Below are 66,992 nucleotides of genomic sequence, written 5' to 3'. Positions count from 1 at the left end.
AACAACAACAAAAAAAAACGGGATCGGGAGCGCCCGGAATTCCCGGAATTGCCGAAATTCGGGGGGGGGGGGGGGGTTTCCCGGGATGTCGGGGCACGGATCCCACCTGTACTCGCGGAGCTGCCCCTGGATTTCCGGGAGAACGGATTCCTGAGCGGCCTCCAGGGAGTGCTGCAGGTCGCCGCCGTTCCGGAGGCAGTTGTCTGGGAATTTGGGAAAATTCGGGATGTTGGGAATGCTCCCGGCGGCCAGAGCTGATTCCCGGCCCAGGAAAATTCCTTCCCCTTTTCCTTGGGACTCCAGGAAAAGCTTGGGAACCCCTGGGATCATTTCCCGGGTTTGGAATCCCAAGTGGAGCGTGGATTTTCTGGGAATTGGTGGAAAAATTGGGATATTGGGAATGTCCCCGGCGCTCCCTTCATTCCAGAGCTGATTCCCAACCCTGCCCCATTTCTCTTGGAGCACCAGGGAAAGTTTGGGAACCCCGGGATCACTTCCCGGGTTTGGAATCCCAAGGATTCCAAAGGAGAGGAGCCCCAGGAGCCCAAATTTTCTGGGAACTGGGGAGGAAATTTGGGATGCCGGGAATGCTCCCGGTGTTCCCTTCATTCCAGAGCCGATTCCCGACTTTCCCGTGACTCCAGGAGGAGTTTGGGAACGCCAACCCCGGCCCTGGGCTCCTTTTCCCGCGGAGAATTCCCGGAATTCCGCACTCACCGATGTCCGTCAGGAGCTGCTCCGGCACCTTCACCCGGAGGGGCTGGACAAGAGGGAAAATCCCATCAAATCCCGGGATCCCGCTGGAATTTCGGGAGCTGGAGCCCAGAATTCCAACCCCGCCTCCCCATGGAATCAGAGAGGGAGATCCCACAGAATTCCCAGCGGGAATTCCCCCACTCCAAAGGGATTCTGGGCTCCTGGATCCCCATTTTCCCTTCCAGGACCCTTCTCCCCAAAATTCCAAGGAATTCCCCCTTTTCCAACACCAAATCCAGCCTGAAATCCTGGAAAATCCTCCCGAAATTCCGGGAATCCCGCAGGGATCGAGGATCCCGGCCCTCACCGCGTTCCTGTCCAGGAAAATATTCCAGATGTCCCTTCCAAAGGCTCGGGAATCCTTGGGATTGCTCTGCTGGCGGCAAACATCGCAGCACAGGTAGAAGAGCTGCCGGGAAAATTCGGGAATGAGGAGGGAAAAAGGATCAGACAGAATTCCCAAAGAGAATTCCAGGGAATGGGATCCCCAGGGGAGGAAATCCCGGGATTCCTGCTCCATCCTCATTCCCACGAATATTCCTGGAAGCTCTGGGAGGTGCCAGAGGTTGGGAATGGGATCCCCAGGGGAGGAAATCCCGGGAATTTTGCTCCATGCTGATTCCTGGGAATGCGATCCAAGGGTCAGGGAATCCCGGGAATATCCCCAATTCCTTACCAGAGGAGTGGGATCCGCCTGGGAGAAGAGGAACCTCAGGAAAACTCCCAGATGAGCCGGGCGGGATTTGAGCCTTTTCAGGTCCTGGAACAGGGAATCGCTCTGGGAACAGAGGGAGGGAGGCGGGGCTCAGGAAAAGCGGGAATTCTGCAGGAATCGCAGCCCCTGGGACGGGAAATCCACGGGATAACCTGGGCAGGCTCCGGGATTAATCCCCAAAATCCCAACTAAAGCAGCCCGGGGAATGCTGGAAGGGTTTGGGATGGAAAAGATCCCGAAAAATCCAACCCCAGGGACATTCCCACTGTCCCAGGTGGATCCAGGCTGGAATTCTCTTCCAGGGATGGGGAATCCATGGAATCACCCGGGCCAGGCTCTGGGATTTATCCCGAAAATCCCCTCTGAATCCACGGAATCCTGGAATGTTCTGCCTTGGAAATCACCTTAAATCCAATCCCATCCCACTCACGGAGCAATCCCTGAAATCCCGGAATGCTCCGGCCAGGAAAAGCCTTCGGGAATCCCTGAAATCCCACCAGGAATTCCCAAATTCCCGGATTTTTCCCGGCTTTCTCACCTCGTTATTGGAATACCCGGGCTCGCAATCCTCCTCGGGGCCGATGATCAGCGGCTTTCCCGATGCCAATCCCTAAAAAAAACCGGGATCAGGCGGCGGGAAGGGCTTTGGGATCCCCGTGGGTATTCCCGGGATATTCCCAGGATATTCCCAGGATATTCCAGCCCCACCTGATCCGTCGGGAAGGGAAGGTCGGAGCCCTGGCGCCGGAGCTGGGAGAGGCGGGAGCCGAGCACGGGAGACGTCCGGGGGCTCTCGGGCTCGGAAAGGCCGGAATTCCGGGCCAGGGACACCTGGAATTGCAGGATTTGGGAGGGATTCGGGATCAGGAGCCGTGAAAAAAATGAATTCAGGGCAGCTGGAAAGCCCCAAATTCCTTGGGAAGCACGGGAAGAACTCCCAGCGTGGGAGAACAAACTGGGAATGCCGGAGAATTCCCGCGCCTCGGGGGAACGTCGGAGGAATTTTGGGATCCCTCGTTTTGTGAACTCCCCCCTGGAACTTCTCCCTCTCCTGGAATTTTCCTCCCTCCTGGAATTGTTTCCACCTCTTCCTGCAATTTCCATCCCTCCTGGAATTCTTTCCATCCCCCCTGGAATTTTCACCCCTCTGGATTTGTTTCCACTTCTCCTGAAATTTTCCCCCCCTTTTCCCACATCTTCCCTGGAATTTCCGCCTGCCCTTTCCCCGAATTTTTCCTGGAATTTTCCCTCCCTTTCCCCAAATTTTTCCTGGAATTTCACCCCGTCCTTTTCCCCCTATTTTTCCCAGAAATTTCCCCCCCCCTTCTCCCGAACTTTTCCTGGCATTCTCACTCCCCTCTCCCGAATTTCTCCCGGCATTTCCCCCCATCCTCTCCCCTCTTTTCCCGGATTTCCCGCCGCTCACCTCCCCGAGGGACGGGAGCCGCTCCGGGCCGGACTCCAGGCCGCTGTCGCCATCCTGGGAATCCATGGAAAAGCGTCCCGGGAGCTGCGGGGATCCCGACCCCGACCCTGATCCTGCCCTGCCCGAGCCCGGGAACGCCGGGAGGCTCCGGAAAACTTCCCCTTCCAGAGGCCGGAACCCCGAATCCTGGGAAAAGGGACAGGGAGGCTTGGAAAAACCGGGAATGGGGGAGTTCTGGGAGTTCCCAGGGCAGGAATTCCCAGGAAATGCAGCTTTGGGATCATGGAAAACCTGGGAATGGGGGAATTCCGGGAATTCCCAGCACAGGAAATGTCAGGAATTGGAGCTTTGGGGGCATGGAAAACCTGGGAATGGGGGAATTCCGGGAATTCCCAGCACAGGAAATGTCAGGAATTGGAGCTTTGGGGGCATGGAAAACCTGGGAATGGGGGAATTCCGGGAATTCCCAACACAGGAAATGTCAGGAAATGCAGCTTTGGGGGCATGGAAAACCTGGGAATGGGGGAATTCCGGGAATTCCCAGCACAGGAAATGTCAGGAATTGGAGCTTTGGGGGCATGGAAAACCTGGGAATGGGGGAATTCCGGGAATTCCCAACACAGGAAATGCAGCTCTGGGAAGCTGGGATGGCTCCAGGCAGAAAAAGGGATCAGTGGGATCATGGAAAACCCGGGAATGGGGGAATTCCCAAAATTCCCCCCACACACCCCACCAGCACCCCCCCGATCCCCAGCAACTCCCCCAACTCCCAGGCTTTTTTTTTTGGGAAAACGGGGAATCCCAGAGCTCTGGGAAGGGCTCAGGAAGGGCGGGAAGGATCCCAGAATTCCCAAATACCGCGGATCCCTGGGATTCCTGCAGGATTTTCAGCTGGAGCTGGCTCACTCTGCGCCGGGCCCCTTCCAGCTGCTCCTCCACGGCCGCTCCCGGATTCCGGCTCAGGAGCTCCTGGAAGCGCTGGGAAGGGAAAGTCCCGATGGTCCCGATCCCCCAAAATCCCCCAAATCCCCCAAATCCCGGCCCAGGGATTCAGGGAAGGGTTTCAAAGGGGTTTTCCTGGGATCTGAGGGAGGTGGGAGGAGGGAGTTGGTGCCGGAGGAGGGGGAACCCATCCTGGAGAATTCCAGGGTTTTCTGGGATGGGTCAGGTGGGATTCAGGGATAAATTCAGGATCCTGGCCCAGGTTATCCCAGGGATTCCTCATCCCTGGAGTGTCCAAGGCCAGCCTGGAGCCACCTGGGATGGTGGGAATGTCGCTGCCCTTGGAATTGTGGTGGGACCGGGATAATCCTTGGGGTCACTTCCACCCCAAACCACTCCAGGATTCCCCGGGCTGCTTTATTTGGGATATTTGGGATAAATTTGGGATCCTGGCCTGGGTTATTCCATGGACTCCCCATCCCTGGGAGTGTCCAGGATCACGCTGGGACAGCAGGAATGTCCCTGCCTTTGGGACTGGGACAATCCTTGGGCTCCTTCCCGCCCAAACCATTCCATAAATCCCGGATTTGCTGCCAAGACAACACCGGAGCAGCACCAAAAAGCGGGAAAAGAGGGGGAAAAACGGGGAAAAAACCGGGAATGAGCCATTCCTACCTGGAGCTCGGCCTCCTCCTGGCGCAGCATGTTCCGCAGGATCTGCGCCGCGTGCTTCTGCATCTCGGGATCCTGCAATTCCAGAGGCAGGAATCACCCTGGGAACGGCCTGGGAGGGCTCTGGGATGCCCTGGGGGAATTTCGGGATCACTGGGAGGGGTCTGGGATCAACTGGGAGGGGTTTTGGGGTGACCGGAGGGAATTTTGGGATCTCCTGAGGGAATTTTGGGGTCGCCTGGGGGGGGGGTTTAGGGTGGTCGGGAAGAGTTTTCAGATGCCCTGAAGGAATTTTGGGATTGCCTGGAGGAGTTTAGGGTGACCTGAGGGAATTCCAGCATCTCCTGAGGGAATTCTGGGATCACCTGAAGGAATTTGGGGTCACCTGAGGGAAATTTGGGATCTCTTGGTGGGGGGGGTTAGGGTGACCTGAAAGAATTCTGGGATCTCCTGGGGGAATTTTGGGATCACCTGGGGGAGTTTTGGGGTGCCCCGCTGGAATTCTGGGATTCCCCCTGGAATTCCGGGCTCACCTGGAGCGGCCTGGGCTCGGTGATGCGCTGGGGGGGCGGCGGGGCCGGGGGGGTCCCTTGGGGACATCCCGAGGGCTCCGGGTCCTGCTGGGAGCCAGAAATTCCAGGGGGGGATCCCAGCAGGGTCAGGGCCACGTAGGCACCGGCTGGGGAAAAAAAAAACAGGATATGGGAATGTCAGAAGGGTTTCCAGGAAAAGTTTGGGAAAAGGAGCGAGAAGGATTTGCAGGGAGAAATGTGGGATAAGGGGTGAGACGGATTCCAGGAAAGGACTTGGGATAAGGGGCGAGGGGAGGAAAGATTTCCAGGGAAAAAAAGGATTTCCAGGACAAATCTGGGAAAAGAGGGGATTGGGAGTCGCCGGTAAAGATTTGGAACAAGGGGAATGAGAAGGATTTCCAGGAAAAATTTCCAAGAGAAATGACGGTGAGAAGGATTTCCTGGGAAAAAAATTTGGGAAAAGGGGGTGAAAACACTTCTAGGAGAGCTGGAGACACTTCCAGGCTCCCCCCAAATTCCCAAAGGATGGAAAACGTTCTCCCCTTACCCCAACTCCTCCTTTTCCCACGGGATGGGAAGAGAATTCCCAGGAATTCCGGCCCCATACTCACACTTGATCAACTTCACCACTTCCAGGTGGGAGCTGTTGGTCACCATCGTCCCGTTGACCTGGGAAAGCAGGGAAAGGGTTGGGAAAGGGGCTGGAAAACAGGGATTTTCCTGGGAATGCGGAGAAGGGGCTTGGGAATGTGGGGAGGGGATTTGGGAACGCCGACCTTGACGATCCGGTCGCCCTCCTGCACCCCGGCCTTCATGGCAGCCCCACCTGGGCACGGGCAAGAGACGCCGGAGTCAGGAACGGACCCCGACGGCCCCGGATTGTCCCGGAATGTTCCATAGGGACCTTTCCACCCCATCCCATCCAACGTTTTGGAAGGAAAACCCCGTTTTTCCCGTATTTTCCCCACATTTTCCCTCACATTTTCCCCACAGTTTTTCCACATCTCCCCTCCCGTTCTCCCGCCATTTTCTCCCCCCATTTCCCCACCCTTTCCCCCACATTTTCTGCTTTTCTCCCACATTTTCCCCACATTTCCCATTTCCCCCACAGTTTCCCCACAGTTCCCCCACAGTTTCCCCAGAGTTTCTCCATTTTCCCACATTTCTCCCACATTTCCCCCACATTTTCTCCATTTCTCCCACACTTCCCCCACATTTCCCATTTTCCCCACATTTTCCCCACAGTTTCCCCACAGTTTCCCCACAATTTCTCCATTTTTCCTACATTTCTCCGACACTTTCCCCACATTTTCTCCATTTCTCCCACACTTTCCCACATTTCCCATTTTCCCCACATTTTCCCCACATTTTCCCCACATTTTTCCCACACTTTCCCCAGTTTCCCCACATTTTTCCCACATTTTCCCCACACTTTCCCCAGCTTCCCCACATTTTTCCCACATTTTCCCCACAGTTTTCCCACAGTTTTCCCACAATTTCTCCATTTTTCCCACATTTCTCCCACATCTCCCCCACAGTTTCTCCCCCATCTCCCCCCATTTCCCCACACTTTCCCCCACATTTTCTCCTTTTCTCCCACATTTTCCCCACATTTCTCATTTTCCCCACATTTTCCCCACAGTTTCCCCAGTTTCTCCAGTTTCCCCACACTTTCCCCACAGTTTCCCCACATTTCCCCCACAGTTTCTCCCCCATCTCCCCCCATTTCCCCATTTTCTCTATTTCTCCCACACTTCCCCCACATTTCCCATTTTCCCCACATTTTCCCCACAGTTTCCCCACAGTTTCCCCACAATTTCTCCATTTTTCCTACATTTCTCCGACACTTTCCCCACATTTTCTCCATTTCTCCCACACTTTCCCACATTTCTCATTTTCCCCACATTTTTCCCACACTTTCCCCAGTTTCCCCACATTTTCCCCACATTTTCCCCACAGTTTTCCCACAGTTTTCCCACAATTTCTCCATTTTTCCCACATTTCTCCCACATCTCCCCCACAGTTTCTCCCCCCATTTCCCCGCCATTTCCCCACACTTTTCCCCACATTTTCTCATTTTCTCCCACACTTTCCCCACATTTCCCATTTTCCCCACATTTTCCCCACAGCTTCCCCACACTTTCCCCAGTTTCTCCAGTTTCCCCACAGTTTCCCCAGTTTCCCCACTGTTTCCCCACAGTTTCCCCAGTTTCCCCACTGTTTCCCCACATTTTCCCCATACTTTCCCCACATTTTCCTCACAGTTTCCCCACAGTTTCCCCACAGTTTCTCCATTTTCCCCACATTTCCCCCACAGTTTCTCCCCCATCTCCCCCCATTTTCTCCATTTCTCCCACACTTTCCCCACATTTCCCATTTTCCCCACTTTCCCCACACTTTCCCCCCATTTCCCCACACTTTCCCCACATTTTCTCCATTTCTCCCACACTTTCCCACATTTCCCATTTTCCCCACATTTTCCCCACATTTTTCCCACACTTTCCCCAGCTTCCCCACATTTTTCCCACATTTTCCCCACATTTTTCCCACAGTTTTCCCACAATTTCTCCATTTCTCCCACATTTCTCCCACATCTCTCCCACAGTTTCTCCCCCATCTCCCCCCATTTCCCCGCCATTTTCCCACCCTTTCCCCCACATTTTCTGCTTTTCTCCCACACTTTCCCCACATTTCCCATTTTCCCCACACTTTCCCCACACTTTCCCCACAGTTTCTCCATTTTCCCCACACTTTCCCCACATTTTCCCCACATTTCCCATTTTCCCCACACTTTCCCCACATTTTCCCCACACTTTCCCCACACTTTCCCCACAGTTTCTCCATTTTCCCCACATTTTCCCCACACTTTCCCCACATTTCCCATTTTCCCCACACTTTCCCCACATTTTCCCCACACTTTCCCCACACTTTCCCCACACTTTCCCCATTTTCCCCACATTTTCCCCACATTTTCTCCCCCATTTCCCCCCTCCCATTTTCCCGCCATTTTCCCCCCACATCTTCCCGCCATTTTCTCCCCCCGGGGCTGAGGCTGGGGACGGCTGAGGGGATCCCTGGGGATTGTCCAGCCCCATGTCCGGCCTGTCCAGCCCTGTGTCCGGCCGTGTCCGGCCGCGGTCACTCCCACCTGGCCGCACGGACTGCACGAGGACGACGCGGTCGCCGCTGACGGTGAAGCCGAAGCCATGCTGGTCCCGCTGGATGACCACACAGCGCTGCACCAGCCCTGGGGATGGCGGCGGGGACATGGGGACAGAGGTACGGGGACAGAGGGACAGGGGGACAGAGGGACAGCAGGAAGAGGAGGAAGAAGAGGAGGGAATGAGGCTCTGGAGCCCGGGTTTGGCTCCTGGGACCCTCCCCAGTCTGAGGGGCTGCAAGGCCTTGGGGTCCCTGTCCATCCTTGGCCAGCAGCTCCTGTGGCCACTCATGACCTCACAGTCATCATCCACCCTTTTGGGACATCCCCAACACTGCACGAGCACGGGGAGAGCTGGAACACCACGCCCGGCCCCGAGCCCGGAGCGGACATTCCCGGAATTCCCACCTGTGGACTCGGAGGCGTCCGAGGGCTGCCGGGTGTGGCCGGGGGACCTTCGCTCCGAGGGGGAATCGCCCAGGGACGAGGAGAGGCTGCTCAACCTGGGATGGGGAACGGGAGCTGGGAATGCAGGGCTGGGCAGGGATGGCCGGACACGACCCCTGGGCACTGCCAGGACAGCCGGCCACGGGCTCCGGCCACTCTGGGAAATCCCAATCCATGGAGCGGCGAGGCCGAGCTGGGACCGATCCTCACTTGGGTCATCCAGAGGAATCTCTAGGAATTCCTTTTCCCCTAAATCCTGGGATTTTTGCCCTAAATCCCGGGATTTTTGACCTAAATGCCAATATTTTTCCCTAAATTTCCAACCTGGCACAGCTCGAGGCCGTTGCCTCTTGTCCTGGCCCCATTCCCTGGGATCAGATCCCAAATCCCCCCTGGAAGAGCCCCAAATCCCCCCTGGATCCCCCTTTTCTCTGGGATGAGCCCCCCCAGCTCCCTCGGGACTCTCCATTCCCTTTTCCAGCCCCATTCCCAGTTCCTTTCCCGCTTCCCATCCCCTTTTCCCACCAGCGGCCCCAGACCTGGACACTGCCCTGGACGTTCCCGGCCAATCCCTGCCCCGGGGGAGATCGGGATTAACCCTCGGGATTATCCCACGGACAACCCCAGGTCAGCCTTTGTTACGCACGGAAAAATCCGCTTTTTTTCCCAAAAATCCCCGAATTTTGGGATTTACGGCGCTCCCGGGATGTTTTCCCTTAAAAAACCACAATTCCAGGAATCCCAAAATCCCACCCAGGGGTGACCCAAGGGTATCCAGAGGCTTTTCCGGCCCCTCTGGGAGCAGCCAGGGCTTAATGAGGCTATAAAAAAGTCGTTTAATTGGGATTAATTAAAGCTCCTTAATTGCCTCAGGGGCGGCCAAACCACGGCAATTCCCACAATTCCCATTCCAGCGGCGGCTCCAGAGGGATCCCACCCCATTTCCCCACTTCCCAACTCCCAGGAATGCAAAATTCCCAAAAAAATTTGAGCGGGAAATGGGCAAATTTTACAAAAATTGCCCCAAAATCGCAGCCCTGAGGCCTCATCCCACAGCTCCCAAAATTCCTGGACTTTGGGGATTCCCAGGGAAATGTTGGATCTCTTTCCCTGGTTTCTGCGGGATTTTCCAGCTGGGAATTGCAGACGTGTTTTGGGAAGGAAGGCAGTGGTCGGAAATGGTGGGAAATGGGATTTTTCCCTGTTTTTTCCTGCCTTTAAACCCTGGGTTATCCCAGGTTTCCGTGGGATTTTCCAGCTGGGAATTCCAAACCTGTTGAGGGCAGAGATGGAAGGAACCCAGTGGCCAGAAATGCTGGAAAATGGGGATTTTTCCCCCATTTTTCCTGCTTTAAACCCTGTTTTATCCCAGGTTTCCGTGGGATTTTCCAGCTGGGAATTCCAAACCTATTTTGGGAAGGGATCCCCATGGGCTGACAGCGCCTGGAGCGATCCCAAACCTCGGAAAACGGGGATTTTTCCTGTGTTTTCCTGATTTTCCCATCCCAGGGAGCCGGAGCAGCTCCGAGCTTGTTCCCAAGGGACGGACACCCCGTTCCCACCGGGATGTGGGAGGAAATCCCTGGAATCTGCACATCCTGGGGCTGGAGCTGCTCCAGAGGAACTCCGGGATGGTTTTCCATCCATCCCGAGATGGGGGAAGGGGAGGAATCCGAATCCTCCTGTGCCAGCCCATCCCAGCTCCTTCCCAAAGCGGCTCTGGGATTCCCAGCTGGAAAACCCCATGGGAACCCGGGATAAATGGGTTCAAGGAAGGAGGAAAAGAGGGAAAAATCCCCATTTTCTGACATTTGGGATCGCTCCAGGCGGTGCCACCCCATCCCAGCTCCTTCCCAAAACAGGTGCAGAATTCCCAGCTGGAAAGTCCCATGGAAACCCGGCACAAACCAGGGTTTAAAGCAGGAAAAATGGGGGAAAATCCCATTTTCCAACATTTCGGGCCGCTGGGTTCCTTCCCATCTCTTCCCACAACAGGTTCGGAATTCCCAGCTGGAAAATCCCACCAAAATCTGGGATAACCCAGGGTTTAAAGGCAGGAAAAACGGGAAGAATCCCATTTCCCACCATTTCCAACCACTGCCTTCCTTCCCAAAACACATCTGCAATTCCCAGCTGGAAAATCCCACAGAAACCCAGGACAAACCCGGTTTAGGGCAGGATAAAAAGAGGGAAAAATCCCATTTCTCTCCCCTCTCCCCGCGGTTTTTCCTGGTGTTTTTCCAGGGAAAGGCGCGGAGCCGCAGCCCCCGGCAGGGAGGGAACCTCATGTTGCAAATCCGAGGAGAAATTCCAGCGGGATCCAAACTCCCGGAATTCCTCCCAGAACTCCGCCGGAATGTGGGAAAAAAACTTTCCCTGAGATCCAGAGTTTTAATTCATTCGGGAATCAAAGCTGTTCCCACATTCCCGATTTTCTGAGCCTTGCGGCTTTGGGAGATTCCCATTCCCTGTGGGAAAAGGACTCGGGAATTTTGAGTCGTTTCCAAAAAAAATTGGTGGGATTTTGGGAATCACGGCTCCTCGGAGCCCTCGGATTTCCCGTGGGAGATTCCCAGTGGGATCAGATCCCAGAAAAACCCCCATGGAATCCCAGCAGGGATTGGGAAAAGCTTGGAATGGTTTTGGGATTCAGGGAAAAGCCGGGAATTGCGTCATCATCCCGCAGCATTCCCGACATCCTGCTCCATAAAAACTTGGGAATTTTATGGGAAAACCCTCCAGGCTGCCCCTGGAATTCCACTTTTCCTTGGAAAACCACGGCGCAGAGGGAATTCCCAGTGCCGGGATCGGGAACCCATTGGTCAGGAATGGTGGAAAATGGGATTTTTTCCCGGTTTTCCTGCCTTCAAGCCCTGGTTTATTCCAGGTTTTCCATGAGATTTTCCAGCTGGGAATTCCAAACATATTTTGGGAAGAGATGGGAAGGGATCCCCATGGGATGACACCGCCTGGAGCGACCCCAAACGCTGGAAAACGGGAATTTTTTCCCAGCCTGGAGAACGCCGTTCCCACCCCGGGTTTTTTTTCGGGAATTCTGCACGGGAATTCTCCAGGAAGCTGCTCCGAATCCCAGCTCCAGGACTTCCCAGCGGGGTAATGATTAACGGGAAGCCACTCCTGGAAAAGCGGGAAGTGGCCGAGCTGGTTTGGCCGGGAATGCCGGATCCAGGGAATTCCCTATCCCGGGGGGATCCTTTTTTCCCGCTCCCGACCTTTTCCCCTCCATCAAAGCCACGCCTGGGAAAGGGAATCCTTGGGATTCCTTGGGATTCTTTGGGATTCTTTGGGATTGCTGGGGGGATCCTAAAGCTCCCGGGATGAGGCAGGGACACTTTTCCCTGTCCCAGGTGGATCCCAGCTGGAATTGGGCACTCCCAGGGATGGGCAATCCATGGAATAACCCCGGCCAGGATCCAGGATTTATCCCGAAAATCCCAAATAAACCAGCCCAGGCACTCCTGGAATGCTTTGGGATGGAAGAGAATCCTTAAAGATCCCCAAAAATCCAATCCCAGGGACATTCCCACTATCCCAGGAATTGGGGAATCCACGGAATAACCTGGATCCAGCATTTATCCCTAAAATCCCATCCAACCCAGCCCAAGGAATCCTGGGATAATTTGGGATGGAAATCCCATTCCAGGCACCTTTTCCCCCATCCCAGCCCCATCCAGCATTCCCAGGGATCCACAATTCCCTGGGAATTCTCTCCCCGGCAGCTCCTTTTCCCATAAAAACCTTGGGAACACCAGAGCAGCCCCCAAATCCATGGAAAACACCATTCCCGAGGCGACTCCCAGCTCCTTCCGGACCTCCCAGTCCAGCCGACGATCCGGACTGGTTTGTACTGGTTTCCCTCTCCCTATGGATTCGGAATCCCTGGATTTCCACTCATCCCAGTGCTGAAAAAAGCAGGAGCTGCTGGAGTGGAAAAAACCCCGGAATTCGGTGGGAAAAAGATCCCATTTGTTTTTTTTTCCTGGATTTCAGCACTTTTAACATTTCCCCGTTCCCAAATCATTCCCGAGGCGGATCCAGGTCCCCAGAGGGATTCCAGGCTCGGAATTCCGGGCCTGATCCCGATCCTTTCCTCCCTTTTCCAGCCGGGATTGGGATTGGGAATGAAATCCAACAGCTCCTGAATTCCTGCTCCGGAGAGCTCCTGGTCCGCCTGGGACCACCCCAAATCCCGGTTTTCCCATTAATTTCCATGGAGGAAAAGTGGGATCCAGCCCAGCCCACCCCAAATACGTTTTTAACGCCAAACTGGAGAAAAAAAATCCCTGGAAAAGGACAAGATTCCAAGCAGGAATGTTCCCAGAAAAAGTGATGCCGCAGCCATCCCGAAATTCCCGGGACCGGCTTTTTCCAGGCCCAAAATTCCTCATTTTCCACCCAAATCCATGTGGGAAAGATGCCGTGGCTAGAGCAGGGATCCCAATCCGTGAATCCTCACCCAAATTCCTAAATTTATCCCCAAAAAAACCCCCTCAGGGTTTTCCAAGGGTTTATCCCAGAAAGAATTCCCAAATTCACCCCCAAAATAAACGGGATTTTCCAGGGGTTTATCCCAGACAAAATTCCTGAAACACTCCCCCCCCCCCCCAAAAAAAAATCGGGATTTTCCAGGGGTTGATTCCAGACAGAATTCCCAAATCTGCTTTAAAATGGAGCAAAATAAATCGGGAAAAGGCAATTCCCAGTGAAAGACATTGGAAATACCCCAAAAATCAGAATGATTTGGGATATCCCCCCCCCCCACTCCCAAAATCCTGGAATTTTACCCCGAAACGCTGCTCCCCCGAGGGATTGATGGAAATGTGGGATGGGCTGAGCCCTCCCCATTCCCAAAATCCCAGCATTTTATCCCAAAACGCTGCAGGGATGGGGTGGGAGGGTCCAGGGCGGGCTGAGCCCCCCGGAACTCCCAAAATCCCAGGATTTGATCCCAGAACGCTGCAGAGATGGAGTGGGGGGTCCAGAAGGAGCTGAGCCCCCTCCCTGAGGCTCCAAATCCCCGAAATCCCGGAGTTTTATCCCAAATCATCGTTTTTCCCCCAAGGAATGGGGCGAGAGCTCCGGACCGGGCTGAGCCCCCTCCCAGAGCCCCCAGACCCCCAAAATCCCAGAGTTCCCCCCCAAATCACTGCAGGAACGGGGTGCGGGATCCAGGGCGAGCTGAGCCCGTTCCCCCAAACCCCCAAAATCTCAGCATTTCACCCCAAACCGCCGCTTTCCCCCTGAGGAATGGGATGAGGGCTCCAGGCCGAGCTGAGCCCCCTCTCTGAAACCCCCCCAGACCCCAAAATCCCAGACTTTCCCCCCAAAGCCCCGTCCCCCCTCCCCTCCAGAAACGGGGCGGGGGCTCCGCCCGAGCCAAACCCCCTCCCCTTTCCCCTTCCCCCCTAAATTGCCCCCAAAGGCCCCGTCCCCCTCCCCACTGCGGGGGTCCCCCCTCACGGCCGTACCTGTCCAGGGCCTGCGGAGGCCTCACGCTCATGGTGCTGGCTCTGTCAGGGCGCCCGGAGCCGCCGCCCCGCTCCGGCCGCCCCCGCCACCATCCCCGGCCCCGGCGGCCTCGGGGGGCCCCGACCGACCCCCCCCCGGCCCCCCGACCCCCCAAAGCTCCGGTTCGGTGGCGGCCCGGCTGTGGGGGGAAAGGTTCCCCCGCCCGCGTTGGGGGCCGGGCCGAGGGAGAGGCCTGGAGGCCGCTCCCAATCCCCGGGCTCGCCCGGCCCCCCTGGCCGGGCACGGCGGGGCAGCGCCCGCGGGGGCGGGGGGACGGCGGGGACGCTGAGGGGGAGGACGGGGACGCGGGGACTTGCGGGGGTGCGGGTGCCGGGGACTGTGTGGGTTTGGGGGTGTGAGGGGACACGGGGACCTCGGGGACAGTGTGGGTTTGGGGGTGTGAGGGGACACAGGGGGACATCGGGGACACCGGGGACTTTGTGGGTTTGGGGGTGTGAGGGGACAGGGGGTAACCTCGGGGACTGTGTGGGTTTGGGGGTATGAGGGGACACGGGGTGACCTCGGGGTGTGGGGACAGTGTGGGTTTGGGGGTGTGAGGGGACACGGGGACATCGGGGACAGTGTGAGTTTGGGGGTGTGAGGGGACACAGGGGGACATCGGGGACTGTGTGGGTTTGGGGGTGTGAGGGGACACAGGGGGACATTGGGGACAGTGTGGGTTTGGGGGTGTGAGGGGACACGGGGTGACCTCGGGGACTGTGTGGGTTTGGGGGTGTGAGGGGACACGGGGGGACACCGGGGACAGTGTGGGTTTGGGGGTGTGAGGGGACACGGGGTGACCTCGGGGACTGTGTGGGTTTGGGGGTGTGAGGGGACACGGGGGGACACCGGGGACAGTGTGGATGTGTGGGGGACACGGTGATCTCTTGGTGTGGAGGACAGCGGGGATTTGGGGGGGACATCTGGGTGTGGGGGACGTCGGGGACAGCGAGGGTTTGAGGGGTACACGGTGGTCTCTTGGTGGGAGGACACCGGGGCCAGCGGGGATTTGGGGGGAACATGGGGACAGCGGGGATGTGGGGACACCCATGGGAACAGCAGGACTGGGGGGTGCCAGCCCCGAAATCCCCCCGAGGACCCCTCAAACTTCGCCGCCCTCGGTCCCCGCGTGTGACACGAGGAGAGGCCACAGCGGGTCCCCAAAAGTGCCCCCCCCGGGCCCATCCCGGAGAATTCCCAGCGTGGGAAACAGGGAAAAGCGAAAATGCAAATGAACCGTTTTCCTGGAATCTCCGGGAATGAGGAAGCGAGCGGCGGCTGCTCCGTCCCATCCCCCGACCCCAAAGCCCCAACCCCACCGTGGGATGGACACGGCCACGTCCACCGCCGGAACGGCCGCATCCATGCCGGAATGTCCATCCCAACGCCACATCCACGCCAGAATGTCCATCCCAACGCCACATCCACGCCGGAGTGTCCATCCCAACGCCACATCCACGCCCAGAACGGCCACATCCACGCCAGAGTGTCCATCCCAGCCCCACATCCACGCCGGAGTGTCCATCCCAACCCTGTATCCATGCCCGGAACGGCCGCATCCACGCCAGAGTGTCCATCCCAACGCCACATCCACGCCAGAGTGTCCATCCCAGCCCCACATCCATGCCGGAATGTCCATCCCAACGCCACATCCACGCCGGAATGTCCATCCCAGCCTCACATCCACGCCGGAGTGTCCATCCCAACGCCACATCCACACTGGAATGTCCATCCCAGCCTCACATCCACGCCGGAATGTCCATCCCAGCCTCACATCCACGCCGGAATGTCCATCCCAGCCCCACATCCACGCCGGAATGTCCATCCCAACGCCACATCCACGCTGGAATGTCCATCCCAGCCCCACATCCACGCCGGAATGTCCATCCCAACGCCACATCCACGCCAGAGTGTCCATCCCAGCCTCACATCCACACCGGAATGTCCATCCCAACGCCACATCCACACCGGAATGTCCATCCCAGCCCCACATCCACGCCGGAATGTCCATCCCAGCCCCACATCCACGCCGGAGTGTCCATCCCAACGCCACATCCACGCCCAGAACGGCCACATCCACGCCAGAGTGTCCATCCCAGCCCCACATCCACGCCGGAATGGCTGCATCCACACTGGAGTGTCCATCCCAGCCCCACATCCACGCCGGAGTGTCCATCCCAACCCTGTATCCACGCCCGGAACGGCCGCATCCACGCCAGAGTGTCCATCCCAGCCCCACATCCACGCCGGAGTGTCCATCCCAACCCTGTATCCATGCCCGGAACGGCCGCATCCACGCCAGAGTGTCCATCCCAACGCCACATCCACGCCAGAGTGTCCATCCCAGCCCCACATCCATGCCGGAATGTCCATCCCAACGCCACATCCACGCCGGAATGTCCATCCCAGCCTCACATCCACGCCGGAGTGTCCATCCCAACGCCACATCCACACTGGAATGTCCATCCCAGCCTCACATCCACGCCGGAATGTCCATCCCAGCCTCACATCCACGCCGGAATGTCCATCCCAGCCCCACATCCACGCCGGAATGTCCATCCCAACGCCACATCCACGCTGGAATGTCCATCCCAGCCCCACATCCACGCCGGAATGTCCATCCCAACGCCACATCCACGCCAGAGTGTCCATCCCAGCCTCACATCCACACCGGAATGTCCATCCCAACGCCACATCCACACCGGAATGTCCATCCCAGCCCCACATCCACGCCGGAATGTCCATCCCAGCCCCACATCCACGCCGGAGTGTCCATCCCAACGCCACATCCACACTGGAATGTCCATCCCAGCCTCACATCCACGCCAGAGTGTCCATCCCAACGCCACATCCACGCCGGAATGTCCATCCCAACGCCACATCCACACCGGAATGTCCATCCCAGCCTCACATCCATGCCTGGAATGTCCATCCCAGCCTCACATCCACGCCAGAGTGTCCATCCCAACGCCACATCCATGCCGGAATGTCCATCCCAACGCCACATCCACGCCAGAGTGTCCATCCCAGCCTCACATCCACGCCGGAATGTCCATCCCAACGCCACATCCACGCCAGAGTGTCCATCCCAGCCTCACATCCACACCGGAATGTCCATCCCAGCCCCACATCCACGCCGGAATGTCCATCCCAACGCCACATCCACACTGGAATGTCCATCCCAGCCTCACATCCACACCGGAATGTCCATCCCAGCCCCACATCCACGCCAGAGTGTCCATCCCAGCCCCACATCCACACCGGAATGTCCATCCCAGCCTCACATCCATGCCTGGAATGTCCATCCCAGCCTCACAGCCACGCCAGAGTGTCCATCCCAGCCCCACATCCATGCCTGGAATGTCCATCCCAGCCCCACATCCACGCCGGAATGTCCATCCCAGCCTCACATCCACACCGGAATGTCCATCCCAGCCCCACATCCACGCCGGAATGTCCATCCCAACGCCACATCCACACTGGAATGTCCATCCCAACGCCACATCCACGCCAGAATGTCCATCCCAGCCTCACATCCACGCCGGAATGTCCATCCCAGCCCCACATCCACGCCGGAATGTCCATCCCAACGCCACATCCACGCCAGAGTGTCCATCCCAGCCTCACATCCATGCCGGAATGTCCATCCCAGCCCCACATCCACGCCGGAATGTCCATCCCAGCCTCACATCCACACCGGAATGTCCATCCCAGCCCCACATCCACGCCGGAATGTCCATCCCAACGCCACATCCACGCCGGAATGTCCATCCCAGCCCCACATCCACGCCGGAATGTCCATCCCAACGCCACATCCACACTGGAATGTCCATCCCAGCCTCACATCCACGCCGGAATGTCCATCCCAGCCTCACATCCACGCCGGAATGTCCATCCCAACGCCACATCCACACTGGAATGTCCATCCCAGCCTCACATCCACGCCGGAATGTCCATCCCAGCCCCACATCCACGCCGGAATGTCCATCCCAACGCCACATCCACACTGGAATGTCCATCCCAGCCTCACATCCACGCCGGAATGTCCATCCCAGCCCCACATCCATGCCTGGAATGTCCATCCCAGCCCCACATCCACGCCGGAATGTCCATCCCAACGCCACATCCACACCGGAATGTCCATCCCAGCCTCACATCCACGCCTGGAATGTCCATCCCAGCCCCACGGCCTCCCCGCTGCCCATCCCTCGCTGCCCGCAGGCCGCAGCTCCGGGCCCTGCCCGTTCCTGGGGGGCTCCTGCTGCTGTGCGGGAATTCCGGGGGATTTTCCCATCCCGGCTCCCTCCCCACTGCCGGAGCGGAACCTCTGGAATCTGCCTGGACCCCCCCTTGTCACCCCGCAGCCGGATCCCGGGAGAGGCTCAGCATTCCCGGGAATGTGCCCCCCTACAAAGGGCAGGGACCAGTTGTCCCCCACAACGGACCAGTTTGGGACTGGGATCCCGCCGTTCCCAAATCTGGTGACCCCACAAACCCCCGGGATCGTGGGGGGGACGCCACATCCCTGTCCCTGAGGCTGGGATGTGCAAAGGGGATTTTGGAATATCGGGATGGGGACAGGGGGGCACCCCAGAAACTGCTGGGGCCCTGGGAGCAGCGAGATTTGGGATTTGGGATTTGGGATGGAGCCGCCTTCATCCCTTGAGCCCCATCCTAATCCTGAAAGCTCCTCAGGATTTTCCCAAATCCTCTTTGGAGCCAGGAGCGGGAGGGGCCGGAGGGAACAGAGGGAAATTGGGGAAGATTTGGGAAAATGGAGCCCAGGCAGATGCCAGGTGGAACCCATCCCGGATCCCAAGCCTTGGGAAAACGTTGGAAAAACCCCAAACAAACAAAACCCCAGAGACAGAAGCACCGGGGCTTTGGGAACACCGGGAATTTTCGGATCCAGAGCCTTGGGAACACCAGAATCTTTGGGATCCAGAGAATTACTGGCTGCTCCTTCCCAGAACTTGGGATCCTCCCACCTCCCAAACTCCATAAAAACCTTGGAAAAACCCCAAACAAACAAAAACCCTCAAGGTGGGACTGCCCCGGTTTTGGGAACACCGGAATTTTTGGGATCTGGGACATTTCAGTTTCTCCTCCCCAAAATTTTGGAGCCTCCCGGATCCCAAACTTGGGGAAAACCTTGGAAAACCCCAAACAAACAAAAGCCCCCAGAGCCACCAGAACTTTGGGAACTTTTGGGATCCAGGGCAAGACCAGGGAATTCCTGGATGTTCCTCTCCAAAATTTCAGCTCCTCCCGCCTCCCAAACTCCACAAAAAACCTTGGAAAAGCACCCCGAGCTCCATAAAAACCAGCGGCACCTGTCTGTTAAAAGGTTTTTATTTAACGTTTTCAACTTGAGGTAAAATACTTTTTATTTTTCATCCTTTTTTTTCCTTTTTTTTTTTTTTTTCCGTGTTTTTTTTTTTTTTCTCAACTTCCATAACAAAATACGGAGCTATGGGATACCTCTGGAAAAAATATGTATATTATACATATATTTCTCTAACATTCCATCATATATATATATAATATATATATGCAACCCTTTTTCCTTGGAATTTATAGAAATCGGAATTTTCTAAAGGCACAAAATTTGGATTTTTTTTTTGTTTGTTTGTTGTTATTTTTTTTTTCTCCTCTACTTTACACCGTATGTACAAAGACACACTCCCAATCCCAAATTCCATAGGCTTTTCCCGATGGATTCCTGCAAGATTCGCACCAGGAAAATCAAAATCCCTCAAAAAGGATTTTTCTTTCCCTCCCCCCCAAAAAACACCAACCCTGCTAGCGGTAAATATTTCGTGAAAAAGCGCTAAAAAATCAAAAGTTTTTCCGTGAATTTGATGATTCCAACCGAGAGAAAATTCCTGGGTTTTTTTTTTTCCAATCCCACCAGGATGCAAAAAAAAAAAAAAACAAAAAAGAGAGAGAGAAACCAACGGAAAAACAGCTTAAAATAAAAAAACCCCAACATAATTACAGAATAAATAAAAAACTCTGGGACAACCCCGTTAATGCTGTTGGATTTCTCCTCCTTTTCCTCCTCCCAACGGGAAATTCCCGAAAAAATTCCCCCTGGGGTCATCCCATCAAAAAGTTTTGTTTTTTGTTTTGTTTTTTTTTTGTGTTTTTTTTGGTTTTTTTTTTACATTTTTCCTACGGATTCGCTACGAAAAAAGAAACGAAACGGAAAAAAAAAAAAAACAAAAAAAACAAAACCCAAAAATCTGCTGGAAAAAAAACGGGATCATGCTCCGGGTTCAATTTATCCAGGAGAGAATTCCAACCATTCCCAACTTCCCGAGGGTTTTCTTGGTTTTTTTTTATTAAATAGTTTGGCACATTGGAATTTTAGGAATTTTATCCTTAAAATTTTATCTTTTTTAAAACATTTTTTCCTTAAATTTTGATTTTTTTTTTTCAATTTTTTTTTCCTTTAAATCCGATTTTTTTTCTTTCTAAACGTTTTTTTATCCTCTTCCTGGTTTTTTTTTTTTTTCCTTCCTCTTCCTGCTTCTTTTTTTTCCTTCCTCTTCCTCCCGGGCTCCGTTGGGAAATCTGGGATTCCCGAGGCGCCGGATCCGTCGTCCTGAGTCCGGAATTCCCTGAACTCTCCCAGTTTTTAATTCTTTTTTTTTTTTTTTTTGTCTTTTTTTTTTTTTGCAGTGCAATGGCTGTGGAAAAACCAACATTCCCACCCTTCCCAAAAACCCCCCATCCCAAAAATCCTTTTTTAAAGCCACAACGATTCCAACTTTTTTCTGTGGGATTTCGAATCCAACGCTTGGGGGGGGGGGAGGGAAGGAAAAATCCAGGATTTCCCCCCCCCCCCGCCCTTTTCCCGACGGCTCCGGCACTTGGATTTGGGATCGGCGGCGGGAATTTCGGGAAAGGCCTCCTCGTGTAATTCCTGAGTTCATCCTTGCGCCCTCTCCGGGGTTTGTTTTTTATTTTTGGGATGATCCAGGGGTTTCTCACCCCGGTTTTTAACTCCACATTCCAAGAATCCCGAGCCCGGCCGGGCTGGGAATCCGGGGAATCGCTCCTGGTAGGGAATTTCTTCCCCTCCCCCCTTCCTGCTCCCAGAATTCCCAAAATCTGTGCTCCGAGAGCGAATCCTTGGGAATCTTCGGCCCCGTCGCTGCGTTTCCTGCGGATTTATCCCGCTGGGAGCACGATCCAGAGCCTGAGGAATTCTGCTGCGTGGGGAAAGAGCGGATTTACAGCACGACAACAGCGGGAGATTTGGGACTTCCTCCCCCCCCAAAAAAAACCGAGAAGCATCCGGAAGGATCCGCGAAATCCGAGTGCTCCCGGGAAAAATTCCCAGCAAAAGTCCACGTGGTTTAAGGCATGAGTCAAAGGGGAGGGGGGGGGGGGATCCAAACATTGGGAATCTCAGCGGGAATTCCGGCATTCCCGCTCCCGGGACTCACCACAATCATTCCAGCGTCCAATCTTCCTTCCAAGCATTCCCAACTCCACCCACACGGATTCCGGAGCGGGGAAAATTCCCGCTCCGGGCAAAAAACCAAAAAAATAACATTTTAATGCGTTAGGATTAAAGGCATCCGGTTAATTTTGTGTTATCCCGTTCCCATTCCCGTTCCCTGAAAAGTTTGGAGAGTTTTGCTCATGGCTTCTGCGAGAGAGAAGAAAAAAAAAAAAAAAGGCGGGAAAAGGGAAATTTTTCCAGGGTTTTCCTTCCCGGAAATCCACCGGGAACGCGGCCTCCATCCCGATTTTCCGAGTCTTCCTGAATCCTTTCCCCTGCTCCATGGACAGTGCAAAATTCCCGAGCTCCCTTTTCCCAAAAAAAAAAAAACCAAACCAGCTCCTGGATGGCCGGGAAAGCCTCGCATCCGTGAAGAAAAAAAAAACCCCGAAAAACCCCCGGATCTGGAGATTCCCGTCCCTCTAAAAACAGCGGGAATAACCCCGAGGCTGCGCCTGGAATTCCTCCATCCCGGCCCCGCTGGAGTCCTGAAGCTGAGCCGGCTTTTCCCGGGAAAACCCAGCGGGAATTCCGGCGTCTCACCTGCAAGTCAACAACGAAAACAAAGAACACAAATCCCAATCCCCCCCCTCCCCTCCCTTCTCCCACCCCTAAAATTCCCTAAAAATTCCCAGATCTACCCCACCCCCCCCCTCCCCGCCCTTTTCCCAAACTGCTCTGCAACCTTGCTACATAAATACACGGATTTTTATGGATGTTTTCCAAGGTTTTTCCAGCCGGGATTAGGTGTCGGAGGCGGTGGCCACGGCCTTGGGCAGGTGCCAGATCCCGTTGGGAATTCCCTCGGGAATCTCCTGCCGGGAATCCCCGTTCCAGCGGCGCTTCAGCCGCAGCTTGGGGGGCATCAGGGCGTCCTCCCTCTTCTCCTGATTGCCCGGATCTCCGCAGGAATCCCGGGATGGCTTTTCCACGCTGGCTTCCGCCGCCTCTTCGCCGGACGATCCGGGATGGGCGGGAATCGGGATCCAGGCCGGAGCCGCCGGGCGGGCGAACACCGGGAGCTTTTCCTCCTCTTCTCCAACCTCATCCCGCTTTTCCAGAGCTTCCTCCTCCTCCTTCTCCACAGCCGGCTCCACTTTCACCCTGGCCGGAGGGTTGGGCAGCTGCGGGGTTGCCGCTCCGGCCGCCGCTTCCTCGGGGCTTTCCATCCTCTCCCGGTTTTTCCGGCCGGCCGGAGGAGGCTGGAGCTTGATCGGGAACTGCGGCTGCTCTTCCAGAGGCACCTGGCATTGGAGAGGGGGAACCACGAGGGGATAACGTGGGAAAGTCCGGGGGCTCAGGTGGTAATTGAAGACGGAGCAGGCTTGGGAATGCAGGTAGTGCTTCATTTCCTCGGGATTGAAGGAAAAGCAGCTGCTCCCGGCGAACGGGCTGAGCCCCGGGGAGGGGCTGTAGGAAAACAGCGTGGGAGTCAGGGACAAAGCGGGAGAAATGGGAACGTTGAGCATTCCGGGACGCCCCGGAAGCGGCGACACGGCGAAGGGGCTGTGCGGGTGATCCGGGAAAATGCCCGGCCTGGGAAACAGCGGCAGCACCACGTCGGGCTTGCGCTTCTGCGCCGCGGCGCTGCCGGAAGGGTGCGACGGAGCCAGCAGATCCCGGCGCCAATCCGAGGCGTTCTCCTCCAGCTCGGGGCCTTCCGCTTTCCTCTCGGCGTCTCCCAGAGCTTCGGGGTGGGACGGGAGCAGCGATCCCGGCGGGAAGCGGGCGGCGGGCTGGGAATCGTCGGTAGGAGAGTGCGGATCCAGCGGCGGGAAGTGGAAGCGGGAGGAGGCGGTGGGGACGGGGGGAGCGCTCTGGGGGACCACGCCTGGGAATGGGGGAGAACGGGGGGGAAAAGTTAGGGAATGGTGCTGGTGGGATGGGGGAATTCGGGGATTGGGCGTTGGGAGATGGATCTGAGGGATCTGTGGGGATAGCTCGTCACAATCCACGGAAATACCGGGAATAGCCATGGAAATATCGCCAATATCCACACAGATCTCTGATCTGAGGGGGGATCCCATCAGTCCATGGAAATCTCTCCAATATCCATGGAAATCTCCTCAATATCCACACAGATCTCTGATCTGAGGGGGGATCCCATCAGTCCATGGAAATCTCTCCAATATCCATGGAAATCTCCTCAATATCCACACAGATCTCTGATCTGAGGGGGGATCCCATCAATCCATGGAAATCTCTCCAATATCCATGGAAATCTCCTCAATATCCACACAGATCTCTGATCTGAGGGGGGATCCCATCCATCCATGGAAATCTCTCCAATATCCATGGAAATCTCCTCAATATCCACACAGATCTCTGATCTGAGGGGGGATCCCATCAGTCCACGGAAATCTCTCCAATATTCATGGAAATCTCCTCAAGATCCATGGAAATCTCCTCAATATCCATGGAAATCTCTCCAATATCCATGGAAATCTCCTCAATATCCACACAGATCTCTGATCTGAGGGGGGATCTCATCAGTCCATGGAAATCTCTCCAATATCCGTGGAAATCTCTTAAATATCCATGGAAATCTCCTCAATATCCATGGAAATCTCTCCAATATCCATGGAAATATCCTCAATATCCACACAGATCTCTGTTCTGAGGGGGAATCTCATCAGTCCATGGAAATCTCTCCAATATCCATGGAAATCTCTCCAATATCCATGGAAATTTCTTAAATATCCATGGAAATCTCCTCTACATCCACACAGATCTCTGATCTGAGGGGGGATCTCATCAGTCCATGGAAATCTCTCCAATATCCATGGAAATCTCTTAAATATCCATGGAAATATCCTCAATATCCATGGAAATCTCTCCAACATCTATGGAAATCTCTCCAATATCCACACAAATCTCTGATCTGAGGGGGGATCCCATCAATCCATGGAAATCTCTCCCATATCCATGGAAATCTCCTCAATATTCACATAAATCTCTGATTTGAGGGGGGATCCCATCAGTCCATGGAAATCTCTCCAATATCCATGGAAATCTCTCCAATATCCATGGAAATCTCTCCAATATCCATGGAAATCGCCTCAATATCCATGGAAATCTCCTCAATATCCACACAGATCTCTGATCTGAGGGGGGATCCCATCAGTCCATGGAAATCTCTCCCATATCCATGGAAATCTCTTAAATATCCATGGAAATATCCTCAATATCCATGGAAATCTCTCCAACATCTATGGAAATCTCCTCAATATCCACACAGACCTCTGATCTGAGGGGGGATCCCATCAGTCCATGGAAATCTCTCCAATATCCATGGAAATCTCTCCAATATCCACACAAATCTCTGATCTGAGGGGGGATCCCATCCATCCATGGAAATCTCTCCAATATCCACAGAAATCTCTCCAATATCCACAGAAACATTCCAACTCCAGGCCCTGCACAGGTCATCCCCAAACCCCACCCTGTCCCTTGGGCAATCCTGGCAATCCTCAAGCTCTCCCAGCTGGCTGAAAATCCCGGATTCGAGCTTTTTTTTTGGGAAAAACTTTCCTGCGTTGCTTCTGGCTCCTACCGGCTCCTTTCCCAGAGCCTACGGAGCCATTTTGAGGAAAATTCTCCCATTTCCACCTCCTGGATCCCCTTTTCCCACCAAAACCCCTCCATTTTGGATGGGGGGGGGGGGAAACCTGGCAAAAAACCCCCCTAATTCCAGGTTTGATATCCCAACCCCCACCCCAGCGGGAAAGAAAAGGGTTGGGATTAACCAAGAGCATTCCAAGTTCTCCCAGATTTGTTGGTTTTTGTTTTGTTTTGTTTTGTTGAAGCGCCCCAGGGACAGGAGGGAGCGGCCGGAGCAGGGAAAGGGAGCCGGGAACTGCCCGGACTCGTTTGCCCCGAGTTAATTACGGATTTACACCGAGCAGCTCCAGACACATCTTCCTACCCCCGTTCCTTGGCTTGGAAATGACATTCCCTTCTCCCAAAAAAAAAAAAAAAACAAACCCAAACCAGCCCCAAACCCCAGCAGGGCCCACAGGGGTGAAGCACCAACACCTCGAGGAGTTTCTTTTCCCCTCCTTTCTGGCCTTCCGGGAGCCTCGGGAAAACAAAACCTCGGCAGCAGCTCCGGGATTCCCTCAGGGAGGGGAGGCGGCTCCAGAGCCGGCGCCGGACGGAGGCTCCAGCCTGGAAAAATCCCTTTTTCCCCACACACAACCTGCTTTTTCTGCTCCCATCCCTATTTTCCCTGCTTTTTTCCCTGCTGGATTGCCCTTCCAGGCTTTCCCCTGGAAGCTGGATCAGGAACCTCCAAATCAGGATTTTTTTGAGGAGGAAAGTTTGGAATTTTTCTGAATAACGACTTCCAGAGGGGATTTTTATTTTATGGATTCAGTAATCACCTATTTCCCTACTTTTCCTGCTTTTTTTCCTGCTTTTTCCCAGCTGGATTGCCCTTCCAGGCTTTCCCCTGGAAGCTGGATCGGGATCCTCCAAACCGGCATTTTTTTGTGGAGAAAAGTTTGGAATTTTTGGGAGGAACAACTTCCAGAGGCTTTGGGTTTTGTTTATGGATTCAATAATCACCAATTTCCCTCCTTTTCCTGCTTTTTCCCTGCTGGATTGGTGTTCCAGGCTTTCCCCTGGGACCTGGATCGGGAACCTCCAAATCGGGATTTTTTTGTGGAGAAAAGTTTGGAATTTTTGGGAATAATGACTTCCAGAGGGGTTTTCTATTTTTATGGATTCAGTAATCACCAATTTCCCTCCTTTTCCTGCTTTTTTCCTGCTTTTTCCCTGCTGGATTGCCCTTCCAGGCTTTCCCCTGGAAGCTGGATCGGGAACCTCCAAATCAGGATTTTTTTGAGGAGGAAAGTTTGGAATTTTTCTGAATAACGACTTCCAGAGGGGATTTTTATTTTATGGATTCAGTAATCACCTATTTCCCTCCTTTTCCTGCTTTTTTCCTGCTTTTTCCCGGCTGGATTGCCCTTCCAGGCTTTCCCCTGGAAGCTGGATCGGGATCCTCCAAACCGGCATTTTTTTGTGGAGAAAAGTTTGGAATTTTTGGGAGGAACAACTTCCAGAGGCTTTGGGTTTTGTTTATGGATTCAATAATCACCAATTTCCCTCCTTTTCCTGCTTCTTCCCTGCTGGATTGGTGTTCCAGGCTTTCCCCTGGGACCTGGATCGGGAACCTCCAAATCGGGATTTTTTTGTGGAGAAAAGTTTGGAATTTTTGGGAATAATGACTTCCAGAGGGGTTTTCTATTTTTATGGATTCAGTAATCACCAATTTCCCTCCTTTTCCTGCTTTTTTCCTGCTTTTTCCCTGCTGGATTGCCCTTCCAGGCTTTCCCCTGGAAGCTGGATCGGGAACCTCCAAATCGGGATTTTTTGTGGAGAAAAGTTTGGAATTTTTCTGAATAACGACTTCCAGAGGGGATTTTTATCTTTATGGATTCAGTAATCACCAATTTCCCTACTTTTCCTGCTTTTTCCCGGCTGGATTGGCATTCCGGGTTTCTCCCGGGAAGCTGGATCGGGAACCTCCAAATCGGGATTTTTTTGAAGAGGAAAGTTTGGAATTTTTGGGAATAATGACTTCCAGAGGGGTTTTCTATTTTTATGGATTCAGTAACCACCAATTTCCCTCCTTTTCCTGCTTTTTTCCTGCTTTTTCCCTGCTGGATTGCCCTTCCAGGCTTTCCCCTGGATTGGGAACCTCCAAATTGGGATTTTTTTGAAGAGGAAAGTTTGGAATTTTTGGGAATAATGACTTCCAGAGGGGTTTTTTATTTTTATGGATTCAGTAACCACCAATTTCCCTCCTTTTCCTGCTTTTTTCCTGCTGGATTCATTTTCCAGGCTTTCCCCTGTGGCAGCTCATGCCTGGTCTGAATCCCCCAAGTTTTGGGGTTTTTTTGTGGAGAAAAGTTTAGAATTTTTGGGAATAACGACTTCCAGAGGGGTTTCCTATTTTTATGGATTCAGTAATCACCAATTTCCCTCCTTTTCCTGCTTTTTTCCTGCTGGATTGCCCTTCCAGGCTTTCCCCTGGAGCAGCTCGTGCCAGGCCAGGCTCCTCCAAGTCAGGATTTTTTGTGGAGAAAAGTTTGGAATTTTTGGGAATTGCGACTTCCAGAGGGGTTTTCTATTTCTATGGATTCAATAACAACCAATTTCCCTCCTTTTCCTGCTTTTTTCCCTGCTGGATTGGCCTTCTAAGCTTTCCCCCTTGGAGCAGCTCGTGCCAGGCCAGGCTCCTCCAAATGGAGATTTTTTTGTGGAGAAAAGTTTGGAATTTTTGGGAATTGCAACTTCCAGAGGGGTTTTCTACTTTTATGGATCAGGACAATCCCCCAGCTGTAGGAATTTGGCTCTTAGGGGACTTAATTCCCCCCAAAAATCACCTTGGAAAGGCCCTTTCCCCACGAAACCACTGCTGACCCCGGGATAAACCTGGCAAAAGCCTTTTAGGGCAAAAAAGGGACATTTCTGCTCCATTCCCAAACTTTTCCTCATTATCCTGAGGGATATTATATTTCCTCCAGGGAAAACCCTGTGATTTCAGCCAAAATCCAAGGAATTCCTGTTTTCCTCTGGGAACGCTGCGACCTCCAGGGAATCCCTCACAGCACCGGGCAGCAACGGGTTAAAAAAGCCCCTTTTTGGTTTAAAATGAGCAGGAAAAGGAGGAGGCAAAGGAGAAAAATCCACGGATTTTCTATCCCTGCAGCTCCTCTGCAAGGCCCCATACACTCACCTGGAAGCCGGGATTGCATCCCAAGGCCGCGGATCCTCTCATCCCCCGATCCCAAGGATCCCGAGGGAGACGAGCCTGGATCCCTCTGCCCGCAGCCCCCGGGATTCGCTCCCAGCCTTCTCCAGACCCACGGGGGTCACTCCCGGGTTCCTTTCCCCGCATTCCCACCCGGAATTCCCGAATTCCCGGCGTTCCCGGGCTCACCGTTGGGCCGGATGTTGATGAAGGGATAATTGGGCATCACCAGCTTGTTGAAGTTGAACTTGTAGGTGAATCGTTTGCCCTTGGTCTTGTGCAGGATCCTCTTGTTGTAGTAATATCTGGGAATTGGAAATAGAAACGGGGAAGAGCCGGATCAGAGCCCTCCAAAGGCCGCAAGTCCCTCCCAATTCCTGAGGGATTCCATCCCAACGTCCTGACTGAACCAGAAGGTGGAATTCTGGAACGGTTCTGGGGACGGAAGGAGCTCAAACAACGGATCAGAGCAACTCTCTCCGAATTCCTGAAGGATTCCATCCCAAAGTCCTGCTGAATATGGAATTCTGGAGCAGTTTTGGGATGAAAGGAGCTCAAATAGCCTTAAAAATCCATGGGCAGGGACATTCCCACTATCCCAGGCTGCTCTAAGCTGGCCTTGGACACTTCCAGGGATGGGGAATCCAGGATTTTTTGGTGTTCTGACAGCCCAGAGACTTTGGAAAAGGCTCCCAGGGACCCGCTGGGATTTTTGGGATGCCCCGTGCAAGGCCTGGACTGGGATTTCCCCCTTCCCAGCTCAGGATATTCCATGACTTCCTTCCTAAACACAAGGAAACCTCCATGGATCGGGAAGTGGGAATTTGGGTGGGAATCTGAGGGATTTTGGGTGGGAATCTGAGGGATTTGGGGTGGGAATCTGAGGGATTTGGGGCGGGAATCTGAGGGACTTTGGGCGGGAATCTGAGGGACTTCCATGGATTTATGGGATCCCCTCTCAGATCACAGATTTGTGTGGATATTGAGGAGATTTCCATGGATATTGGAGAGATTTCTATGGATTGATGAGAGATTTGTGCGGATATCTGAAATATTTCCATGGATTGATGAGGGCCCCCCTCAGATGAGAGATTTTTGTGGATTTTGGGGATGTTTCTGTGGATATTTCGGAGATTTCCATGGATATTGCAGAGATGCCTGTGGATTCATGGGATCCTCCCTCAGAACAGAGATTTGTGTGGATATTGAGGAGATTTCCATGGATATTGGAGAGATCTGCGTGGATATTTCAGATGTTTCCACGGATTGACGAGATCCCCCCTCAGGTGAGGAATCTTTATGGCTATTGGAGATATTTCCATGGATTTATGAGATATTCCCATGGATATTTGAGCTATTTCCATGGATTGCCGAATTCCCTCCTCTTTCCCACTCCCTGATCCACCCAGCACCCAAACCCCCCTCCCTCCAACCCCAACCAACCCCAAAAGGACCCGGAGCTCCCTAAAAATCCCATGCCGGCCCCAAAAATTCCCACTCCCAGCTCTCCAAATTCCCATTTTCCTTCCTGTTCCTGCCTGGAATTCCCGGTGTTTGCCTTGGGCAGCTCCACCCAGGAATATCAGAGGGCGGGAGTCCAGGCTGGGCACTGATAAAGCCCTGACCCCGTCAGGGATTTGGGAATCGGCCGCTCCTGGAAAACCTGGGAGAGCTCCGAGGCGCTGGGATGGGTTTTCCATGGGCTGGGTTGGGAATATGGTAAGGAAATGGGGATAAAAAGGGTGGGAATGGGGATAAAAAGGGTGGGGAGGAGAGAGGGGAATGTTGGAGTGGAGGGTTTGGAGGTGGGAAGTGGCAATCCTGGAATTCATCCCTAAAATCCCGTCTAAACCAGGACAGGGAATCCTGGAATGGTTTGGGTGGGATGGGAACTTAAAAGATCCTTAAAAATCCATGGGCAGGGACAGCTCCCACTGTCCCAGGGTGCTCCTGGACACTTCCAGGGCTGGGAAATCCATGGGATAACCTGGGCCAGGGTCCAGGATTTATCCCTAAAATCCCATCTGAGCCAGCCCGGGGAATCCTGGAATGGTTTGGGATGGGAAGATCCCTAAACCCCATCCAATCCCACCCCAATCCCACCATCCCAGGCGGCTCCACCACTCCCAGGGATGGGGAATCCATGGAATAACCCGGGCCAGGGTTCTGAATTTATCCCTAAAATCCCATCGGAGCCATGGAACGAATCCTGGAACGGTTTGGGATGGGAGGATCCCTAAACCCCATCCAATCCCACCCCTTCCCACCATCCCAGCTTGCTCCAATCCCTTCCCAACCTCCCTTCAAACACCCCCAAGGGACGAGACAACACCACCCCAACATCCCAGTTTGGGGAAAACTCCCCAAAATTCCAGCTGGGAAACAAAAAAAAAAACCCCAAAAAAACCCTCAAAAAAACCCCCAAAACCCCCCAAAAAAACCCAAAAAAAACCCCAAAACCCCCCCAAAAAAACCCCCAAAAAACCCCCAAAAACCCCCAAAAAAACCCCAAAAAAACCCCAAAAAAAGCAGGGAAGCGCCGGCAGCACCGACCTGAGCGCCCGGCTGAGTTTGTCATAATTCATTTGGGGTTTGCATTTCCGACGGCCCCAGAGCCGAGCGACCTCGTCGGGGTCCTTGATGACGAACTCGCCGTATTCCCCCTGCTGCCAGGCGATGACGTGCCGGAACTCCTCCTTCTGCAGCAGCTCCAGGATGAAATGCCACAGCTGGATCTGCCGGGAGCCCGGGCTGGACTCCGTCTTGTAGGCCCACTCCGGGAAATGGTACCCTTGGGATGGGGGCACAAAAGGGGCAGAGCGGGGGGGAAAGGGGGGAAAGTTGTTTAGGGAGGAACGGGAGCTCGGAGGTGGAGTTCTGTTAAATATTCCATGGGGGAGCAGGGAAATCCAGGTGGCCCATCCGGCTGCTCATTTCAGCCCCGATTTCCTCGGAAAATCTCCCCAAAAAGCCACTCAGAACCACCAAAACCCCCCAAAAAGCCACTCAGAACCACCAAAATCTGCCAAAAAAGCCACTCAGAACCACCAAAACCCCCCAAAAAGCCACTCAGAACCACCAAAATCTGCCAAAAAAGCCACTCAGAACCACCAAAACCCCGGTCAAAAAGCCACTCAGAACCACCAAAACCCCCCAAAAAGCCACTCAGAACCACCAGAACCCCCCAAAAAAGCCACTCAGAACCACCAAAACCCGCCAAAAAAGCCACTCAGAACCACCAAAACCCGCCAAAAAAGCCACTCAGAACCACCAAAACCCGCCAAAAAAGCCACTCAGAACCACCAAAACTCCCCAAAAAGCCACTCAGAACCACCAAAACCCCCCAAAAAAGCCACTCAGAACCACCAAAATCTGCCAAAAAAGCCACTCAGAACCACCAAAACCCCCCAAAAAGCCACTCAGAACCACCAAAATCTGCCAAAAAAGCCACTCAGAACCACCAAAACCAGCCAAAAAAGCCACTCAGAACCACCAGAACCCCCCAAAAAAGCCACTCAGAACCACCAAAACCAGCCAAAAAAGCCACTCAGAACCACCAAAACCCCCCAAAAAAGCCACTCAGAACCACCAAACCCCCCAAAAAAGCCACTCAGAACCACCAAAACCCCCCCAAAAAGCCACTCAGAACCACCAAAACCTGCCAAAAAAGCCACTCAGAACCACCAAACCCCCCCAAAAAGCCACTCAGAACCACCAAAATCTGCCAAAAAAGCCACTCAGAACCACCAAAACCAGACAAAAAAGCCACTCAGAACCACCAAAATCTGCCAAAAAAGCCACTCAGAACCACCAAACCCCCCCAAAAGCCACTCAGAACCACCAAAACCCGCCAAAAAATGGTAAAATGGAGCCACTGGTGGCTGGAATTCCGTTAAATATTCCACGGGGGAGCAGGGAAATCCAGGTGGCCCATCCAGCTGCTCATTTCTGACTCTTCTCAGCCCCGTTTTCCTCGGAAAATCCCCCCCAAACCACCTAAAAATGGCAAAACCGAGCTGGATTCCATCAATTATTGGTGGCTGGAATTCCACTGAATATTCCATGTGGGAGCAGGGAGATCCAGGTCTCCTCTTCAGCCCCTTTTCCGTGGAAAATCCCCCCCAAAAAACCACCCAGAAATAGCAAAACGGAGCAGGAAAAAGCCCCAAATCCTTGGGAAACGCTCCCGTTTGGAGCTGGAAAAACCCTAAATGAGGGAATTTGGCCGAAACCGTGGAATTATGGAATGGTCTGGGTGGGAAGGATCTTCCTGTCCCACCCCAATTCCACGGGCAGGGACACTTCCCGCTATCCCAGGCTGCCCCAAGCTTCGTCCAACCTGGAATTAAACAATTCCAGGCACGGAATTCAGGCCAAAAGAAAAAAAAAAAAAAATCCTGATTTGGAGGTTTTGGAGATTTTTTTTATGGGAAAAATCCCCTCCTTTTCCAGAGCCACCCACATCCCTGCCAGGAGACAAATCCCGGCAGGGAATCATCCCAAATCCACCCCAAATCCACCCCAAATCCATCTCCAAGGAGGGATTAATTTGAATTTCAAACCCAGCACCTCCACCCTCAGTTCCCCCCACGGGCTGGAGATTTCGGGAGAGGCGGGGATGAACATCCCCAGAGCTTCTTCATCCCGGAAAAAACTCGGGAAAAGCCTCTGGAATTCCTTACCTCCTCCTCCTTCGGGCTTATCCACGATGCTGCAGCCGGCTTTCATTTTCTCCCTCCTGCCAACGAGAGGGAAAAGCGGCGTCAGGCGCCATTCCCGACGGGATTTTTCCGGGAGAAAAGGGGGGGCGGGGGGGTAAAAAAACCCGGGTTTTCCCGACGAATCCCTGCCTGGAATCCCGGGAAAGGGGCCTGGAGCCCCGGGAAGGAGCCGTCAGACAGACAAAACAAGCCCTGCACAGTTCCCCTCCTGTTCCCAGACGGGCTCGGCTGCCAAAATACACAACTGGGAGCTCGCCCAGATGTGCCAGGGAAGGAGGGAGGGAGGGAGGGAAAAACGGGAAGAAAGGGAGGGGAGGGGAGCGGAATCCCAGCTGCTGATCCCGCCGGGATTTTCCAGTGGATTTTCCGATTTTCCCTGCTCGCTGTTGGGGGGGGGGCTGGAGATGGGGTTTGCTCGTCGTCATCCCAAAAAGGAACGGGGCTTGGGGAGGGCTGGGAGGGACGGGAGACCCCCGGGAGGGGTCAGAGACCCCCGGGATCGGGAACCAGAGACCCCCGGGATTGGGAACCAGAGGGGATTCCCGGGAGGGATCAGAGACCCCCGGGAGGGGTCAGAGACCCCCGGGATCGGGAACCAGAGGGGATTCCCGGGAGGGATCAGAGACCCCCGGGAGGGGTCAGAGACCCCCGGGATCGGGAACCAGAGGGGATTCCCGGGAGGGATCAGAGACCCCCGGGAGGGGTCAGAGACCCCCGGGATCGGGAACCAGAGGGGATTCCCGAGAGGGATCAGAGACCCCCGGGAGGGGTCAGAGACCCCCGGGATCGGGAACCAGAGGGGATTCCCGGGAGGGATCAGAGACCCCCGGGAGGGGTCAGAGACCCCCGGGATCGGGAACCAGAGGGGATTCCTGGGAGGGATCAGAGACCCCCGGGATCGGGAACCAGAGGGGATTCCCAGGAGGGATCAGAGACCCCCGGGATCGGGAATCAAAGGGGATTCCCAGGAGGGATCAGAGACCCCCGGGAGGGATCAGAGACCCCCGGGGACGGATTTGAGACCCCCAGGATTAGGAAAAAAATGAGACCCCCGGGAGGGGCCGGAGACCCCCAGAGGCAGCGGCCAGCGATCCCCCGGGAAGAACCGGAGCCCCCCGGGGCTGGAACTCACAGGAGCCCCGCGGGAGGGGCCAGAGCCCCCCGGTCCCGACACCCAAACAACGCCCGGTGCCACCCGCAGCGGGTCCGTTCCCCGCTGCCCAGCACTGGGACACCCCCCCTGCTCCGGCATCGACCGGAGACCCCCGGGAGGGCTCCGAGACCCCCGGGACGAACCAGAAACCCCCGAGAGTGACCGGAGAGACCCCCCCCGGCACCGACACCCCCGCGGCCCGGCCCGTGCCGGTTCCCCCGCGGGCCCCGCCAGCCCCGGGAGAGCTTCAAAGGCCGTAAATGGCCGCCGGGAGGGGCCGAGGCGCCGCGGCGGCGGCGGGGCCGGGGCTCCCGCTCCGTTACAGCCCCGCCGGCCTGTCCCGGCCTGCCCGGCCCGGCCCGGCCCGGCCCCGCCGCCGCCCCAGCCCCGGGCGGTGCCGCTCCCCGGCCACCCCCGACACCCCCGGGAGCCGCCGCCAACCGGGGCCTCCCACGCTGCCCGCGCCGGGATCGGCGCTCCCGCGGCCCCCCCGGGCCCCGCTGCGCTCTCCCCCCACCCCCGGGCCCCGTCTGCCCCCACCCGGTAACGGAGGGGGGGGGGGGGGGGGATCGGTGTTTACTCCACCCCCGGTAACCGGGGAGGGCGTCCCGGCTTACCCCCGCCCCCCCAGCCCGGATCCGCCTCCTCGGTACCTCCCTGTTTACCCAACCCCCTCCCGGTAACCGGGGCCTCCCCCGGGCACCCCCCCGCTAACCGGGGGCTCCCCTTCGCCGCTCCGCGCTAAGCGCAGAGCCGCCGTTCCGCGCTTCCCGGTAGCCAGGGGGGTCCTCTTTACTCGCCACCCCCCGGCTCCCCGTTCACCCCCCCCCGCCCCCCCCCCGCTCCGGTAACTCCCGGTTCCTCCCCGCCCCCCCCCCAAATCCCGCATCGCCCCCACCCCGCTCGCCGTGACCCCCCCCGGGACGCACCTGCGGGGGCGGCGCGGGCCGGGCCGGTGGCGGCGGGAGGAGCGAGGCCGGTTCCGGGAGAAGGAGAACGGAGGGAGGGCGGGGGGGGAAGCGGGGAAGGGGGCGGGCGGGCGGGGGGGGGGGGCGGGGGGAGATCGTTCCCGGTGCGCGGGGCGGGGAGAGGAGGGGATCCGGTTCTCTTTGCGGTGCCGCTTCTCCCGCTGCCGCTGCTGGTGGTGCCGCTGCCGCCGCCGCCGCTTCTCCCGGTGCCTCCCCCGCGCCGCCGCCGCCGCCGCCGCCGCCGCCGCCGGAACCGGAACCGCCGCCGCCGCCCACGCGCTTCCGGGCAGCGCGCGCGCCCACGCGCTTCCGCTTCCGGTCCCGGGGAAGGGGAGGGGGGAAGGCGCCGGGAGCGCGCGCGCGGGAAACGCCCCTCCCTCAGAACGCCGGCCCCGAAACCGGGCCGAAACCGGGCCGAAACCGGGCCAAAACCAACCCGAACCGGGCCAAAACCGGCCTCAAAACAGCCCGGAAAACAGCCCCGAGACGGAAACAAATCCAGGGCCAAAACAGGCCCAAAAAACAGCCCCAAAACACAACACAACCCAGGGCCCAAACAGGCCCAAACCAGGCCCCAAACCAGCCCTGAAAACAGGCCCGCAATACCCCAAAACCGGCCCCAAAACGGAACCAAAGGCAGGGCCAAAACAGACTCAAAACAGGCTCAAACCACCCCAAAACAGCCCTGAAAACAGGCCCAAAATACCCCAACACCGGCCCCAAAACAGAACCAAACCCAGGGCCAAAACAGACTCAAAACACCCCAAAACAGCCCTCAAAACAGGCCCAAACCAGCCCTTAAAACAGGCCCAAAATACCCCAAAACTGGCCCCAGAAGAGAACCAAACCCAGGGCCAAAAACAGGTCCAAAAAGAGGGCCAAAAATGGACTCACAACAGCCCTGAAAACAACCCCAAAACAGCCCCAAAGCAGCCCCAAACCCACGCCCAAAACAGCCTTAAAGCTGGCCCAAAAGAGGCCCAAAACATCCCCAAAACACCCCCAAAACCAGCCCTAAAACACCCCCCAAAACCGCCCTCAAAACAGTCCCAAAACACACTCGGAACACCCCAAAACAGCCCCCCCAAACACACCCCACCCAGCCCCAAAACATCCCAGAACCCACCCCAAACCCACCCCAAAACACCCCCCGGCTTTGACCCCAAATAAATCCAGCCCCGGTTTCACCATTCCCTGCTTTTTATTGGAGTCAGGAACGATCCTACAAAAAGTGGGATTGGGGAACACGAGGTGACATCCTGGGGGTGACACCAGTGTCCCTCACTCCGCAGTGGCCGCTCCTGTCCGGGGTCCTGAGGGGGGCAAAGCGGGGTGGGGACACTTTGGGGACACGGCTGGGGCTGGCAGGAGCCACCTGGGGCCCAGAGTGGGGTGGGGACACTTTGGGGACACGGCTGGGGCTGGCAGGGCCCGGCTGGAGCTCGGAGCGGGGTGGGGACACTTTGGGGACACGGCTGGGGCTGGCAGGAGCCACCTGGGGCCCAGAGTGGGGTGGGGACACTTTGGGGATACAGCTGGAGGTGGCAGGGCCCGGCTGGGGACACTTTGGGGACACGGCTGGGGCTGGCAGGACCCGGCTGGGGCTCGGAGCGGGGTGGGGACACTTTGGGGACACGGCTGGGGCTGGCAGGAGGCACCTGGGGCTCAGAGTGGGGTGGGGACACTTTGGGGACACGGCTGGAGGTGGCAGGAGGCACCTGGGGCTCGGAGCGGGGTGGGGACACTTTGGGGATACGGCTGGAGGTGGCAAGGCCCAGCTGGGGACACTTTGGGGACACGGCTGGGGCTGGCAGGAGCCACCTGGGGACACTTTGGGGACACGGTTGGGGCTGGCAGGAGCCACCTGGGGACACTTTGGGGACACGGCTGGGGCTGGCAGGAGCCACCTGGGGCTTGGAGCGGGGTGGGGACACTTTGGGGATACAGCTGGAGGTGGCAGGGCCCGGCTGGGGACACTTTGGGGACACGGCTGGGGCTGGCAGGACCCGGCTGGGGCTCGGAGCGGGGTGGGGACACTTTGGGGACACGGCTGGAGGTGGCAGGAGGCACCTGGGGTTCGGAGCGGGGTGGGGACACTTTGGGGATACGGCTGGAGGTGGCAGGAGGCACCTGGGGCTCGGAGCGGGGTGGGGACACTTTGGGGATACGGCTGGAGGTGGCAAGGCCCAGCTGGGGACACTTTGGGGATATGGCTGGAGGTGGCAAGGCCCAGGTGGGGACACTTTGGGGACATGGCTGGGGCTGGCAGGAGCCACCTGGGGCTTGGAGCGGGGTGGGGACACTTTGGGGACACGGCTGGGGCTGGCAGGAGCCACCTGGGGACACTTTGGGGACACGGTTGGGGCTGGCAGGAGCCACCTGGGGCTTGGAGCGGGGTGGGGACACTTTGGGGATACAGCTGGAGGTGGCAGGGCCCGGCTGGGGACACTTTGGGGACACGGCTGGGGCTGGCAGGACCCGGCTGGGGCTCGGAGCGGGGTGGGGACACTTTGGGGACACGGCTGGGGCTGGCAGGGCCCGGCTGGGACTCACCTGGAGCCGCCCAGCTCACGCCTGCAGCAGGCTGTAGATGGTTGTGGGGTTGTCCTGCAGTTTGGGGACACAAAAGAGGTCGTGTCCCCCCTCCTTTTCGGAGCCACCAGCCCTTGGGGACAACCGTGGGGGCCCTGGAAAAGGCCCCTCCCAGCCCAGGAAAACAGGAGGAGGTCGGAATTCCGGGGAGATGGGGATGGGGAAGGGACGGCACCCCTGGATCAGGGGACATCGGCGACACGGAGGGACTTCCAGAACCTGGGATTTGCTCCCAAAAGGAGCGGAATTCGTCCCAAAGCTCACCCGCTCCTGCGGTTCCCGCGGGATCCTCCTCTGGATTTGCGCGTACTCCACCTCTGGGGAGGGGTCCTGGCTGGGGCGGGGGGCGAGGGCGGCTGTCGGGGGAAGAGCAGGGATGGAGCCGCCCCGGAATCCCCAAATCCCCGAATCCTGCAGTTCCCGAGGTTGGGAAAGAGCTCCAGGATCCCCCAGTCCAAGCTGTGTCCGGTCCCCAGACCGATGTCCAGGGATCCCCCGGACACCTCCAGGGATCCCTCGGACACCTCCAGGGATCCCCCAGACACCGCCAGGGATCCCCTGGACACCGCCAGGGATCCCCCGGACACCTCCAGGAATCCCCCGGACACCTCCAGGGATCCCTCGGACACCTCCAGGGATCCCCCGGACACCTCCAGGGATCCCCCAGACACCGCCAGGGATCCCCTGGACACCACCAGGGATCCCCCGGACACCTCCAGGAATCCCCCGGACACCTCCAGGGATCCCTCGGACACCTCCAGGAATCCCCCGGACACCTCCAGGGATCCTCGGACACCTCCAGGGATCCCTCGGACACCTCCAGGGATCCCCCGGACACCTCCAGGGATCCCCCAGACACCGCCAGGGATCCCCCGGACACCTCCAGGAATCCCCCGGACACCTCCAGGGATCCCTCGGACACCTCCAGGGAGCCCCCGGACACCTCCAGGGATCCCCCGGACACCTCCAGGAATCCCCCGGACACCTCCAGGGATCCCTCGGACACCTCCAGGGAGCCCCCGGACACCTCCAGGGATCCCCCGGACACCTCCAGGAATCCCCCGGACACCTCCAGGGATCCCTCGGACACCTCCAGGGATCCCTCGGACACCTCCAGGGATTCCCCGGACACCTCCAGGGATCCCTCGGACACCTCCAGGGATCCCTTGGGCACCTCCAGGGAGCCCCCGGACACCTCCAGGGATTCCTCGGACACCTCCAGGGAGCCCTCGGACACCTCCAGGGATCCCTCGGACACCTCCAGGGATCCCTCGGGCACCTCCAGGGATCCCCCGGACACCTCCAGGGATCCCCCGGACACCTCCAGGGATCCCTCCAGGGATGGCCACTCCAACCCTCCCTGGGCAGCCCCTCCCAAGGCCTGGCCGCCCTTTCCAGGAGGGATTTTCCCAAACGAAGGGAAAAGTCGCCTCCCCCTTTCCCAGATCCCCTTTTCCCACCTCTTCCCCCTTTTCCCTTCTCCCTTTCCCCACCTCCGTCGGGGCCATCCCGAGCCGAGCCGTGCCCACTTCCCGCAGCCTTTTTCCTCCTTTTCCTCCTCCGGATCCAGGCGATTCCAGCCGCTCCCACGCCCAGGGCCACAAACCCCAGGCAGAACAGGACCCTCAGCCCGTCCCTGTCACCTGCAGGGGACACACAACCCTTGGTGGCCACCAGGACCCCGCTGCGGGCTCAGATGGAGTCCGGGGTGGGGGGGGGGGGGAGGTTTTACCCTGCGGGCGGCACAGAATTCCCGTGTGGATGGCGGCAGTCCGCCTCTGGATGTCATTCCCGGCCACGCAGGTGTAGCTGGAGCTGGAGGCGGTGGCAGGCAGGGACAGGCACAGGGTCTGGCTGTCCCCGCAGAGGTGTCCCCGTGGCTGCCAGGTGACCTCGGCACCGCTGCCCGCCGGCACCTGGCACCGCACGGTCAGGTTGCATTCCTGGGAGGTGAGGGCTCGCCGCTGGATTCGGATCTCGGGCTCCGACAGGGGCTCTGCCGGGGGTGCGAGCGCCGTGTCGGTCACACCCGAGCCGGCGACACCGCGGTGACACAGCGACGACAGCGGAGGGCGCAGGGAGGGACTCGCGGTTTGTCAGAAACGCCGGAAAATCCACGGCACAGACGCGGCTTCTGCTCCCCTTTTCCCAGCGCCCGCAAATCCCCGGTCCGGGAGTGTGGGATCGGCGGGGGTCCTAAACCCACCCCCGGCTCCGGGAGTGCGGGGTGGAGTGGGATGGACCTGCCGGGACCCTAAATCACCCCTGGGTCCGGAAATCCACCCCCGGGTCCAGGAGTGCGGGATCGGCTGGGGCCCTAAACCCACCCCCGGCTCTGGGAGTGTGGGATCGGCACAGGATGGACCTGCCGGGACCCTAAATCCATCCCCGGGGTCCTAAACGCACCCCCGGCTCTGGGAGTGTGGGATCGGCACGGGGTGGTCCCACCGCGGCCCTAAATCCATCCCCGGGGCCCTAAACCCACCCCCGGCTCTGAGAGTGTGGGATCGGCACAGGATGGACCTGCCGGGGCCCTAAATCACCCCTGGGTCCAGAAATCCACCCCCGGGTCCAGGAGTGCGGGATCGGCTGGGGCCCTAAACCCACCCCCGGCTCTGGGAGTGTGGGATCGGCACGGGATGGTCCCACCGGGGCCCTAAATCCATCCCCGGGGTCCTAAACCCACCCCCGGCTCTGAGAGTGTGGGATCGGCACGGGGTGGTCCCACCGCGGCCCTAAATCCATCCCTGGGCCCAGGAATGCGGGATCTCCTGGATCTGGGGGATCTGGACCTCCCGCACCCACCGTAGAGGGAGAGGTTGAAGGATTGATCCGCCACCAGCGCCGGGTACAGCTGAATCCGAGCTTGGTAGATCCCACAATCGCCCCTCTCCAGCACCTTGATCCTCAGCGCTGTCTCATTCATCTCCAACCTGTCCCCAAAACGGTCCCCGGGGTCGGGGCGGTGGAATTTACCGGCAGTGACCTCGGCCACGAGGATGGTGGCACCGGTGTCACCTCTAAAGGTCCACTCGAGCTTCTTCACGGTCCCGTTGTGGGACAAATCCAGAGAAAACACCACGGATTCCCCCAGGACGCTGCTCACCTGCCGGGGCTCGGTGGCCACAGCACCTGGGCACGACAGGGAGGCTCTGGAGGACGGAGACCCCCAGGACCCCCCACTCCCTCCCCCAGGACCCCCCCATTCCCCTTCCCCCCAGCCCACCCCAAATCCTCCCCCCGCCCCGAGGAGCCCCCCGTGGGCAGCTGCCCACCGGCGCTTTAGTCATGGGATGATTCATGGAAATCCCACATCCAGCCCCAATCCCGGCAGCGTTCCCGGCAGCCTGGGAGCACCCGCGGGGCTGGGAACACCCGCGGCACCGGGGGGATGTCACCCCCTGTCACCCCACACGTGATAGGGACGAACAGGGGACGCTTTCCGCATTGGGGCTGTGCCCAAATGGGGCTAAACCCGGGCAGGTTGAGGGTTAAACCTTCGGGAAACGTCCCCAAGGATCAGGTGCCACCCCCGGGGTCGGGGAAATGTCCCCCGCTGTCCCCCGCTGTCCCCCCACACGCGCCATCCCCACCACAGGGACCGGTCAGGGGCCGCTGTCCCCACCCAAACCCGGCCGGACCTTCGGGCCACGTCCCCAAGGACCCCCGAGGGCCGCTCCCTCCTCATTCCCGGGGGGGACAACGAGCCCCTCCCGCCCCTCTGAGCCCCCAGACCCCGCAGGGCGCCGGGGGCGGGGGGGGAGGTGACAAAGGGACAGCGAGGGGACGGCGCTCCCACGTTCGGTGCGCCCGGGGCCGGCCCCGCTCTCCCTCTCCGCAGCCGCTTTGGTTTGCAGGGGAGGAAGGCGAGGCGACAGCGACGGCGACAGCGATGAAACCGCAGCCCCCGGAGCGGCCCCGAGGCGGAGGCGAAGCCGCCATCCCCGCGCCGGGGGGCAGGGGACGCGTTCGGGGACCCCCAGCCACATCTCGGCGGCTCAGGAGCACCCGCGGCGCTCGCGGATTCGGTTAAAAAATGTCAGAATTTCAAATTTCACACCACCCCCCCCCCCCCCCCCTCCTGCGCGCGTTCCTGGAGCCCATCCAGGGTTTTTCCGAGCGTTTCGGGATGCAATTCCCGGCCCCCCGCCGAGGGTTTCGGGGAGGGAGCGGCCTTGGGCCTCCCTCTTCCACCTCCCGCCACGAATTTCGGTCTGGAGTTGTCCCAAATTTGCCAAAATTCCTTTTCCCTTTTCCAACGGCGGCTTGACCGAGCTGGGGGAGGGGGGGGGGGGGGGGGAGGGGAGAGGTCCCAGGGTACCCAAGGATCCCTGTTTTCCCCCAAAAACATCTCCTCTAATTCCCCTCCCAGCCCCATTTCCCAGCCCCGCGCTGCCGGCTCTGTCCCCAGCACCTCCGAGGCCCCTCAAAACTCGGGTTTTTTGCTAAAAACGGGAATCAGGAGGTTGGGAAAAGCTGAATCCCGCAGCGAATCCCAGTTTCTCACCCCAAAATCTCCTTTAATTCCCCCCCCACACACACACCATTTCCCACCCACACTCCCGGCTCTGTCCCCACCACCTCCAAAGCACCCAAAACTTGGGTTTTTTTTGCTAAAAGCGGGAGTCGGGAGGTTGGGAAAAGCCGAATCCCGTGGCGAATCCCTGCTTTTCCCCCCCAAATCCCCTTTACTTCCCCATTTCCCACCCAGGACCCAACCCCGCGCTGCCGCCTCTGTCCCCATCACCTCCGAGGCGCCCCAAAACTCGGGTTTTTTTCGCTAAAATCGGGGAGTCGGGCGGTTGGGAAAAGCCGGGATTCCCTGGCGGCTCGCCCGTCCCGTCGCATCCCTGACCCACCTGCCACGCCGAGGAGCAGGGCCACCAGCCGGGGGACAGGGCCGGGGACGCGCGGGTGGCCCGGGCGTGTCCCCATGTCCCCGGCGAGCGCGGAGCCCCGAGCGGAGCTCCAGGAAGGGAAGGCGAGCGCCCAGAGCGCGCCCGGAGCACCGCGAGCCACTCGGGGCGGGTGGCGACAATGCGGGGAGGGCCGGGGGGAGCCGGGGGGAGCCGGGGAGGGCCGGGGGGGGCTGTCCCTGCCGCTCCGGGGGCCGCTCGGAGGGCGAGTCCCAGAACGCCGGGGCCCAGCCCTGGTTTTCCAGCTGGGATAGGGGGCGGAAAAAGGGGAAAGGGAAGGGGAAAGGAAAGGGGGAAGGGGAGGAGGAAGGAGGCAGATGGTGCTCCGGGCTTGTGTCAAATAAGCGACAGCTGCGCTGGCCGCGGAGCAGGTGCCACCTTTGTACCCAAGGTGGGACACAGAGCGGGGGGGGCTGGCTGGGAGTTAAAGGAGGGGGGGGCCTGAGGGGCCGGGGGTGTCCTGGTTGGGGTCGGGGGTGTCCTGGTGGGGGTCGGGGGTGTCCTGGTGGGGGTCGGGGCTGTCCTGGTTGGGGTCCTGGAGCCGGGCTGGTGCTGGAGGCCGCCCTGGGGATGCGCCTCACGTGAAACGGGCGGTTCTGTGTCCCCGGCCCCGGGATGCGCCGATGGCCCGAACCTGGCACGGCCCGAACCTGGCGTGGCCCGAACCTGGCGTGGCCCGAACCTGGCGTGGCCCGAACCTGGGACACACCCGAGCGCACCCGAGCGCACACGAGCGCACACGAGCGCTCCCGAGCGCACACGAGCGCACACCCCGAGCGCACCCCGAGCGTACCCGAGTGCACACGAGCGCACCTGCGCACACCCCGAGCGCTCCCGAGCGCACCCCGAGCGCACACGAGCGTACCCGAACACCCCTTGCCCACCCCTCGCCCACCCCTCGCCCACCCCTTGCACACTCACCCCACTCACACCTGCCCGCCCCTCCCCCCCCGCCCCCGGCTCCTCCCGCTGACGTCACCAACATTTATTTGCTCGTTGTTCCGCCCGCGGGCGGGGGGTGCGGGACACACACGGGCGGTGTCGCGACAGTGCACGCCCCCCTCTGTCGCGACAGTGCGCGGGCGACACGTGCGACAGCGAGGGGAGGGGAGGGGGGGGTGCGCTCCGTGGTGGCGCCGGTCCCTTCTGTGTCCCCGCAGGTGCCACCCCAGGGCGGGGACACGGGGCGGACACGCCGGTGCCACCCCCGCCCCGCGTCCCCTCCCCACCCTGCGGCACCCCGGAGGGCTGGAGGGGGTCCCTGTGCCCCCCCAGGTGCCGTCTGTGCCCACGGGGGGCGCTCGCTGTGTCCCCGCCGGGCCAGGGGATGTCCCCGTGCCCTCGGCGGTGTCCCCGCCCCGGTGACAGCCGCGCCTGGCGGGCGAGTCCCGAATTTTCTCGCATCCCGGAGCATCCCAAAACTCGCGGGGAACACCCGGGGACCCACCCCAGTGCCACCCCCAGTGCCACCTCTGGCCGGGATCCCCCTCCCCAAAACAGTCTCGGGGGGCTTCAGGCAGGGAATTGGGGAGAAACCCGAGGATTTTGGGGTGGGGAATGGGGAAAAGTCCGTTCGGTTGTGGGGCCGAGAGCATCCCCACAGCCCAAAACCCGCGGGGACCGCGCAGGGACCCCCCAGTGCCACCTCTGGCCGGGATCCCCCTCCCCAAAGCAGTCTCGGGGGGCTTCAGGCAGGGAACTGGGGAGAAACCCGAGGATTTTGGGGTGGGAAGGGAGGGAAAAGTCCGTCCGGTGGTGGGGCCGAGGGGGCTCCGGTGCCGAGGGGGCTCCTCCCGCGGCCGGAGCCGGAATTGGGGCGCTGGATTTGGGATTCGGTTGGGGTTTGGCACACGACGCACTCTGACAGCCCTTCCAGGAGATCCCGGAGCTCCGGCGCTGCGGGGCCTGCGGGACAGAGACCCCGTTCTTGTCCCCAAAAAGGGAGGAGACCCCGGCGCCGGTGACTTTTGGGGGCAGCCCCCCACACCAGCCCTTAAATCCCCTTTTAGGGACAGCCCCCCCGCCCCCCCCCAGCCCTTTAACCCCGGCTCGTTTGGGGTCCCCCCAAGGTCCCTTTTTGGGGCCCCTCACCTGCGGCCCTATGTCACCTCCTCGGCCGTGTCCTCTGGGGGTCTCTGGCCCTGCTCGCCGCCCCCCGGGGGGGATTTTGGGGCTGCGGCCTCTTCTTTTTGGGGTTCTGCTTTTTGGGTCTCGCTGGGCTCCTGGGGGGCTTCGGGGGGGCTGGGACCCTGTGGGGACAAAATTTGGGGCGGGGGGGCCGCTGAGGGATGGGGCGAAACCCCAACCCTAAATCCTGTGGGGTGGCCGCGGGTGGGGCCCCCACGGTTTTTGGGGACCCTCCCGGTTTTTGGGGATCCCCGCGGTTTTTGGGGCGGCTTTTTGGGGACCCCTGCCGGTTTTTGGGGTCCCCCCCGGGTTCTGGGGACTCCCACCGTCTTTGGGGACTCCCACGGTTTTTGGGGATCCTCCCGGCTTTTGGGGACCCTCCCGCGGTTTTTGGGGACCCCCGGGGGGGCCCGACCTGGTCGTTGCCCTCGGGGGGGCTCCTGCAGACGATGTCGCTGTACTGGGGCTCCGCGGGGCTCTCCTCGGCCGGCACCGTGGGCGTGGCGGCTGCGGGGAAAATCCACGGAAAAGTGGGAAAATCCATGGGAAAAAACCCAGGGAGACGGTCACCTCAGCGCGGCGGGGGTGGCAGGGAAAATGGGGGAAAAAACGGGGGAAAACAGGAAAAATGGGGAAAATGGGAAAACAGGGAAAGGGGGGAAAGGGGAAAATGGGAAAACTGGGAAAGGGGGAAATCGGGAAAACTGGGAAAGGGGGAAAGGGGGAAATCGGGAAAACAGGGAAAATGGGAAAGTGGAAAAATGGGGAAACGTGAAAACTGGGAAATCGGGCAAACAGGGAAAGGGGGGAAAGGGGAAAATGGGAAAACTGGGAAAGGGGGGAAAGGGGGAAACGGGGAAATAGGAAATCGGGAAAACAGGGAAAATGGGGAAACGTGAAAACTGGGAAATCGGGCAAACAGGGAAATGGGGAAAGGGGGGAAACAGGGAAACAGGACAACGAGGAGATGAGAAAGCAGGAAAAACAGGGAAACGGGGAAACAGGGAAAGGGGGGAAACGGGGAAACGGGGAAATCGGGAAAACAGGGAAAATGGGAAAGTGGAAAAATGGGGAAACGTGAAAACTGGGAAATCGGGCAAACAGGGAAATGGGGAAAAGGGGGAAACAGGGAAACAGGACAACGAGGAGACAGGAAAGCGGGAAAAACAGGGAAATGGGGAAACAGGGAAAGGGGGGAAACGGGGAAATCGGGCAAACAGGGAAATGGGGGAAAGGGGAAAATGGGAAAACTGGGAAAGGGGGGAAACGGGGAAATAGGAAATCGGGAAAAGAGGGAAAATGGGAAAGTGGAAAAATGGGGAAACGGGGAAACGAGAAAAATGGGAAATCGGGCAAACAGGGAAACAGGACAACGAGGAGACGGGAAAGCGGGAAAACCAGGGAAACGGGGAACCAGGAAAAAAGGGGAAAACAGCCCCGCGGGGAATTCGGGCATCTCCGCACCTGGATCCGCCGCCTTGCCGCTGTTCATCCTCCAGCACCAGAAGGCTCCGCCCAGGCTCACGGCCACCAGGATGAGCGTGAGCACGATGTACCCCGACTTGGAGAAGGCCGACTGTCCCCCTGGCAGGCGGCAGAGGGTGGCACCGTGAGCCGCGCCAGCCCCTCGGGTGGCCCCCGGCCCCCGGGCGAGCTGCCCGGGCTCTCACCTCCGCCCTGGCACAGGGCCTGCAGGTCGAACAGGGCGACCTTGTGGTCGGCGGGGTTGCTGACGGTGCAGGCGTAGGTGACATTGGCGGCCGTGGGTGGCAGTGCCACTCGCAGGGTGGTGCCGTCGGGGGACAGCTGGTGGCGGTCGGTGCCCAGCTCGCCGGGGCTGCCCCAGGTGAGGCTGTCGCGCTTCCAGGTGACGTTGACGGCGCCTTTGCCGGCGCCCTGGCACTGCAGGGTGAGGTTGCACCACTCCACGGTGCTGGCCAGCAGCTGGCTGCGGGTCCGGGGGCTGGGCACCGACTCTGTCAGCGGGCACAGGGGTGATGCCACCCGGGTGCCACCCAGATGGCACCCTGATGGCACCCAGATGGCACCGTGACCCTTGAACCACCCCCGCTGGGGAGCTGGGCACCGACTCTGTCACCGGGCACAGGGCTTTGGCCACCTCGATGCCACCCCGGTGGCACCGCGACCCTCAGAGCACCCCCTCGGCAGAGCTTGGGGGGGTTATAATTACTCTAATGATGGGAATTTTTGCTCCGTGCCTCGGTTTCCCCACCTCAAAAGGGATGAAATTTCCTATTCGGGGCTTTTTGTTCACCCTCACCCCCCATTTTTGGCTCCGTGCCTCAGTTTCCCCGTCCCAAAAAAGGGATTAATTTTCACACCCGGGACTTTCTCTTCCCCCTCCAACCCCATCCTTGCTCCGTGCCTCAGTTTCCCCACCTGTAAAAGGACCCACTCTCATATTCAGAGCTCTTTAGTCCCCCCTCCAACCCCATTTTCCGCCCCGTGCCTCCGTTCCCCCACCCAAACCCGGATTTAATTCCCCCACTCGGGACTTTTCCCCCCTCTCCCACCCCCCCACGCACCGTAGACCGAAAGGTTGAAGGACTGATCATCCACCAGCGCCGGCTGCATCTTAATCCTGGCCCCAAAAACGCCGCTGTCGCCCCTCTGCAGGTCCCGGATCCTCAGCGCCGTCTCGTTGTACATCTCCAACCTCTTCCCGAAGCGATCCTTGGGATCGGGGCGGTCGAAGCCGCCGGGGCCGAACTCGGCCACCTGGATGGTGGCCCCGGTGCCACCGGAGAAGCTCCACTCGATCTCCTTGACCGTCTTGTTGGGGGGCAGAGCCGGCGACAGCAGCACGGACCCCCCCAGGACGCCGTTGACCTGGCGGGGTTGAGCCCGGGCTTGGCCGAAGAGCAGCTCTGCGACAGAAAAGTGTCACCGAGGGGTGGGGGACAGGCTGGGGACACGGGCGGGGGGCGGCGGGACCCTCGCGGGGACAGGCGGGGTGGAGAAGGAGCCTCCTCATAGCAGCGTTGCCTGGTTTTGGAGCGGTTTGCGAGCGGGGAATCCTCAAAAAAAACGGCGTTTTTGGGGGGGGGAAAATCGGCCAAAAAAAGGTGAATTATTTACGGGTCTCAAAAAAAGGAGAGGAAAAAAACGGCGGTTTTGGGGGGAAAATCAGCCAAAAAAGGTGAATTAACTACGGGTCTCAAAAAAAAAAGAGAGGGAAAAACGGCGGTTTTGGGGGGAAATCAGCCAAAAAAGGTGAATTATTTACGGGTTCAATGTGGGGCCTGCGAGCGTCGAGAAAAGAAAGGGAAAGAGCGGTTTTGGGGGAAAAATTGCTTAAAAAGGTGAAAACTAACAACGGGTTCAGATGTGGGGCTTGCGAGCCTCGAAAAAAGAGAAGGAACGGACAGCGGTTTTGGGGGGGAAAATCGGCCAAAAAGGTGAATTCTAACTACGGGTTCAGATTTGGGGTCGCGGCCCCATCTGAACTCGGGGCTCTCACCAGAACAACGCTCCAGGAGAGACTGGGTGGAATTCCCAGCCAGCATCTCCAAAACCTCATTGTCCGCCTCAAACCGCGCCTCCTGCAAGAGCCCTGCGGAAAACCGATAAGGGTTTAGGGCGGGGAGAGAGATAAGGGGTCGGGGTCGGGACGGAACCCCGAAATCCTGCGGGATGCGCGGGATTCCCGCCGGGATGCAGCTCCGGCTTCAGCCCAGCGACTCCTCCGGGCAGAAAGAGAAACATTTGGGGTTTTTCGGGCAGCGTTTCTGCAAAATTCCCGATGCCGGGAGCCGCTCGGGAGCTCCAGGCAGGGACAGAGTCCCAAAATCCTGTGGGATTGGTGATTCCCACTGGGATGGAGCCTCATCCAGCGGCTCCCAGGGGCAGCTCCGGCCCCTCCATCTGAGCCTCCCCCGCTGCGATTTGGGGTTTGGTGTTTTTAGGAGCAGCCCGAGCTCCCTGCGAAATTCCCGATGCCAGGAGCCGCTCGGGAGCTCCAGGCAGGGACGGAACCCCCAAAATCTCGGGATGGAGCCTCATCCCGCGGCTCCCAGGGGCAGCTCCAGCCCCTCCATCTGAGCCTCCCCCGCCACCGGGGTTGGAGTTGGGATCGGTTGTTTTTTTTGGGTTTTTTTTTTTTTTTTTCTTTTTTCCCTGGCATCTCCCTGGAAAAATTCCCGATGCCAGGAGCCGCTCGGCGCCGCCTCCCCCGCTCCTGGCAGCTCCCTCCTCCTCCCAAGCTGTCACCTGCGCCACCCGCGGCCCCCGCGCCCCCCCCACGCCCCTCCGCCACCGGGAACATCCCCCCCAACCCCCCCCTTCTCTCCCAATCCCACGCACGGCGCTGGAATTTTGGGATCGGCGGCTCCACCCGGGATGGGACGGCTCCTGCCGGCCTCGGGGACGCTCCCGGTGTCCCCTCCCTGCCGTCCTTGTGCCCGCGGGAGCTGCGGCCGGGGTTTAAAACCCCCCCGGGAGGAGCCGCCGCCTCTTTGCTCCTCTTCCTAAAGCGCTTCCAGCGTCTCCCGGAGGTTTTTTGGGAGCTCTGATCCCGCTTATCCCGGGCTTGGTTCCTGCTTTTCCAGCCCGATCTTAAAAGCCGAGGGAATTCTGAGCGCTCGCGGCGAAGTTTTTTTTTTGGGGGGGTTTAGGGGGGGGGGTGAAGCATCACCCGGCTGGAGGGGAGGATGCTGAGAGCAAAAAGGGGCTGGGGGAGGCTTCCCAAATCCCCTCGGGATCCTCCCGGAGCAGCTCGGGCAGCTCCTTTTCCTCATTTTCCCCGCTGGAATCTCCATCCATCCCTCCCCCGATGGGATCCATTCCCCCAATTGGGATCCATCCCCCTCCCGACGGAATCCATCCATCCCTCCCCCAATGGGATCCATCCCTCCCCGATGGGATCCATCCATCCCTCCCCGATGGGATCCATCCCTCCCTCCCCGATGGGATCCATCCCCTCTCCCGATGGGATCCATCCCCTCTCCCGATGGGATCCATCCCTCTCCCGATGGGATCCATCCCTCCCTCCCCGATGGGATCCATCCCTCTCCCGATGGGATCCATCCCTCCCTCCCCGATGGGATCCATCCCCTCTCCCGATGGGATCCATCCCTCTCCCGATGGGATCCATCTCTCCCTCCCCGATGGGATCCATCCCCTCTCCCGATGGGATCCATCCCTCTCCCGATGGGATCCATCCCTCGACCACCGCGTTTCCCCCCAGGAGCTGCAGCCCCCAAGGGCTCCCTCATCGTTCCCCGGGAGTTTTCCCACTTTTCCCACGCCGGGATTCGGGGCCGGGGGGGTTCGGGGCCGGGAGAGGCGCGGGGTTGCTGCCCAGGCCTCCCGTGCCCAGCGCCTCCCCGGCTCATCCTGTTTATCCCAGATTTTTTTTTTTTTTTTTTTTTTTTGGAACACGAGGCTCTCCCGCAGCCCCGAGAGCGCGGCAGGAGCCGGGGAGGGGAGGGAGAAGGAAAAGAAGGATCCATCCATGCTCCCGGCACTTGGATTAACCCATCCCGAGCCTCAAATCCCCCCCTAAAAACCCCCAAAAAACCCAACTCCAGGCTCGCTTTTAACCCCGAGTTTCTTCACCCTGAGCCTGGTTCTGCTTTTCCTCGTCCTCCCCCGCTCCCCACGCTCCGAGCTGGAATCGTTCGCATCCCAGAAAGCTGCTGGAGCGCTCCAAAACGTGGGAATTCGGGTTTTTCCCACCTTTCCGAGGCAGACTTTTTTTTTTGGGGGGGGGCATCACCTCGTGGGCACAGCCCCATCCCGCTCGCGAGGCCAAGGAATCATTAGGCAAATTAACCCCGCCGCCCCGTAATTAATCCGCCTGTCCGATTAGGCGCTTTCCTGGAGGAATCGGAGGGTTTTACGGGAATTATGGAATATTTGGGATTAGCACGCCGGGAATTAAGGGGATTCCTCGCTCCTGCTTTACGTAAGGAGCCGCTTCCCTTCCCGGGCGGATCCCGGGGGGCTCCGGGGCAAAAATCGCAGCCCCCCCCCAAAAAAAACAACCCCAAAACCGTGGGGGGGGGGGGGGGGGGAGGGATTCCAAACCCTCTGGATCCAGCATCCCAAACCCCAGCAGGGATCCGGGAGAGGCGGGATGGGGTCGCGCAGCCCCCCCCACCCCTAAATCCCAGGCGAGTCCCGCGGCTTCGGAGTCGCCCCTCACTCACCTGGGCCGAGCCCCAGCAGCGCCAGGAGCAGCGAGGGCAGCCGGGATTTGCTCCGGGGCAATTCCCGCTCCATGTTTTTTTTCCCCGGGAATCCGCTCAGCCTTGGAGCGAGAGGAGGAATCAGCGGCCGGAGGAGCGAGGAGAGGGAGGAAGGAGGAGCGACCACCCCGGCGCCGCGGCGAGCCGCGGGGTGCGGAGCATCGCGGGCTCAGCGGGATGCGCTTCCCATGGGCCAAAAAGCCGGGAATGGGGCTGGAGGGAAAGCCGGGAATGCCGGCAGTATGGCGGGGGCTGCCGGTGACCCCCGACCCTGCGGCATCAGCCGGGATCAGTGCCCGGATTAACGGCGGCGGCGCCGGGCACGGCCCTGCCAAAGCTCCCGCTGGCCTGGAAAAACGCCTGGAAAAGCAACTTCCCGGGATCCCAGAGCGCTTCCCAGCCCGGTCCTGGGGTGTTCCCACCCTTCCCGCGGGCAGGAAAGCGGCGCCTGAGGAGCTGCGGTGGATCAGGAAGGGTTGGGAAAAGCGGCGCCGGAGCTGCCAAAATTCCTCCCTCCGGATGCTCCCGCGGCGTTTTTTTCCATCCTTGGGAATGCGGGAAAAGCCCCCTCCCGAGCTCTCCCAGCCGGGATTTGGGAGTCGCGGATTTATTTGGGATTGAATTCCCGGTGGAAAATAGGGATTTTGGAGGGAAAGGGGGAAAAGAGGATCCGCGGCGGGGTTGGGGTCTCCGAAGCCGCACGGACAGCGGGAATTGGCATCCAAGGGGTTAATCCCAGCTTTTTTCCCTGGAGCAGCTTCCAGCGGGATTCCCAAAACGGGCAAGGAGCATCCAGGTGTCCCAAAAAGTCTTTTTTTTTTTTTTGGGGCAGCCAGGAGTTTTTGGGCGCCCCGAATCCCTTCAGGATCCCCCTTTTTCCCTCCTCCCATCCCGACCGAACTCCGGGAAAAACGGGATGCGCCTGGAACGGAAAGGTCCTGACCACCAGCGAAGGGTTAATTAACAGCAATTAAGGGTTAACGAGGCGTTTGAGGCGGGAATAAAACCGCTGGAATTTCGCTGACGGGACAAAGGGGAGGGAGCGGAGCGTTCCCCGTCCAGTTCCAGGGAGGAAAAGCCACGGGAAGAGCGGGATCCCGCTCCGGGGGAGAAGCCGGGATGGAAAGTTCTGGATGTTCCCCCATCCCCGGAGGAATTCTGCTGCTCCCTTCCTCCAGCCCGGACGGCGGGGACGGAGAGGATTCCCGGAAGGAGAACTGGAACTGATTCCAAAGGAATTTAGGGATCCCAAAGTGGAACAAGGCAGAAAAGTTGGGAATGGGGATTTTGAGGGGGGGGGGGGGGTTTACCGGGATCAGAGCGAGGAAAAACCCAAGGAGGATCCAGGGAAGAGTCCATTTCCAGGGTCAGGAATATCCTGGATGTGCCAGGATCCTGTGATGGCGTTTTAGGGAATCCTGGAATAATTTGGGTGGGAAGGAGCGGAAATACCCCAATTCCAGGGGCAGGGACATTCCCACGATCCCAGGGCACTTCCAGGGCTGGGGAATCCACGGGATCCCGGGGCCTGGCCACCCTCCCAGGGAAGGACTGATTCCCAAAATCCCGTCCCAACCTCCTCCCTGAACCCGTTCCCTCCTTTCCCTGGCACTCCAGGCCCTTGGAATTTGTCTCTTCCCACTTTTCCTGCAGCTCCCGGAGGGCCCCAGCGAGGTCACCCCAAAGCTTTTCCTTTTCCGGGCTGAACATTCCCGATTCCCGGACATCCCGGCGATCTCCTCACGCGGGAATCGCGGAATTCCCGCTCTCCCCCAGCCCTGTTCCCACCCCCAGAGGGATCCGGGATGGATCCATCCCCTCCTCCCCTCCATCCCGGAGCTTTTCCGCGTTCCAGCCCGTTGGGATCCCCGCTCCGGGCTCGGGGGAAGGAGCCCGGCCTGGAAATTCCCCACGGGAGGGGAGCTCGGGGCTCTTCCCATCCCGATCCCGACGGCTCCCGGAGCTTCCCGGGGCGCGCCCGGGGCCTTTCCCGGCACAGGGAAGGGCGGCCTCGGGAAAGGGCCCCGGGGGCAGCGGGAACGGCTGGGAAAGGCCTCGATCCAGGGGGAGCCAGAGGGATCTGGAGGGATCCACAGGGATCCACCCAGAGGCCTTGTTCCAGGGGGATCCACAGGGATCCACAGGGATCCACCCAGAGGCCTCGTTCCGGAAGGATCCACAGGGATCCAGAGGGATCGGCCCAGAGGCCTCATTCCAGAAGGATCCACAGGGATCCACCCAGAGGCCTTGTTCCAGGGGGATCCATCTGGGATCCAGAGGGATCGACCCAGAGGCCTCATTCCAGAAGGATCCACAGGGATCCACCCAGAGGCCTTGTTCCAGGGGGATCCAGAGGGATCCACGGGGATCCACCCAGAGGCCTTGTTCCAGGGGGATCCACAGGGATCCACAGGGATCCACCCAGAGGCCTTGTTCCAGGGGGATCCACAGGGATCCAGAGGGATCGACCCAGAGGCCTCGTTCCAGAAGGATCCACAGGGATCCAGAGGGATCGACCCAGAGGCCTCATTCCAGAAGGATCCACAGGGATCCACCCAGAGGCCTTGTTCCAGGGGGATCCATCTGGGATCCAGAGGGATCGACCCAGAGGCCTCATTCCAGAAGGATCCACAGGGATCCACCCAGAGGCCTTGTTCCAGGGGGATCCACAGGGATCCACCCAGAGGCCTCGTTCCAGAAGGATCCACAGGGATCCAGAGGGATCGGCCCAGAGGCCTCATTCCAGAAGGATCCACAGGGATCCACCCAGAGGCCTTGTTCCAGGGGGATCCATCTGGGATCCAGAGGGATCAACCCAGAGGCCTCATTCCAGAAGGATCCACAGGGATCCACCCAGAGGCCTCGCTCCGCAGGGATCCACGGGGATCCACCGGGATCCACCCGGCTGCTCCCAGGGCTTTGCTTCCAGCCCCAATTCCATGGGGAAGCCATCCAGGGCTCTGATCCCGGTCCCAGTTCCGGGGGGATTCCCTGCCCTGGGCGCTGATTCCAAAGCCAGGGAAGGGGGGACCCCAAATTCAGGAAAAGGGGACCCAAATCCAGGGAAGGGGGGACCTCAAATCCAGGGAAGGGGGGACCTCAAATCCAGGGAAGGGGGGATCCCAAATCCAGGGAATGGGGGGATCCCAAATCCAGGGAATTGGGGGGGACAGACTCCAAGTGCTGGGAAGGGGGGCAAGAACCCCAAACACCAGAAAAAGGGACCCCAAATCCCAGGAATGGGGGGGGGACAAACCCTAAACACCAGGAAAAGGGACCCCAAACACCAGGAAAAGGGGACCCAAATCCAGGGAATGGGGACCTCAAATCCAGGGAATGGGGATCCCAAATCCAGGGAAGGGGGGATCCCAAATCCAGGGAATGGGGGGACCCAAATCCAGGGAATTGGGGGGGACAGACTCCAAGTGCTGGGAAGGGGGGCAAGAACCCCAAACACCAGAAAAAGAGACCCCAAATCCCAGGAATTGGGGGGGGACAAACCCTAAACACCAGGAAAAGGGACCCCAAACACCAGGAAAAGGGGACCCAAATCCAGGGAATGGGGACCTCAAATCCAGGAAAAGGGGACCCCAAATCCAGGGAATGGGGGATCCCAAATCCAGGGAAGGGGGGGATCCCAAATCCAGGGAAGGGGGGGGGGACAGACTCCAAGTGCTGGGAAGGGGGGCAAGAACCCCAAACACCAGAAAAAGGGACCCCAAATCCCAGGAATGGGGGGGGGACAAACCCTAAACACCAGGAAAAGGGACCCCAAACACCAGGAAAAGGGGACCCAAATCCAGGGAATGGGGACCTCAAATCCAGGAAAAGGGGACCCCAAATCCAGGGAATGGGGACCCCAAACCCAGGGAATGGGGGATCCCAAATCCAGGGAATGGGGGGATCCCAAATCCAGGGAATGGGGGGACCCAAATCCAGGGAATTGGGGGGACCCAAATCCAGGGAATTGGGGGGGGACAGACTCCAAGTGCTGGGAAGGGGGGCAAGAACCCCAAACACCAGAAAAAGGGACCCCAAATCCCAGGAATGGGGGGGGGGGGACAAACCCTAAACACCAGGAAAAGGGACCCCAAACACCAGGAAAAGGGGACCCAAATCCAGGGAATGGGGACCTCAAATCCAGGAAAAGGGGACCCCAAACCCAGGGAATGGGGGACCCAAATCCAGGGAATGGGGGAGGACACCCCCCCAAACCCCATAAAACTGGGGGGACCCTCAAACCCCCCCAGAGCTCCCCAGCTTCGTTGGGGCCCCCCGAGACCCCCGGGAGATCCCCCAGGAGCGCGGGTCTGCTCCCCGAGACCACGGCGCTCTCTGGGCCACACGCGAAGGGAGCAGAGAGGGGACAAATGCGGGACTTTGGGGCTTTTTTGTCACCGCCGTGGCTCCTCCTGGGGGTCCCCAAAACCCCCCGGGACCCCCCAATTCCTCCTTGTCGCGCAGCGATGACGTAATAACGGCAAACCCCGACGCTGTGGCGGGACGGCAAATCTCGCGAGATGCTGCGAGATTCCCGAGGTTATAAATAGCCCCGCTGAGGGGCGCGGCCTTCAGAGCCCGCCCAGCCGGCGGCGGGCGCGGGGGGGGGGGGATGGTGCTGTGCCCAGGGCGCGGCCAGGCCGCATCATGGCGGAGTTCGTGAGGGATGAGGGGGTGAATCCCGGGAATAAACCCCGGGAATGAGCCCTTGGAGTGACAGCGGTGTCCCCGTGCCCCGCTGTCCCACGGCTGTGGGGTTCCTGGGGTTGGGAAAGCCGTGGGCGGGTGGGGAAACTGAGGCGCGTTGGTGGCGCCTGGATCCCGCTTTTCCATTTCTCCATGAAAAATCCGGGAAAAGCCGCCCTGATTCCTGCTTTTCCTCTTCCAACAGCTCGTGGTTTAAGGAGAACGCCAATGATGTTAATAAAGTTACCGTATTTTATCCCCCGGCCCGGGAAGGGAAGGGCTGGAAGGTGAAATTCCAGCGGGATGGGGGGAAAAAAAATGGGAATTCTGTGTGTGGTGGCTCTGAGAGACAAATTCCGGATTCCTTGAGGGAATTTAATTCGTGGATTAAAATAATTTTGACGTGAAGGGGAGCAGGAGGAAAGACGAGGCGAGGGATCAGTAGTGAAAATTCCTGGGGAATAAACCGGGAATAAATCGGAATAAATCCCTGGGATGAATTTATAAGGATGGAGAGGAGGGAAAGTTTTTCTCCTGGGAATTGGAGTTGCCTCCGCAGCGGAGCAAAAACCCCTCCGGGGACTTGGGAATGTTGGAATTGTAGGAATTACGGGTGGAAAAGGAAAATATTTTTCCCTCCCTCCATCCTCCATCCTCCTCAATTCTCCCGCTCCAGGGAAACCATTCAGGAATGGCAAAAATCCCCTTTTTTGGGGGGGTAAAATCGTGAAGTGAGGGATTTCTAGGGGGAAAAAACCCCGAATTGTGGGTGTAAAATAAAGCTAGGAAAGGTTGGGGAAACTCCAGGTGGGAATTGGGGCCAAACCTTTTCCCCGGGATGCTCCCAAAAAAAAAAAAAAAAAAAAAAAAAAAAGGAAAACCCGGAGCCGTTCGTTTCTGGTTTTTTAACCATTTATATTTATATATATATATATAAAAAAATTAAATATATTTAATATATCGTGTTTAAGACTAAAAATATAGTACAGAATATTTAAAAAAAAAGGGAAATGCAACGTAAAAAAAAAAAAAATGGGAATGGGGAGGGATCGCGGAATTTTGGGAAAAGGGGAGTGGAGGGGGAGGGGTCTCTAAACCAGCCTAAAAACGGGGGGGGGGGGAGGGGGGGCGGAGCAGGGGGGGCTCCCCATTTTCCAGCCCCAAAATGGGGTTGGAATTGTGGAATTTTAAAGCTTCCCGGTGGCCGGGGCGGGGCCCCCGCCGCTCCCGTGGGATATTGCTCTGGATGTGGGGCTGCAGCACCTGGAGCGGGATCTCCCTGCCCCCCCCCCCACCCCCCCCGGGGTTTCTGGGGTGAATTCAGGCACCTTTGGGACTCCCGGCTCCGCGGATTCCCAGCGCTTCTCGGCCCGTCCTGACGGGACTTTTTTTTTTTTTTTTTTCCTTTTTTTTTGGGAATTCCGGGAGAAGGAATATTTGGGAAGGAAAGGGGAGGGTGTCCCGCGGCTCGTACCGGGATGGATCCCACCGGGATTGGGAATTGGGAGGGGGGGAGGATTTGGGAATGGGGGGATTTGGGAAGCCTCTTGAGGGGTGGGGAGGGGTCTCGTACCTCATCCCGGGGGTTTCTTCGGGAATCGACCGGGAATGCTCCGGGAATCCCCTCCCAAGCTCGCCCCCCCCGCATTCCCTGCTCCCAAATCGGGGTCCCCGGGCCCCCCCCCCCAGGCCCTGGAACTGCGGGAGCGGGACCGCCCGAGCTCCTGATCCCAACGTTTTGGTTCGTCCCGGCTCCCAAAATTCCCGGGAACGCGATTCCCACCTGGATTTACATTCATAGGAGGGACCCCCCCCGTGTCCCCAACCTTGGGGACACCCCCGGAATCCGAGATTGGGGCCGGGGCCGGATCCCGGCGCTGCCTTTCCCATGGGAATGATGTGCGTATGGAAAGGGGGGGGGGGGGCTGCTCCCAAAAAATCCCCCAATTCCAACCCCCCCCACCCCCCCGCGACCACCCAGAGCGGCTCCAGGGGGATTTTTGGGATGGGGGAAACGGGGCGGAAGGAGAGGAGCCGTCCCTGAGGGAGGGGTGGCCCCAAAATCAAGGCACAGGGAACGGGAATGGCCGGGATGGGGCTGATTTTTTTGGGGAATTCGCGCGTCCCCGCGGCTTTAGGGACACGCGGAGCCCCCCTCGCTGATCCCGGCGGGATCGGGGAACGCGAATGGCCGGGATGGGGCTGATTTTTTTGGGGAATTCGCGCGTCCCCGCGGCTTTAGGGACACGCGGAGCCCCCCCCCCCCCCGCCGATCCCTGGGACGGCTCCGGGAACGAGGAGGGCGCAGAGCCCCCGTGGGTGACACGGAGGGGACAAAGCGCTGACAACCCCCCCCCCCCCCCCGCCCCGCAACCCTCGCTGCGGGAAAAGTACCGGCAAAACAACCAACGGAATGAATGGAAGCTCCAAGAAAACTCGGGGATCGGGGGCGGCTCGGGACGAACCCCTGAATATCAGGGGACGCTCGGCAGGTCCCTGCGGGACCCTTTTCTCCGCCCGCCCGCCCTAAACGTGCGTCTGCATCCGCTGCTGGAAGCGCTGCCCGTAGTCCGAGTGCTGCGAGGTGTAGGAGAAGCGCGTGGCGCTGGCGAACTTGCCCATGGGGTCGTAGCCATCGTAGGGACCCCTCTCGAGGCCCGCGGCGTTCCCGAAGCCCAGCCGGTACGAGGCGTAGCCGGGACCCGCCGGGAACGCGGCGCCGCCGTAGTTCTCGTAGGAGAGCTGGCTGGCCGTGTCCCCCCCGGCCGTCCCCGGAGCCGCCGTGGCCTCGGGTGGGGGGAATTCGGGGCCGCTGCGGGGGTAGGAGCTGAGCTGGGCGTAGCCGCTGGAATGGGATAAGCGGGAAGGCGGCCGCGCGTCGAAGCGGCCGGGGCCGGGGGCGCGGTAGTCGCCGTAGAGGACGGAGCGCGAGGCCGGGCGGTCCTCGTGGGCTCGGACGTTGTAGTAGCCATTGGTGGGGTCCTGGTGGGGGAGAAGCGGAGGGAGAGTTCCGTGGGGGTTCGGGGAACTGGGGGGTTTGGGGCTTGGGAGGTGTTTCGGGTGGTTGTTGGGAGGGCGGGAACCCTTTGGAATTGCCCGGGAGATGGGGGCTGGGGCAGGGGTGGGTCTCGTGGGGTTCTGGATCTGGTGGAGCTCTGGAGTATCCCGACTGGGATGGACCTGCCAGGATCATCCGGGTCCCACGGCCCCCAAAACTCTGCCCCGTCCCTGGCAGCGTTGTCCGAACGCTCCTGGAGTTTCTGGGGCCGTGACCATTCCCTCGGGAGCCTCCCCTGGTGTCCCACCACCCTTTTCCCCTAAAATCCATCCCAAATCCATCCCTGGAACGTCTCCAGCCGTTCCCTGCGATCCCATCCCTGCTCCCAGAGATCGGAGCTGCAGATTCCCGAGATTTCCCCTCCATCCGGACAATCCAAGCGATCTCAGCCCCTCACACCCGAAACCCCAGGAGTTCTCCACCCATTCCAGGATGGAAAAAAACCCCCAAAATTTGGGATCTGCCCCTCTTTTCCCGCCCTGAAATCCTGGTGGGACCATCCCGGACCTTGAGCTCGTACTCCTCGCGGGTGTCGATGGTGTCGCAGCGCAGGTCCTGCTTCAAGTCCACGTCATCCTTGAACGACTGGAAAATCATGGAATCATGGAATGGGGTAGGCGGGGAGGGGCCTCGGGACTCGTCCCGGGTGGATCCAAGGTGGATCCGTTGGTGCTTCCAGGGATGGGGAATCCATGGGATAACCTGGGCCAGGGAAGGATTTATCCCTAAAATCCCACCTGAGCCAGCCCGGGGGGAATCCTGGAACGGTTTGGGATGGAGGGGCCAAGGGTGGGGACATTCCCACCATCCCAGGTGGCTCCAACCCATCCTTGGACCCTTCCAGGGGTGGGGAACCCATGCAGTGACCTGGGTCCAGCATTTATCCCTAAACAGACCCCATCCGAACCCCACAGAATCCTGGAAAGGTTCGGCTTGGAAAGACCCCGAAGATCATCGGGACCTTGGCACCTCCCACCATCCCAGGCGGCTCCAGCCCCTCCTTGGGACGCTCCAAGGCTGGGGACATCCACGGGACACCCTCTTCCAGCACCCCCCCGCCATCCCAGGGGACAATTCCCTCCCCAGCTCCCATCCCGAGCTCCGGGGGTGTCCCTCACCGAGTAGATGGCCTTCATGACGCGCGTGGCCGTGGACACGCTGGCCGTGTCCTCCTCCCTGTCCGCGTGCAGCGTCAGCGGCTCCCGGTTGACCGTCTCCACCTTGATGTCCAGCTTGCGCAGCGTGACGTCCTTGCGGCCTGCGAGGTGACCGCGGGGTGATCACGGGGTGACCACGGGGCTCCTGGTCACCTCCCTGTCCCCTCCGAAGCCTCCGCTGTCCCCTCACTCACTTCCTTTGCGGCGCCGGTACAGGAAGCAGGCGAGGGCCACCAGGAAGCTGATGAGGAGGATGCTGGCCCCGATGGTGGCCCCGGCGATGATGCCCACGGGCAGGACCTCTGCGGGGACACGGCGGGGGCGAGTTGGGGACGGGGGCAGTGCCACACCCCTGGGGCTCGCGGAATCCCGGAATCCCAGGATTTTTGGAGTTGGGAAAGAGCTCCAAGGTCATCGAGGCCAAGCTGTGTCCGGTGCCCCCCGGTCACCCAGCCCAACGTCCAGGGATCCCTCGGACACCTCCAGGGATGGCCACTCCAACCCTCCCTGGGCAGCCCCTCCCAAGGCCTGGCCGCCCTTTCCAGGAGGGATTTTCCCAAATATCCACCCTGAGCCTCCCCTGGCACAGCTCGAGGCCGTTCCCTCTTGTGCTGGCCCCGTTCCCTGCGATCAGATCCCAAATTCCCCCTGGAAGAGCCCCAAATTCCCGCTGGATCCCCCTTTTCTCTGGGATGAGCCCCCCCAGCTCCCTCAGGACTCTCCATTCCCTTCTCCTGCTGCTCCAGCCCCGTCCCCATCCCGGGATTTCCCAGCCCCAGCTCCTTCCCACCTCCAGCATCCACAAATCCCCAAATCCCTGAGATTGAAGAAGAATTCCAAGGTCACCGAGTCCAGCCTGTGCCCGACCCCCAAACCAACGTCCAGAGACTCCTCGGACACCTCCAGCGATGGGAAACCCAACCCGTTCCACTGCCTGGCCGCCCTTCCCTGGAGGAATTCTCCCAAATTCCCGACCCGACACAACTCGAGGCCGTTCCCCGTGTCCCCCAAACCCCATCCCCGACCCCCCCTCCGGCAGCACCTTTCTCCTCCAGCTGGATGATGGCCGTGCCCGGCCCGAAGCTGTTCCAGGCCGTGCAGTTGTAGCGGGTCTGGAAGTCGGCGTCCATCACGTTGTTGATGGTCAAGGTGGACAAAACCCCGCTGCCCGTGTTGCTCCTCTCCACCGTGTACCTCTCCAGCGTGCCCGCTTCCAGGATGTTCTCCTTCCACGCCCACGCCTGGCACCGGGAGAAGCCGGGTGAGCGTCCGGGTCAGTGCCGGGGTGCTGTCCGGGTCAGCACCAGGGGCGACACGTTCGGGTCAGTGCCAGGGCACTGTCCGGGTCAGCACCGGGGGCGACACGTTCGGGTCAGTGCCGGGGCACTGTCCGGGTCAGCACCGGGGGGCTTGGGGACCCTTCCCCGGCGTCCCCGAGGCGTCCGCGGGGCACTCACGATGCGGTCTGGCGGCGGCGTGCTGCCGATGAAGCACTCGACCTTGCCGCGGTCGCCGCGCGCCGCGTACTGCACCGGCTCGCTCGAGATGATCGGGGGCCCTGAGGGGAGGCGAGAAGAGGGAATTTCGGGGCGTTGCGGAGGGATTTGGGGAGTCACGGGGTGAGGGGTGAGGGGCTGGGGAGGAGATTCCGGAACCGCTGCTGGGTGAGGAATGAGGGAAACGCTCCGGGGGTCGTGGGTTCAAGGAGGGGAAAAAAGATGGAATTGGGTGAAAAAAGAGTGGGAAGGACTCAGGGATGAGGGGTTTAAGAGGGAAAAGGGTCCTTGGTGCAGCTGGAGTTCGGGGAATCTCCCATGGGACATTCCAGGTTGAAATTCCTGAACTTTCTCCCATGGCAACGCCTCCCGACTTTTCCCTGACCCCCATTCCCAAGGCCCTGGGAGGAGGGATGGGTGTGGAAAATCTCATTTTAGGGTTTATTTCCCTTCCCATAATCCCGTTCTGCCTCTTCCCCTAAATTTTAAGTTAAAACCCCAACAAAGCCCCCAAATCCCATTTCTTTTCCCCGCATCCGCGTGATCCCAACTCCGTAATGTTTTAAACTCCCTCTCCCTCACCCTACCAAAAACGACAGAAACGGAGAAGTTTTGGGATCCGCCCCATTCCCGGGGATTCCCGGGAGCTTTTGGGGGATTTCGGGGGTGTTTTTGGGGTCACTGACCGTTGACGAAGAGGGTGACCTCCCTCTCGCCCACGCCGATCCGGGGCACGATGGCCTTGCAGACGTACTGGCCGGCGTCCGCCTGCGTGACGGACTTGAGGTACAGCTGGTTGCTGTTGCTCAGCACCTGGGGACAGTTGGGGACAGCAGGGAGGGGACACAGGACACCCCCGAAGCTCAGCGGCCAGGCCAGGCCCTAAATCAGTCCCGTGGAAATCCCAATCCCCGTTTCCATGGGGTCGTGGGAAGAGGGGAGGGACACAGAGCCACAATGGGGACGTTTAGGGGTTGTGTTTGACCCCGATCCCAAACCCAGTCCCAAACCCAATCCCAAACCCAGTCCCAAACCCAGTCCCAATTCCAGTCCAAATCCCAATCCTGATCCCAATCTCCATTTCCAGGGGGTCGTGGGAAGAGGGGAGGGACACAGAGCCATAATGGGGACATTTAGAGGTTGTGTTTGACCCCAAACCCAATCCCAATCCCAATCCCAAACCCAAACCCAAACCCAAACCCAAACCCAATTCCAGTCCAAATCCCGATCCTGATCCCAATCCCCATTTCCAGGGGGTTGTGGGAAGAGGAGGGGACACAGAGCCACAATGGGGACATTTAGAGGTTGTGTTTGACCCCAAACCCGATCCCAAACCCAATTCCAAATCCAATTCCAGTCCAAACCCCAATCCCAATTCCCATTTCCAAGGGATTTGGGGAGGGGGCACAGAGCCACGGTGGGGACATTCTGGGGCTGCGTCCGACCCCAATCCCAACCCCAGCGGGAATCCTGCACCTGTGGAAAGTGGGGCCTCCGCTGCTCCCAAAATTCCCCAATCCCGACCACCCCGTGACCTCTGCGAGCGGCTCCGGGGGATTTTTGGGATGGGGGAGCCTCCCCCAAGGAAGGGCCGGCCCCAAAATCAAGGCCCAGGGAACGGGAACGGCCGGGATGGGGCTTTGTTGTTTCTTTTTTGGGATTTGGCGTCCCTGTGGATTTCGGAGCACGCGGAGCCCCCCCCCCCCCCCTGCTGATCCCGGCGGGATCGGGAACATTCCAGAAAGACCCGGGCACGGGGTCCTACCATGTTGGATTCCTTCTTGGTCCAGGTGAGGGTCAGCGGGGGGTTCCCTGACCACACGCAGGTCAGGGTGACGTCGGAGCCGATGTCGGTCACCGTGGGCTTGGGGTCCACCACGATCCGGGGGGCGACTGGGCGGGGGAAAAAAACAACAACCCGGGGGCAGGGAAATGAGGAGCGGCGCTGGGGGAAGGCGGCTTTGGGGCCGGCCGGTTTTGGGGTCACTCACAGTGGACGTCCACCAGGGTGCTGACGTTGGTGCTGCCGATGTCGTTGTGCACCTCGCAGGACACGGGCTCCGTGAAGAAGGTGTAGTCCACCTGCGTGTCGTACCGGTTCTCCGTGGCCTCCTCGATGATCACCCCCCCTTTGGCCCACCTGGGGGGACAGGGGGCGTTCGGGGCCACCGTGGGACCCCAATCCCAATCCCGATCCTGATCCCAATTCCAATTCCCGATCTCAATCCTGATCCCGATCCCAATTCCAATTCCCAATCCCAATCCCGATCCCAATCCCAATCCCAATCCCAATCCCGATCCCAATCCCAATTCCAATTCCCAATTCCAATTCCCGATCCCAATCCCGATCCCAATTCCCGATCCCGATCCCAATTCCAATTCCCAATCCCGATCCCAATTCCCGATCCCGATTCCAATTCCAATTCCCAATCCCAATCCCGATCCCAATCCCGATCCCAATTCCAGTTGCCGATCCCAATTCCGATCCCAATTCCAATTCCCAATCCCGATCCCAATTCCAATTCCCAATCCCCAATCCCGATCCCGATCCCAATCCCGATCCCAATTCCAATTCCCAATCCCAATCCCGATCCCAATTCCTGATCCCAATCCCGATCCCGATCCCAATTCCCAATCCCAATCCTGATCCCGATCCCGATCCCAATCCCGATCCCAATTCCAATTCCCAATCCCAATCCTGATCCCAACCCCGATCCCAATTCCAATTCCCAATCCCCAATCCCGATCCCGATCCCAATTCCAATTCCCAATCCCAATCCCAATCCCAATCCCAATCCCAATCCCAATCCCAATTCCCAATCCCAATCCTGATCCCAATCCCGATCCCAATCCCGATCGCCGTTTCCAGGGGGGTGTGCGGAAGGGCGCAGAGGCACGGTGGGGACGTTTAGGGGCACCGTTAGTCCCCAAACCCAATCCCAAACCCAATCCCAAACCCAATCCCAAACCCAATCCCAAACCCAACCGCTGTTTCTGGGGGCTTTTGGGGAGGGGAGGGGGCACAGAGCCACAGTGGGGACAATCAGGGGCCATATTTGACCCCAATCCCAATCCCAAACTGAATCCCAATCCCAACCCAGTTGTGGTTTGCAGGGGGTTGAGGGGAGGGGACACAGAGCCACAGTGGGGACGTTCAGTGGCACCGTTTGACCCCCATCCCGATATCCCGATGCCGATCCCGTTCCCAGCGGGTTCGGGCCTCACCTGTAGCCTTTGATCTCGGGGTTGGCCGTGGCCATACAGGTGAACACGACCCTCTCACCCTCCTGCACCGTCTGGGGCTGGATGGACAAGGTGACCGTCGGGGGATCTGTGGGGACGGCGCCGGCACGGGGGGCTCAGAGTGGCACGGGGGGGACACGGAGGGGTCCCCAAAGCTCTGGGGTGGGGCATCCCCCATCCCTGTCTTTGTGGGGACCCTAAATCCCATCCCAGTGTGGGCATCCCCCGTCCCTGTCCTTGTGGGGACCCTAAATCCCATCCCAGTGTGGTCATCCCCCGTCCCTGTCCTTGTGGGGACCCTAAATCCCATCCCAGTGTGGTCATCCCCCGTCCCTGTCCTTGTGGGGACCCTAAATCCCATCCCAGTGTGGTCATCCCCCCTCTCTGTCCTTGTGGGGTCCCTAAATCCCATCCCAGTGTGGTCATCCCCCGTCCCTGTCCTTGTGGGGACCCTAAATCCCATCCCAGTGTGGTCATCCCCCGTCCCTGTCCTTGTGGGGACCCTAAATCCCATCCCAGTGTGGTCATCCCCCGTCCCTGTCCTTGTGGGGACCCTAAATCCCATCCCAGTGTGGTCATCCCCCGTCCCTGTCCTTGTGGGGACCCTAAATCCCTTCCCCGGCGTTGTCACCCCCCCTGTCCCCTCCCGCGCGGCGCTGGTGGCCGCCCCTTCCCGCAGCAGCCACCGGAGGTCGGTGTTGGCCACCGAGTGCCGGCCCTGCCTCCTCCTCCTCCTCCTCCTCCTCCTCCTCCTCCTCCTCCTCCTCCCTCCAGCAAATCCCATCCACGGAAACCGCTCCCACCCGAGACACCCCAAACACCCTCAAAATCCCCCCAAATCCCCCAAAGTTCGCATCCACCTCCACGCCCCCGTGTCCCCCCTGTCCCCCCCCGTGTCCCCCGTCCCCCCCGTGTCCCCCGTGTCCCCCCCATGTCCCCCCCATGTCCCCCCCGTGTCCCCCCCGTGTCCCCCCCATGTCCCCCCCGTGTCCCCCCCGTGTCCCCCCCCTGTCCCCCCGTGTCCCCCCGTGTCCCCCCCGGTGTCCCCCCATGTCCCCCCATGTCCCCCCGTGTCCCCCGTGTCCCCCCCGTGTCCCCCGTGTCCCCCGTGTCCCCCCTGTCCCCCCGTGTCCCCCGTGTCCCCCCCGTGTCCCCCATGTCCCCCGTGTCCCCCCTGTCCCCCCGTGTCCCCCGTGTCCCCCCATGTCCCCCCGTGTCCCCCCGTGTCCCCCGTGTCCCCCCGTGTCCCCCCTGTCCCCCCCGGTGTCCCCCCATGTCCCCCCGTCCCCCCCCGTGTCCCCCGTGTCCCCCCTGTCCCCCCGTGTCCCCCCGTGTCCCCCGTGTCCCCCCCGTGTCCCCCCCCGTGTCCCCCCCCGTGTCCCCCCGTGTCCCCCCGTGTCCCCCCCCGTGTCCCCCCCCGTGTCCCCCCCGGTGTCCCCCCCCGGTGTCCCCCCGTGTCCCCCCGTGTCCCCCCGTGTCCCCCCCCGTGTCCCCCCCCGTGTCCCCCCGTGTCCCCCCCGTGTCCCCCGTGTCCCCCGTGTCCCCCCCGTGTCCCCCCATGTCCCCCATGTCCCCCGTGTCCCCCCCGTCCCCCCCATGTCCCCCGTGTCCCCCGTGTCCCCCCCCGTGTCCCCCCCCGTGTCCCCCCGTGTCCCCCGTGTCCCCCCCAGGTCCCCCCCGTGTCCCCCCGGTGTCCCCCCCGTGTCCCCCCCGTGTCCCCCCGTGTCCCCCCATGTCCCCCCGTGTCCCCCCGTGTCCCCCCGTGTCCCCCGTGTCCCCCCCCGTCCCCCCGTGTCCCCCGTGTCCCCCCCGGTGTCCCCCCCGGTGTCCCCCCGTGTCCCCCGTGTCCCCCCATGTCCCCCATGTCCCCCGTGTCCCCCCCCGTGTCCCCCCGTGTCCCCCCGTGTCCCCCCGTGTCCCCCCCCCGTGTCCCCCCCCGTGTCCCCCCGTGTCCCCCCCGTGTCCCCCGTGTCCCCCGTGTCCCCCCCGTGTCCCCCCATGTCCCCCATGTCCCCCGTGTCCCCCCCCCGTCCCCCCCATGTCCCCCGTGTCCCCCGTGTCCCCCCCCGTGTCCCCCTCCGTGTCCCCCCGTGTCCCCCGTGTCCCCCCCATGTCCCCCCCGTGTCCCCCCGGTGTCCCCCCGTGTCCCCCCCGTGTCCCCCCGTGTCCCCCCATGTCCCCCCGTGTCCCCCCGTGTCCCCCCGTGTCCCCCC

The 66,992-nt window shown here is 59.3% G+C and overlaps 5 protein-coding genes across 9 annotated transcripts in view; all 5 read right to left on the bottom strand.

Moving 5' to 3' along the window:
- The window catches only part of LOC125318068 (rho guanine nucleotide exchange factor 11-like), a 24,534-nt gene extending 10,126 nt beyond the window's left edge, over positions 1-14,408 (bottom strand). Inside the window, exons 1-15 of the mRNA XM_048288428.1 lie at positions 14,141-14,408; positions 8,613-8,707; positions 8,193-8,291; positions 5,821-5,870; positions 5,656-5,713; positions 5,045-5,190; positions 4,515-4,586; positions 3,756-3,875; positions 2,898-3,083; positions 2,180-2,302; positions 2,010-2,081; positions 1,433-1,534; positions 1,064-1,165; positions 718-760; positions 107-203 (exon numbers count right to left, since the gene is read on the bottom strand). Coding sequence (XP_048144385.1) covers positions 107-203; positions 718-760; positions 1,064-1,165; positions 1,433-1,534; positions 2,010-2,081; positions 2,180-2,302; positions 2,898-3,083; positions 3,756-3,875; positions 4,515-4,586; positions 5,045-5,190; positions 5,656-5,713; positions 5,821-5,870; positions 8,193-8,291; positions 8,613-8,707; positions 14,141-14,172 — 1,397 coding nt within the window. The 5' untranslated portion in view covers positions 14,173-14,408. The remainder of the gene's footprint in view (positions 1-106; positions 204-717; positions 761-1,063; positions 1,166-1,432; positions 1,535-2,009; positions 2,082-2,179; positions 2,303-2,897; positions 3,084-3,755; positions 3,876-4,514; positions 4,587-5,044; positions 5,191-5,655; positions 5,714-5,820; positions 5,871-8,192; positions 8,292-8,612; positions 8,708-14,140) is intronic.
- A 7,379-nt stretch (positions 14,409-21,787) lies between these two features.
- On the bottom strand, positions 21,788-35,341 carry ETV3 (ETS variant transcription factor 3). Of its 2 annotated transcripts, none has more exons than XM_048288710.1 (5): positions 35,257-35,341; positions 33,136-33,191; positions 31,007-31,244; positions 28,643-28,758; positions 21,788-23,524 (listed from the first exon to the last, which is right to left on the bottom strand). In XM_048288710.1, the coding sequence occupies exons 2-5, from the start codon at positions 33,179-33,181 to the stop codon at positions 22,437-22,439; spliced, it is 1,488 nt and encodes a 495-aa protein (XP_048144667.1). In that variant the 5' UTR covers positions 33,182-33,191; positions 35,257-35,341; the 3' UTR covers positions 21,788-22,436. The 2 variants fall into 2 exon arrangements, with proteins under 2 accessions (XP_048144667.1, XP_048144665.1); XM_048288708.1 differs by lacking the exon at positions 35,257-35,341 and adding an exon at positions 33,304-33,456.
- Positions 35,342-36,477: 1,136 nt separating this feature from the next.
- On the bottom strand, positions 36,478-42,935 carry LOC125318413. Its single transcript, XM_048289098.1, has 7 exons — positions 42,747-42,935; positions 40,693-41,019; positions 39,620-39,883; positions 39,381-39,530; positions 38,152-38,243; positions 37,849-37,902; positions 36,478-36,608 (listed from the first exon to the last, which is right to left on the bottom strand). The coding sequence occupies exons 1-6, from the start codon at positions 42,820-42,822 to the stop codon at positions 37,864-37,866; spliced, it is 948 nt and encodes a 315-aa protein (XP_048145055.1). The 5' UTR covers positions 42,823-42,935; the 3' UTR covers positions 36,478-36,608; positions 37,849-37,863.
- An 838-nt stretch (positions 42,936-43,773) lies between these two features.
- On the bottom strand, positions 43,774-52,044 carry LOC125318354 (SLAM family member 8-like). Of its 4 annotated transcripts, XR_007200328.1 has the most exons (9): positions 51,101-51,663; positions 48,412-48,504; positions 47,477-47,818; positions 46,601-46,906; positions 46,395-46,514; positions 45,346-45,437; positions 44,895-45,052; positions 44,449-44,708; positions 43,774-44,273 (listed from the first exon to the last, which is right to left on the bottom strand). XR_007200328.1 is itself a non-coding variant. In XM_048288972.1 (8 exons), the coding sequence occupies exons 1-7, from the start codon at positions 51,171-51,173 to the stop codon at positions 44,903-44,905; spliced, it is 1,176 nt and encodes a 391-aa protein (XP_048144929.1). In that variant the 5' UTR covers positions 51,174-51,663; the 3' UTR covers positions 43,774-44,708; positions 44,895-44,902. The 4 variants fall into 4 exon arrangements, 3 of the variants coding, with proteins under 3 accessions (XP_048144929.1, XP_048144930.1, XP_048144931.1); XM_048288972.1 differs by having other exon boundaries at positions 43,774-44,708; XM_048288973.1 differs by lacking the exon at positions 48,412-48,504 and having other exon boundaries at positions 43,774-44,708; positions 51,101-51,658.
- A 5,891-nt stretch (positions 52,045-57,935) lies between these two features.
- KIRREL1 (kirre like nephrin family adhesion molecule 1) overlaps positions 57,936-66,992 on the bottom strand; it is a 10,321-nt gene continuing 1,264 nt past the window's right edge. The window contains exons 3-12 of the mRNA XM_048288996.1: positions 64,762-64,867; positions 63,528-63,676; positions 63,302-63,429; positions 62,223-62,349; positions 61,498-61,598; positions 61,083-61,281; positions 60,235-60,342; positions 60,002-60,141; positions 59,391-59,468; positions 57,936-58,807 (exon numbers count right to left, since the gene is read on the bottom strand). Coding sequence (XP_048144953.1) covers positions 58,352-58,807; positions 59,391-59,468; positions 60,002-60,141; positions 60,235-60,342; positions 61,083-61,281; positions 61,498-61,598; positions 62,223-62,349; positions 63,302-63,429; positions 63,528-63,676; positions 64,762-64,867 — 1,592 coding nt within the window. The 3' untranslated portion in view covers positions 57,936-58,351. The remainder of the gene's footprint in view (positions 58,808-59,390; positions 59,469-60,001; positions 60,142-60,234; positions 60,343-61,082; positions 61,282-61,497; positions 61,599-62,222; positions 62,350-63,301; positions 63,430-63,527; positions 63,677-64,761; positions 64,868-66,992) is intronic.

This window comes from Corvus hawaiiensis, chromosome 29, assembly GCF_020740725.1.
Source record: "Corvus hawaiiensis isolate bCorHaw1 chromosome 29, bCorHaw1.pri.cur, whole genome shotgun sequence".
Taxonomy (NCBI): Eukaryota; Metazoa; Chordata; class Aves; order Passeriformes; family Corvidae; genus Corvus; species Corvus hawaiiensis.
This window is presented reverse-complemented; position numbering and strand designations above follow the sequence as displayed.

What these genes read in the sequence shown, in the direction of transcription:
- ETV3 (XM_048288710.1), bottom strand. Translation starts at nt 33,181, where the DNA reads ATGAAAGCCGGCTGCAGCATCGTGGATAAGCCCGAAGGAGGAGGAG. An exon ending in TAAGCCCGAAGGAGGAGGAG is followed by an intron (nt 31,245 to 33,135) that starts GTAAGGAATTCC and finishes CCCCATCCCAAG; the next exon opens with GGTACCATTTCCCGGAGTGG. An exon ending in AAACTCAGCCGGGCGCTCAG is followed by an intron (nt 28,759 to 31,006) that starts GTCGGTGCTGCC and finishes TCCAATTCCCAG; the next exon opens with ATATTACTACAACAAGAGGA.
- LOC125318413 (XM_048289098.1), bottom strand. Translation starts at nt 42,822, where the DNA reads ATGGGGACACGCCCGGGCCACCCGCGCGTCCCCGGCCCTGTCCCCCGG. An exon ending in AATTCTGTGCCGCCCGCAGG is followed by an intron (nt 39,531 to 39,619) that starts GTAAAACCTCCC and finishes TGTCCCCTGCAG; the next exon opens with GTGACAGGGACGGGCTGAGG. An exon ending in TCGGGATGGCCCCGACGGAG is followed by an intron (nt 38,244 to 39,380) that starts GTGGGGAAAGGG and finishes TTCCCCCGACAG; the next exon opens with CCGCCCTCGCCCCCCGCCCC.
- LOC125318354 (XM_048288972.1), bottom strand. Translation starts at nt 51,173, where the DNA reads ATGGAGCGGGAATTGCCCCGGAGCAAATCCCGGCTGCCCTCGCTGCTC. An exon ending in TCTCCTGGAGCGTTGTTCTG is followed by an intron (nt 47,819 to 48,411) that starts GTGAGAGCCCCG and finishes TTTCTGTCGCAG; the next exon opens with AGCTGCTCTTCGGCCAAGCC. An exon ending in GGCCCTGTGCCAGGGCGGAG is followed by an intron (nt 46,515 to 46,600) that starts GTGAGAGCCCGG and finishes GCCGCCTGCCAG; the next exon opens with GGGGACAGTCGGCCTTCTCC.